This window comes from Protopterus annectens, chromosome 9.part0 (assembly GCF_019279795.1).
Source record: "Protopterus annectens isolate FY-2018-M chromosome 9.part0, PAN1.0, whole genome shotgun sequence".
NCBI classification, from domain to species: domain Eukaryota; kingdom Metazoa; phylum Chordata; order Ceratodontiformes; family Protopteridae; genus Protopterus; species Protopterus annectens.
The window spans coordinates 940,173,481-940,245,569 of NC_056743.1; positions in this window are offsets into that span (position 1 = coordinate 940,173,481).

Genomic DNA, 72,089 nt, shown 5'->3' on the forward strand with positions numbered 1-72,089 from the left:
TAGGTGTATAAAATGCCACGACCGACCACGAGGTGTGTAGGGAACTTAGAATACTGCAGTAGGGACTGAAAATGCGGTATTTGTTTGCTGGGTGGACCAATTTAAAGGTTACCACCTCCTAGGACTCCACAACAAATTGTCTTCCCCCTACGAAGTAACTCAAGGCCATAAATGTCGGGAAAAAACAAGGTCTGACAACAAAAACATTCATTTGAAAAAATGAAGCTTTGGAGGTCCGGAGAAGCAGGATTTCAACAGGATTATAATAGTTAGAACATTCAGTCATGATTCCCAGCTTTTCTAAACACCATAAGGTACTGAACCAAAAATCAGTTTAAATAAGTTTATTCTGTAATACTTGCATAATACCTTAAATCTAACAGCCTTTTGCTTGGGAAGAAAGACTGCAAAGTAATATTTGACACTGGCTTGAAAGCTTGAAAAATAACTTACTAAACATAATGTGTATATATATATATATATATATATATATATATATATATATATATATATATATATATATATATATATATATATATATATATATATATACGTATATATATATATATATATATATAAAATATATATATATATATATTTTTTTTTTTTTAAACACGCTTTGCTGTGCCTGAATTAGCAATACTTTACAAATATCAGAGAAAGAGTTTTAAATTGTGTATATCATATTGTAGGCTTAATTGCTGAGAAACCTCCCAGATAACATAACTTTAGAAGTGTCGTCTTATTTCTCTCTTTCTTACAGTGATAAAAGAAGCTTGATCAGGTCCATAGGGTCATAGGTTGGTACACGGCTATCGGCCCTAGGGCCTATACAAGCCTAGCCATAACAATTCCCTGGATATTTCTTCCCACAATATTTACTTCTCTGGACCCCTGTCTAGCAGGGTGACTGACATGATCCCCAGGGTGAATTTTCCTATCTCCCATCCAATCATCAAGGTTCCTTTTGAAGAGGGCCAAGGAGGTGCTCTGCTTGCCATGTATGGGCAGTCTATTCCGCAGTATGGGGAGTCTCTGGGTCAGGAACCTATACCTCCAGCATGTTTTGTTCATTGTGATGACAAGGTTTACATTCCTGAAGCATGTGGCTCTGAGGGATTGGGATTTCTTTAAGTGGAGCATGTCCAACAGCTCAGGGTTTGACATGGCCTTGTATGTTAAGCAGAGATCGCCTCTGAGTAGACGATATGCCACAGAGTATAGCTGGAGTTTTTTAGACGGTCAGCATATGGCATCTGCTTTAGGCCTGTGATTCTTTTAGTGAGGTATTTCTGTGGCCTTTCCAGCTGTTGCAGATGTCTTGTGAGGTACATACGAAATGGGGCATTATACTCTACAATGGCTCTAATGAGGGATGAATACAGTAGGACAATGACCTCCTTTTTTCTGGATGAAAAGCCCTTAGTGATGAGGTGTGCCACATAGAAGGATTTCCTGACCTTTGTGGCGATGTGGTTATTGAAATTGAGACCACTGTTCACCTGTGTCCGTAAGTCTCTCATCACACTTTTGATGTTTAGTGTACTGCCACCTATGTGGTAATTCATGGGTACATGTTTTTTTTCCAAAGGGAATAACTATACATTTCTTGGCATTAAGCTTGAGCCCATGGCTCTGGCACCAGGCATCTGTTTCTGTAAGGCCCTTTTGTAGAATATCCACATCATTTGGGGATTCAATAATGGCTCCCAGTTTGCAGTCATCTGTGAACTTTGTTAGCGAGAGTCCCTTAGTGTTGGCCTGTACTTCAGAGAAGTAGATGCCAAACAAGAGTGGTCCCAGGACTGAACCCTGAGGTACTCCACTTGTCACTGGTCTGTAGCTAGATTTGGAGTCGGCTACTTTTACAGTCTGGGTTCTGTCAGTAAGCCAGTTGGCAACCCATTGAGTGATGTAGGGATTTATGCCCAGCTTAGTAAGTTTATCTATGATTCCAGAGTGTGGGGTGGTGTCAAAGGCCTTGGCGAGGTCCAGATAGGCTGTGTGGAGCACCTTACCCTCGTCCACAGCTCTGGAGACTGATTTGAAGAAGTCAGTCAGGTTCAGGAGACAAGATCGGCCCTTCACAAACCCAAACTGGGTGGGGTCCAGTGTTTGAAGGTTGCCAATGTCTTTGTTTATAAATTCCATGATAATGCGTTCCATGCCCTTGCAGATCAGGCTCGTCAGACTGATGGGACTGTAATTCCCGGGATCCAAGGTGGATCCCCCCTTGTGGAGTGGGATAACTGGAGCTGTGCACCACTCAGTGGGCAGGAAGCCTGAGGTGAGGCTATGATTAAACATGACACTTAGATGAGATGCCAGTTCATTTTGTAGTTCATGTAGTACACAACCTGGGATGTCAACTAGTCCCATGGATGCTGTATTCTTAACTTTGGAGAGTGCGGTTTCTACCTGCGTGGCCGTGATTACTGGAATTTGACAATCTTTTGGTATTGAGATAGGCCCTTTAGGGGGTGAGAGGGGGGTGAAGTTGGCACTAAATCGATCTGCCAGGATATTGGCAATATCCTTGGGATCAGTATATTTAATGCCATTCTGTTGAAGCTCAGAGCAGATCTGAGCATTGCCATTTAGATTCTTGACATAACTATAGAATGCCTTGTGGTTGTCTTTGGAATCTTTGGCAATTTTATTTTCATAACTAGCTTTTGAGGATTTTATGAGGGATCTCAGCTTCTTACTGAGGCTGGTGAGGGAGTTTTTGCATCCTTGGATTTTCCTCTTTTCTGCAACAGTTTCTTCCTTCTGTTGTATAGTTTGTTTATAGCAGGGAACCACCAGATTGGCTTCCTTTTTTTGGAGGAGAGCATCTTGGTTCTATTTGGGATGGCACCATTCATGCATGAGTGGATGTGCTCGTACAGTGCCTTACTGTAGGATTCTGCAGTCGAACTTTCAGATCACGTCTCTGCATAGGTGTCATGAAGTTTGTCACTTCTGACTTCAGTAGCATGAAGCTGGCTTTGGAGAAGTTTTTTAAGGAGGTTTCCTTACTGGGGGGGTGGGGGTGGGATGTGGATGTTAAGGGTGATTTGCTTATGGTCAGACCTGACCAATGAGGGGGTGACCACTGGTGTAGAGCATCTATCTCCTATGTTAGTAATGACCAGGTCTAGGATATTGGAGTCCCTGGTGGGACAATGGATTAGTTGATCCAGGGCATTGGAATTTATGAATTCCAAGAACTGTTGCGAAAAGGAATTGGTACCCGAGTAGTTTTCCCAGTTAATGGCAGGGTAGTTGAAATCACCCAGTATTAGGGTGTTTGGTTGTATCTTAATATTTGTTTAGAAAGGTGTAGTGAGAATCTTGGGGCATGGTGGGGGATCTGTAGCAAGCTACAATTTGGATTGCAGTCTTACCTAGTGTTAGATGCATGTGGAGAATTTCAGATGCATTGTGTTGGGCAACTAGCCTAGAGGTGTGAATATCCTTGCTGAATATGGACACTCCTCCACCTTTAGTGTTTCGGTCTTGGTTTTGTGGCTGATAAGTGTGGTAAGAGTTGTAGCCTGGTATTGCAGGGCTGCTCTCTGGAGCCTTGATCCAAGTCTCAATTACTGCACAGATATCAATGTTCACCATTTTAGGACTGCCTCGAGAGAGTGCATTTTGAGGTTTAGACTTCTAGCATTGAGTAGCATTATCTTCAGATTTTGCATGCTTGTATCTGTTACGGTGGTGATTTTGTCCTCTGAACCTTCCCTAAAAAGGCACTATAGGGGTGGCAAGAGCTTTAGCCAGTAACCTGAATCCCAGGGATGACAGGTGCAGACCATCTCTGGCAAAGCATCGTGGATTGTCGATCATGTCTTCCCAGGCAGACAGATACTGGATCCCCTTTGAATGACACCAGAAGTTAGCCAGTTGTTGAAGTCAGTCATTTTGTCCTCATACTGTGGTATCATTCCGGATGAAGGCAGGATGCTACTCAGGGCTAGGGTCATACCTGCTTTGGCCACATGATCTGAGAGCTCTTCCATGTCTCTTTTCATGTAGTCCAGGGAGGTACGTCTCAAGTCATTCACTCCAGCATGGACAATGACAGAGTTGTATTTGTACTTGTTGTGGAGTGACCTGAGTGCATGCATTATGTGGTGGATCCTGGCACCCGACAGGCAGCTGACTGTAATTTTCTCCTTGTTCAGCCTGGTGAGTGGGACATCAGTGTGCCTGACAATAGAGTCACCTATGACTAAAGTGTTAGGTACATTGTCTTGTCTTAGGGCCTGTTGTTAGGTGGCACACTGGTGTTGTGAGCTATGTGTCACTTTGGTTGTGACTGTTGTTTGTTTGCATTTCAGCTTCGGAGGTCCTTGTTGCTTGGGCAGGTTAATGTTAAGGGCCTCTGCATATGTGGGTTTAGTGTTGCTATGTGTGGGTGTTGATGGTGTAGGTTTTGAAGGGCTATGAGTTGCTTGAGGTGTAGTACAGGTGTTAACCTTCTCTTCTTGACTGTCTAGCACAGTCTTGGTCGGAGAGAGCTTTGCTTCCAGTTTGGCTATGTAAGTGCATCTCTTGCAGGTTGTAGTGTTGGGTGGTAGGAGGAGAGGGTTGTCTGTGTACATGAGGCAGTTGTCGCATTGCCCCAGTATGCCCAGATTCACCCGGTGGACAGGAGAAATTGCCGGAAGTTGACCCTTGGACATGCCTGTTTAGGTACTTTTTTTGTAAAGCATAAGAGCTGTTTTCCCTTACCTTTGCAAGATACTTTGCAATTATAGGCTGTTTAGTACCTACCATTAATTTCTCCTTATTGACAAGGAGAGTTGAGTGCTTGTATTAGTTTCAGGCTTCCTAGTGCTTTTCAGCAGGTTCTAGAGCAAGTGCTAGTCACAAGGGTTCAGATTTTAGTGCTACTACTGAGAAACCAGCTAGTTCTAAGGGAAAATTTGAAGAGCAGACTTTCTGGCAAGTGGAATAGTTTAACTGTAGCCTCGCGGTGCTGCACGATGCAAAAAATGTGCAAACACATGCATTTTTAAGCCAGAAAGGTGAAAGGGATAGAAATCAGCCCAAAAAGGCTAATAAAATTACAATTTCAGAGCTGGAAACCACTCCTCTAGCGTTAGATAGGCAGTACAATGCTCATCACTCCCACTGGTAAGCAGTAGGACTTCCCTCTACCACAGCAAGGTTTGGATAGCTATGAACACAGAAAATAAAGTCCTGAGACAAGCAAAGCCTGGGATCTGGACTGGCTAGGAAAGGTGGGAAACGAGCAAACGAGATTTTTTTTTTGTTAAAACAGGCTAAACAATGCAATAATACAGCAAATAAACACAGAAAAGGCTAACACACTTGAGTGTGTAGTCCTAAACAGTAAATGCAATTAAAACTCTACAAAATTAGCAATTTAAAACATTTTAAATGAAGCAAGGCAAGTGCACAACTGAAAAACGATTTAAGAGGCAGTAATACATCAGAATAAGTAGCTAGTCTACATATACTGAGAAGTCTATATATATACAGAAAAGCAGCTAAAGCACACAATTCATATGCAGTGCAACCTAGACCACTTGAGTTGTAGCAATATTAAGGCAAATACAGTTATAATAAATGCTCTAAAATATACTCTATATTTCCAAATTTTTGAGAAGCACAGTCAGAACACAAGGAGATTCAGGCAATTTTTTTTTTGAAAGGGAGAAAGGAAGAACAGAAGGCCTTCTCAGATGTTCTCTCTGTATTAGGTAGAATGAGCTAATGACACTAGACTGGGAGGAGTGTCCCAGATCAAATTTACAGTAGAGGCGGGCAACTACAAAGCCACCAAGTATAACAACAAGACACCAACAGGGAGGGTGGGGACCAATACTAAAGCTATTAGCCTACACTCTTTAGACAGTAAACACTACAGAAAGCCACAAAATGAAAATTTTTAAACAGATAAAGGAGCAAAGAGACTCTACAGAATGTTTTTAACTGCAAACAAATCAGTTACCTGTGCAGATTAGTTAATAGCAATAAAATGCAGTAAAAACTATGCAGCAGACAATAAAAAGTGCCATATATAAATTGCTAGAAACAATAATCAGTATAAATAAGCCAAAAAAAAGGATACTTATATATCTCAGATCAGAGTTGTAGTCAACACCACTCCTCCACTCTGCTCAGTGTGTATAGACAGAAATTCTCTCAAAGTTGAGCATCAGAAGGCTGCTCTGTTACATCTGATTGTGTCATAAAGGTGTAACAAACAGGGAGAGAGGTTAACTAACAATCTGTTAATAATGGGTACCTATGAAAAGACAAAAGTTACTCAAACTATACCTGTCAGGCTGCTGGACAAGTCTTATAGTATAAAGCTCATATTACCAGCAGGAGCCCAATTTAACCTCTCAGTAGTCTTATGTTCAATTCATATATAGCATCAAGCGTGTACTGTCCAAATATTAGTCCTGGATATGTGCTAACAATGAAAACTGAAGTAATGTAAACTGTCTCTAGCACTACGAATGCTAAATATTTAATAACTAATGTATCTCTGGGTACTAAATATGTTGAATGTGTTCAATACAGCAAAACATCTGACGAACTAAAGGAAATCAGATATTGAGTTATAGCAAAGAGTTTGTTAGAAGACTATTAGGATATGGTATTGATTTAACATGTTAAAATCCCAAAGTATTAAAGTTTGATCCCCTTAACCTTCTGCTTATGCTCAAAAAATACTAGATCATTACAAAGAGGTTTAAAAAGTTGTATTGTTTATAAGTGTATTAGGAGACAGTTTTTGTATAATTGTATCCACAAGTATCTTGCAAATGAAGACACTAGGAAATGCTATTAAGGAGTGCTGTTTTAGAACTGTTATGTTAGGCTTTCTCTACAATTATGTTATTACTGACTGCAACATGAACCATACGAAAATTACAATGCATGAAGAACACTCCCCTACACATACATTTGGAAAATATTATTCTTACATTAAAAATATCTTTCTTTCCCCTCACTATTCTTGGTCCAAGGAAGAAATGATTAGGCATTGGGTTGGGATGAGAATAGGCAGGTGCCATAATCAAAACACATGAAAAATAAGCTTACCTGAATAACCATACACACACTATCCATAAATGTTTTATGACATCAAGGACACTACCGAGATGAATGTGGGAACTAGAATCATGGAATGTTAATGGCCTACAATTGAAAAACAAAAGAAATCTATTCTTGAATCTTACATTTAAAACCAAAGCCAAAATAATATTAATTCAAGAATCTCATCTTACAAATGAACAATGGACAAACATAGAAAATAAATAAATGGATCAGACAAATCAAATCAAATCAAAAACAAATAGCGCAAGGGTTGCAATAATAAGCAAGATTTTCAAGGCAACATAATTAAAACTGATTCTAATACAGAGGGAAGATGGTGTTATATAGTTTACACCAACCCTGCCATTCCAAAACCAGTATTAGTGCTAAACATCTATGCTCCATGCAATAACCAACAGCACTTTATCATGTCACTATATGCTTTATTAACAACATTTAAAGATAACTTTATAATTATTGGAGGTGACTGGAATTCTTATCAAAATCCAGATAAAGATAGATCTAACCCAAATAAAATATATAATAAACAGGCCACACTAGCAATTAGGGAACTGAAACAAGATTTTAAATTATTTGATCCCTTTAAATATACCAGGAGAGATAATAAAACAGAAAATTTCACCTTCTATTCATAATGTTACAAAATGTGGTGGAGGATTGACTTCTTTCTAATCTCTGAAACATTCCTTAACAAGAAAGTTACAACCCATACATATACCATATTCTTCTCCGACCACTCAAAAATCACACTTCTCATTGAATGGGACAATAAACAACAACAACCTAATAGAGGCTACAATTAGATATTGAATTCCAATCTCTTAACTAAACAAGACGTGATAGAAGGCATAACTATGCTACTAAACTCCCTAACTTTAAACCTAGTCAATTCACAACTACCACTAGACATTGAATGGACATCAACAAAATCTCAAATTAGAGGCTTTTTGATTAACAAAGCAATGCACTACAACAAATTATTCTCCAAAGAAGAATCTGTATTAAAAGAAAAAATAAATCAATTAGAATTGGAACTAATGTCAGGTCCTAATGGAAACATCAAAGACCTAAGAAAAACACAAAAAGAACTATACCTAAAAGAGATAAGAAATTTATCATTTAATAAAATGAGAAACTTAGCCAAATAAGCGGAGACTATTCAAATGCCATCCAGGGCCTTAGGAAGACTAACTACTCTACACAAATCCACACCCATTATAACAGACATTTACCACCAGAACAAATCATATATAAATAGCCAGGCAATAATAAACCTCTTTGAACAACTTTATACTCAGATTTCTGGAGAACAATCTTTATCATATTCAGAAATGGACAGGAATACTTTCCTTCAAGATATAGTTTTCCTGCAACTAGATATTAACCAACAAAATAACCTAACAACCCCAATATCAATAAGTGGATGGCTTCACACCAGAACTGTACAAGTGCTTCACACCACTAGTTGCTAAAATATTACAACAGGTACTAAACTACATGATAAACAACAAAATAAATGATTTACACTTTAATGCCTCAAAAAACATTCTTATTTTGAAAGAACAATCAGATCCTAAAGACCCTAGTAGCTACAGACCAATTTCATTACTAAATATAGACGCTAAGATTCTCACTGCAATGCTAGCAAATAGACTAAAGAACATTATAAGCAACATAATTTCTCCTGAACAGTCAGGTTTTACTCCATTCAGACAGACTTGTGATAACACCTTAACTCTTGAAGCCATGATAACCTTTGCAAACATTAAAAAAACTCCCATATACACAATGGTGGTTGACACCCATAAAGCATTTGGTAGGGTGAATATCACTTTTTTACTTCAACTCTTACCCTACTTTGAGTTCCCTAACAAATTTATTCAAATAATTAAAATACTGTATGAAAACCCTTATACTAACCTACTGTACATATAAACAGAACTTTATCAAACAGAATAAAGATTAAAAACGAGATGAGACAAGGATGCCCTTTATCCCCACTTCTTATTCAATTTATATACGCTGTTCCTGTACATTAAACAGAAAATATATCATAACCCACTGTCTCTCTTTAACTCTAAAATCTTTTACACAGTTTTTGATGACGATTTAAACATTTACTTCACCACCCCTAGCTCTGACATACCCAAATTATTAAAAGCAATTGACTATTTCTCAAGTATATCTATTTATAAATTTAACTTAAAAAAAGCAATATTTTCCCCTTAAGTCCTCCCAAACTAATATCATTATTCCCATTTTTAGATACAATTAAAATAAAAGACTCAACCAAATATCTCGGGATTATGTTTTTCCAAAACAAAAAAGATTTTTATCAAAATAATATACTGAACAAATGGACTATGATCATGCTAGACTGCAACAGATGGAACAGTTTCAAAATACCATTCCTATCCAAGGTCTCGATTCTTCCCAGAGATATTTATTTATTTATATTATTTATTTATTCCAGTTTGGTGACTGGGGAGGTCCACTGGGCTCAAGAGCCCATTTTCAGTGGAGGCCCGGGGAGAAAAGCTCCACAGTACAATGTTACATCACATAATGAAAATACAAATAAAAATACAAAAGCTAAAAATACAAAGAATAATTATATGAAGTCATTCAAAATTAAGCAACTAAGAAGTTAAAGAAAATTGTCCTGGAGGACGAGAGGCAATAAAGCATAAGGTTGGATGTAGATATATTAGTTACATTAACAATGTATGGCTATGAGGGAAATTAGAAAGGTATAGGGTTTATGCATTTGTTTATGCATTTATAACCACACAAGTGGTAATACATAAATTTTTCAAACAAATGCAGATGTTTCTGGCCGAGATCATTTGGGAGCCTAAAAAGCAAGAATATCATACCAAAAACTATCTCTACCAAAACTAAAAGGGAGTTTAAATTTACCAGATTTTAAACTATACTATACCATTATCAATAGTAGCAGAATACTAAAAATAGCAGAATATGCCCCCTCAACCAACAAATGGTCTCCAATTTGGCTGAAAATATACCATAGTCATATCAAAACTCTAGAAATTAATCCTAGAGCTCTTCCTTTTCTAACCAAAAAAGATATAACAGCTTATAAGATCATTGACCCTCTAAAATACTTCATTATCATACTTCAAAAGTTGTTCATTTCCCTTGATCTTGGGCCAGCAATGGACATATTTCAACCAATCCACAATAACCCAAACTTAAAAATTAACAACTCAATGATAAATCTCAACAACTACCCTTTATTAAAAGACTTGTGAATTTGAGATCTCTACCCTTACCACAACCATACAATTATAGACCAGAGATCTCAACTTATTTACCAAAATCATACACAATTATCTTGAGACAAATTAGAGAAGTATGTTCCAAACACCTTCAAAACACTAAATTAAACAAGGTGGATATAAACATTTGTGAAACTCTATGGAACACAATGCTATCCAGAAAAAAAAACAATATCCAACACGTACAAATTAATATCTGAGATTAAATTCCAAGACAATATACTTATCACTAACTATTGGTTTAAAAGTAACTCATCAATAACTGAACAACAATTAAACCAAGCTTTGACCTTAACACATAAAGCATTACTATTAAAAAAGTTAACTTTCGCACAACTCATGATCAACAACAATGTATATCTTACCCCCTCAGTGCTACACAAATTTAACTCTTCTAATTCACCAAACTGTCCATATTGTAGATCACAGGCAGCAGATATAACTCATATGTTTTGGAGCTGCAAATGCGTATTCAAACTATGGACCTCATTAAAAATCCAACTACAAAAACAAGCCTATGAAAAAGCAACTCTTACATGGGAATACACACTACTTCATACCCCCCCAGGAATATCCCATAGTCAAGCGACCTTGCATATCACATTATTCCTATTAATGAAACTATACATAGCATCCAAATGGGGGGATAGACTGAATATCAATCATGTGGGCCGAATTCAAAAAGATGGCAATCAAACACATACTACCTCATAAATGGGTTATTGATGCAAAATCTAACAGTGTTAAGAAACTAAAAGCATGGGAACAGATATTTAACATACTGCTAATTTAATCCACCTGCATTATCATAAAGACACAGGCATTTATGTGCAAAGATACCTTCAACACACATACAGATATATAATGACAAGAATTCAGCACAACAGGGTAAGCTCGATAAATGGATGTAATATAATAGTTGATGGCACTTCTGTACAGCTGTAAATAGTGATGTTTTTATGTTTGTGTATAGATACTGTTCACCGATAATTCTGTACCCAGTGTATTAGTACATTGCTGTTGTTGTTCTGTCTTTGTTTTTTTCTGTACATTGTAAAATTCAAAATAAAAAAAGTTTTTGTAAAAAAAAAATCTGAAACTGAAATGATAGCATGTTAATCAGGAAAAGTTTCCCATTTCACAGTGTTATAAAGCTTCATGTTTCTATACCATACTTATTTCTCCTTATTTGATTAAAGTTAGTGTGTCCCTAAGGTCAAGATTTGAGGGCCCTGCGGTCCCTGTTCATTAAAATGAGAGTTATTTAAAGTCTCTATGCTACAGTCCATATGCATATGAAAATAGTATTTTATTCCTGCATTGGAGATATTGGAATTCCACTCCTCAAGTTTCAAATTAATTAAAACTTGACTGTAAGTGTGTGGTGTTTGGGTTGCCCACTCTTACTTTTACTCACAGATTTTTAGGAGTGCTCCACAGTGTTGCTTCTCTGGCCTCTAACAGTTTTATGGATAAATAGCCTTATGTCCTTTTCACATCCCAGACTCTAAATGAGCTCTTTGGCTATGTAACACTGATTGGGGTCCCCTTCAGACTAGTTATAGATTATGGTTACTTCAACTTTCAGCAGTAATCAGAACCTACATAGCTTCAGCCTGGAGAAATCCTAATCAATTAATGCTTAAGGGTCTAAGACTGTGACTTATCCACAAAGATACATAGCTGTCCAGGAGCCCATCCACTACAACTACTGTCTCTTCTTCCTTATTGTCAGATTTTTATAAAAAAAGATACATCCTCACTATGGTTTCCTCTTTTTATCTAAACTGCAATAGTTCCCTTATTTTTCTGAATTCAACTACTGCAATTTTTCAGTCTCTATTGTTATTGTCCCTTTGACATGGAATATATTAGTATACGTGTAAATTTTCCTTTTATTCTTTCACACTCCCTATCATTATTAGATTTATATAGCAGGTTTCCTAAAATCTGTAATTTAGGGTAATTTAGCTTCATAAAAGTAATATGTTGTTTGGCCACATAATGCCTTTATGAGCTCTTTATGTTAATACTTTGGCATATTTCTTTCCAATGAACTTTTACTGTGCACATAAGTTTACGTAGTTTTTTTTTCTTGACTTGTTACTTCTCTTAATTTGTTTGGTAAGAATGGTTAGGCATTTTGTAGATAGCAAATTTTAATGGATTATTGTGATTTTTTATTGCAAGAAATGTTGTTTGCATTGTTGCTGTTGTCTTTTGATTAATGGACAAATAAAGAGTTTACAAAAAAAAAGAGAATGAAATGAAGAAAAGGCTGTCTGAGTATAAGACTTCTCTAGAAGAGTTATTTAAAAATGGTGGCATTTGAAGACAGAGTGTGCAGAGAAAACCTGTGATTTTCTGCTGTATGAGAGAAACTGGAAGGAACAGACTATATTAATTTTAAGAAAGCATAAATAAGCAACTAGACTGGTATTTCACAGCCGGATTTGTTAATTGAAATGATATCAAATATATGCTCCAGACCAGACCATAAGAAAGTAGCCAAGACTTATAATAGTAAAGATGCAATCATGCCAACAGAAAGAGCTGATCCTGACAAAACTCTGACAGAAGGGACAAGTATTAAAAACTGAAGACAGCGGAATGTTTGTGGAAAATGATTATTCACTGTACACCATGCAGAAGAGAAACAAATGTATCCCAGCAACCGGGAATGTTGAGAAGCAAGTCTGAGATTCAAGGTACTGTATCCAGCTGTCTTCAGAACATGTTTTCCTGGAGGACCAAAGCCATTCTTGGATGCAGAACAGGCTAAGGAGGAAATAAAGTTTATCAAACAAAAACTGAGCCAGCAAACAGAAGGGTCTCTACTTCTCATTCTTCTGACAACAAAGCTCATAGCGGGACTTTGCCAGTGAACATTTTCCAATGATTCAAAGGAAAATGCTTGACAGACAGAAAAATCAGAGGTGTTGAATAGAAGAATCAGGAGCACCTTGGATTGAACCAGATTCTGATGTTGGGAGATGAATATGATCGGGAAGAAGAGCAGCAACATTGAAATTAGTGAATAAATGGGAGATTATAAAGCATCAAGTCACATTTGTGAAATATGGCTTTGCAAGAAAAAGTCAGAGAAAGACTGGACTTTTGCTGACTTTCTTAAACTCGTGGGTGCAATGGAAACACATATCCCACTTTATGCCATTAATGTTTTGAAGGACACTAAAATGAACAAAAGAAGTAACCATAAGCAAGACAATTTTTGTTCTTATTAGTATTTATATAAGAGATTTCATTAAACTAACTACATGTTATACTGTAAATCAGCTTTGTATACTGTGCAGTCAGGGGTATTTAAATGCAGAGGGTCTTTTCGGTGACCATTGTATCTGCTAAAGATATTGAAATAAACAAGTACTTTTTTAGTTGTAACAAATATAGGCCTTACTATATAACAAGAGAAGAAAGGTTGGAGAGATGCAAGTGTAAGTTAATATGCTGTGATCGTATGCTGCTGTGGTGGGGGTAGAGTGTTAAAGTGTACTCATTGTATTATATATGTAGAATTAAGATAATAGTTTTCCTTTTTTACAAGAGTATTGGGGGATCTAGATAGAAAATATAATAAAAGAGGGTAGATTTCTGAAGAAATTTATGAAAATATTTGGTATGCAAAATGTGTATTCAGTAGCATGAACTTGAAAAGAATGTGCATATTATTCCCCAAGGTGCAATAACTGGGCTAGGCTGGATAGAAATTACATTCTGCAGGAACATGTGCATTTAACTGAAAACTTTGAGACATGTTCAATAACTATCTCAGATCATGTACCAATAAAAACTAAGGTAAACATGCAGGGTAATGAAGTAAAAATGAGACACTGGCTCTTTCTCACCTTCCTGTTAAAAAACAAGAATTGAAGGAAAGGGGAGTGGAAATTATTCAAGAATTAGGGGAAATAGAAATTTCTATATAAGAGAATCTGAGTGGGATAAAATAAAAACGGAGTTTAAAAATAAGAGATATTGGTTAAGAAGTAATATGAATTATTTAGAAGGCCTGACAAAGTTTAAAATATTACAACATTAGGGGAATCTCACAGAAGAAGAAGAAGAAGAAGTAGGGGATCACTGCAGAATGCTAAAGAGAAAATAAAAGTGTATTTGGCTAATATGCATGAGTTTAGAAAGATTGTTGTTAGACAACTATTTTTGATAACTCCAGAGCACAAAAACGTTTGGCATAATGACTTAGCCAACAGAAACTGGAAAGGACTGTCACCAAACTTAGGGAGCCCATGATATTAACAATAATCAGAGAGTGTACAGAAGTATTAGATATATTTTGGAAATTATAAGAAAATGTGTTAACAACAGAGAAATGTGTAAACCAAGAAAGAGTAAAAATGGAAATATTTATGGAAGACTTAATTATGCCAAAGGTAGAAGAAGATGAGGCTCAACAACTAATAGTTAAGATAGGAGGAAATATAATCAATCTGCAGGGAAGTCTCCAGGAACAGATGGCATTCCTGTGAAAGTCTGGAAATTAGGAGGGAAGAAAAATTATAAAGATCTGGGAGATTTTGTTTAATGGTATTTTAAAAGGAAGGGAAGCACCAACATCAGGGAAGGAATCTGTGGTGGCTGTTATTACCCAAAAAGGGTAAAGACACATCAGACCCAGCTTTATATAGACCCACTTAAATTTTAAAACCATGATAACACAGTATTTATTGCTATACTAGATATAAGAATGTCAAAGGTGTTACAAAAATTGATAGATATGGATCAATGTGGTTTTAAGGATTGGAAGCAAATATCTGACAACATTAATAGAACAATTATGATCCAGAAGGAAGCAGAATGTAAGAAAATAACATTGTTGTTTGCGCATCATGATGCAGAGAACACATTTGACAGAGTAAGTTGGGATTTTATGACTAGGGTACTGAAATCATTTGCATTCTTTAATACAATAATATGGTTAATTAGAAGACTATATGAATGATTGGAGGTAAGAATTAAAGTGGGAATGCTTTACTCCAATAAATTCTGATTGAACAGTGGAACCAGGAGTGCTGTTTTTCCTCTTTGTTATTTGCTTTATATTTAGAACATTTAGAAAAGAAAAGTAAGGGACTCAGAAATTCAAGGATGTAATTGGTATGGTAATCAGGAAAAGTTAGCTTTATTTGCCGATGATATCATTTTGTACTTGTTAAATATAGAAAATGACATCTTGGTGTTGAACATTTTGAGAAAGTTTCAAGTCTTTTCACGATATAAAATTAATGAAGGTAAAAAAAAACAGTTATGTCTTACCATAACATTCCATCAGTGTTGTTGATCTTCACTTATCCTTGATTGTGGGTTCAGTTCTGAATCTCGGAACAAACTCAAGCATTACTCCACCTCACGCCTTCCAAAAACTCTCGAGCTTAGCGCTACCCAGAATGTTCCTCTCAAGATTACCTCAGAGCGAATTTGCATAAGATAGTGACAGACAGGAAACAGATCAGAGACCATATCTGTATCCATAAAGGAATAATCCAATTTGTTGGGATAGATCCATTCCACCAAGAAGCTAAAAAGGTAGGGGGAAGGAGGGTGAGGATGTCAAGGATAAGTGAAGATCGACAACATAGATGGAACATTATGGTATGACATAACTTTATCTGATGTTGTCAATCTTCACTTAATCCTTGACTATGGGACAGAGTCCTCAGCTACCAAAATCTTGGGAGGTCTCACGGAAGAATATTCCCAAGCACCATTGAACCAAAAGATGCTCATCCCCTAGAGACCAGATCCAGCTTGTAATAAGCAATAAAGGTATGTGGGGATGCCCAAGTAGCCGCTGCACATATATCATCTACAGAAGCTCTGGCATGGAAGACTGCAGAAGCACATAGAATGTGCCTTTACAGGTCCAGGCAGTTGCACTTCCCTTTTGTTATAAATGAAGGTTTTGCAGTCCTTGAGCCATCTAGCCAGAGTAACTTTACAACAGGTTTGCCCCAGAGTTGCAGAAGCGAATGAAACAAACAGTTGATCAGATTTTCTGAATTTCTTTGTTCTGTGCAGGTAAAAATGTAATTGTCTGTGAGCATCTAGCAAATGTAAACAATATTCACTTTTGTTTGAAAATTTGGGAAAAATACTGGAAGTTGTATAGCCTGATTGATATTAGTGTTAGATACTATGTTTGGTGAAAAGAATGGATTTGTTCGTCAAAAACATCCTGTCCTTGTGAAAGATAAGGCAAAGAGGCTTGCAAGATAAGGTGTGTAACTCAGATATTCTCCTAGCAGAAGTAATAGCAACCAAAAAAGATTTTTTTCCAGGATAAATACTTCAAATCACAATTTGCAGAAGGTTCAAAGGGGAATTAATTAAAGATTGTAGCACCATATTCAAGTCCCAAGGTGCAGATGGATTTTTATATGGAGGTCTCAGCAATAAGGTTCCTTTCAGAAAGGCTTTACAAAGTTTGTGTGAAATTAGAGCTGTATCATTTAGACCATTATGAAAATTTGAAACTGCAGCTAGTTGAAGAAGGATGCCCCTGCATCAAAAAGCTATGCTACAAATTCCAAGACCTTATGAACTGGTGCAGAATATGGGTTAAGATTACTGTCTGAAGCCCATTTTGAAAATTGTTGCCACTTGCTGCGTATAATTGTCTAGTCAAAGGTTTGTGGGAGGCTAGAACAGTTCGTTGAATGGGAGCAGTAAGACTAGTATGCCTGGCAGTCATTGGAACTGGAAAAGCCATGCAGTGAGCTTGACATTTTGAAGATTCAGATGAATAAGTCCGTCTGGATGGGACAGCATGTCTGGAGTTGGGTCCATTGTTCTAGGTTTCTGAATTAAGTGAGGCCACAGAAAGGGAAACCATATCTGTCGAGGCCAGAATGGAGCAATGAGAATTATCCCGTTCTTCGACCTGTTGGCTTTCTTCAGAAACTGGGAAATGAGAGAAATCAGGGGAAAAGCATACAGTAGACTGGGTGGGCCAGTCGTGAAGGAGAGCATCTCTTGGTGTCTCCCCTGGAGGGGGATCAGGGCAAAGTAGGTGCTGCACTTGTTGTTCAGGGGTTGCAAAGAGATCGCAGCATGGCTGGCCCCATTAATGGAATATTTTTTCCACCATGGAAGAGTTGAGAGACCACTCATGAGGCATCAGGATGGTCCTGCTCAATTTGTCCACAATCACATTAGAGCTCCCTGGAATATGTGTTGCAATTAGAAAGTGGCCAAATGAAATTGCCCATTGCCATACTGTGAGTGCTTCCTGACAAACGGGGTAAGATCTGGTTCCCCCTTGTTTGCTGATGTACCAAACCACTGACATGTTGTCTGTCTGAATCGCAATCATTCCTGAGGGGAGGGTTTCTTGGAATGCTTGCAATGCTAGGAGCACTGCCCTAATCTCTAGAATACTGATGTGCAAATTGGCCTCCAACCTGGACCACCCACCCTATCCAGGATGGGTCCATGGTCACTATGGCTTGGGGTTTAGGAGGGACAAGGGGAGAGCCCGATAGAATGTCGTTGGAATGGAGCCACCAACTCAGGTCTTTTTGCATAATTTGATGATCAGTAATTGATGGAATATTGGTTGGCTCAGTAATGACCATTTTGATGCCAACAGCCATTGTAGAATTTGCATTTGAAACCTTGCAAGGGGAACTAAAGTGATGGAGGCTGCCGTAGATCCTACAGTCTGTAACACCAGTTTTGCAGTCAGTGTTCTGTTGTGAATAATCTGGCTGACTTGTGATTTTATTCTTTGAAGTCTTTCTTGGGGTAGAGACGTGATACAGGTGCTTTTGTCTAATGCTGCCCCTATGAACTCTAAGTGTTGTGTTGACTCTAGGTGAGATTTTTCTTAGTTGGCAGGGATTCCTAGTGAAGCACAAGTTTGAAGCACATAGTTCCTTGCCTGAAGCAGTAGATGCCTGGTGCTTGCAGTAATGAGCCAGTTGTCCAGGTATGGAAACACCCGGAATCCTTGCAGTCTGAAGTCAGCTGCAACCACTGCCATGCATCTGGTGAACACCCTGGGGACTGTGGTGAGACCAAAGGGCATGGCTCTGAAAAGAAAATGACTGGCTGCCAACCAGAAGTGCAGAAATCTTCTGGAGCATTTGCCTATTTTTATGTGATAATATGCATCCTGGAGATCTGTTGAGCACATCCAATCGTCTTTCCCTATGAACGGGAGAACAGACTGAACTGTGGCCATCCGAAATTTTGTTTGCTGAACTGACTACTTTAAGACACTGAGATCCAAAATTGGTCTCCTGTCTCCTGTTTTCTTTGGCACTAAAAATATCTTGAGTAAACCCCAGATCCTATCTGGTCTAGTGGGACTGCTTGGATGGCTGTTTTGTCGAGCAGTTTTTGAATTTCTACAGCTGCTGCATCCATGTGACTAGGTGGAATGTCTGGGATTCTCTTGGGCTGTTTGGGTTGTTTCAAAAAGGAAATATTGTAACCTCTGGTTATAATCTTCTGCACCCAACTGTCTGTTGTTATGGTTAGCCAGGCAGGTAGGTGCAGGGAAAATCATCCCCCAACTGCCTCCAAAGGATGGCAATTGGGCCTCCATTTAGGAGCGCTGATAGGAGTTACCAGGGAACAAATCCCTGGAACTCTGATTTTGTGGGCCACTTCTGACTCTGGCCCAGCGTCTTTCATTATAACTCCCCCCTCTGCCCCAGGGGGACTTTTTAAACCATAGCTTTGCACTCCTATGGTAACTGGCGTAGGGCCGTTGAAGAGTGGAAAAGCATACACCCACGGCAGAAAGTGTCTTTCCATCCTTCTCACATCTGGCAAGGTTCTCTTCACCTTTGGGGCCAAAAAGGGATGTTTTGTCAAAGGGAGCATTGACGAAAGAAGACTTAAATGGCTCCTCAAACTCACACAAGTGCATCCAGGCATGTCTCCTTATGGCTATGCCAGAACTCACTGCCCTAATCATCTCTTCCGCTGCATGTGCAATGAGCCTCATGGATGAATGACATATTGAATCCAGGGTTGCTAGCTGGGAAGCTACTTTAGCCTGAACCCCCTCAGCAATGGTACCTGTCAGAGTGTCTGATAGTTCCTTTATCAGATCTCATTGAAGCCTGGTGAAATGTGCCATAAGGTTCAAGGACCCAAGCACGAAGTTTGATGAAGCATATATGAGCTTCCCATATCCATCCATTGTCCTAGACTCCTTATTAGGAGGATGAATAGTAGGACTTTTATCAGCAAGTTCCTTTTTCGTGGCTGCTGCAATCACCATGGCATCTACTGACACCCCTTTAGCCCAATGCTGCAGATCCACGGGAGCTGACAGAATACAGTTTGATCTCTTAGGGATTGGTTCGATGGAATCAGGAATCTTCCAAGCCGCTGCGCAATCAACTTAATTAGATTGTCAGTGGGTGGTGAAATCTAAGCAGTAGATGGTTGAGCATGGAAAGCCTCTAGGTATACTGACTCCTCTAAGGAAGGTTGTTGGGAAGTCCAGCCACCCCTCTGTTTAAGGATCTCTATAATGTCACCGAACGAGACATCTTCTGGGGGTGACCTTCAGGATTCTTCCCCTTCATGAAAGTCAGGATCTTCTGTGTAAGACTCTTCAGGGGAGTCCAAGTGCTTCTCTTGCACTTTCTCTTCCAGGGCACCTGCTCAGTGGGACTGGCCGGGGAAGTGTTGGAAGAGAACATAACCACCATGGTTGAATCCTGACGGTTCTGTGCCTGCTGTCCCAGGTCAGAGGGTGGTGGTAGCACTGGGCAAGGGGAAGGACTGGGATGCTTTTCCGATGACAGAGGAATCAAGTGGGAGCCCGTAGTGGACAAGGCCCTCTCCATGGCCCAGAAAGCAGGCCCCACCCCATAGAGGAATGGGAGCCTGGAATCAAAATAGACTCCTTTGAAACCATGATCCCATCCTGCACTGAGGTGGCCACTCCTGAGCTCAAAGCCGGAGTCGTACTTACATGTGGGTTTGGTTCCTTATCTTGGAACCCACCTAGTCCGAAGCCTCGGGAAGTATGGTTGGCTCCAATAAGATTGATGTTGATCCACGCTCCCGGAACCAATAACAAAGCTTCGACCTTGAGAGGTCTCCAGTTCCAACAGAGCTGAAGAGCTCAGAGTAGTAATCAGTGCTGGAGACAAGGACCTCACCGGTGCTGATACAGTCAATAGCGAGACTGCTCGAACCTGGAACTTTGAATGTTCTACTGGAGTCAGAGGAGGAATGAGAACAGGGTTCAAGACATGTAAAGGTCCAGAGCCAGAAGTGCTAGGAACCAAAGAAGTGGCTAATCCCCTTGCCACCAGGAGCTGGTCCACCAGCCTCAGAACATCGGACTCTGAGAGGCTCTTGGTGGAATAGGCTGAATAGACTGAAGGTGACTGGGATCTATCTAAGAATGGGCTTGGCAGTCGTTCTACAAAGGGGTCAATTTCAAGAGAATACCTTGTGCAGGGCAAATCTTTAAAGAAGAACTCCTTCGGTTCCAAGATCAGTGGAACAGAGGAGGGGGAAGTCCAATCCAAGGTAGTAGCGGCTGTTGGTACTGTTGGTGCAGAGATTGGCACTGATGGCATCGGTGATAGTAGCTGCTTTCCATTCAATTCTGCCGAAACTGTGGGAACCGGGGAAGGCTTAGCCTTTTTAATAGGCAGTTCTAACAAAAGTGTTGGAACCGAGTGGCTCCTCTTCTTTGAACTTTCATGTCTGGAGGAGGAGGAGGAAGAAGGAGAGCTAACATCAGTCTTAGACATCACAGATATGGCCTCATCAAAGCTAGATTTTATCAGGCCTTTCAAAATGTGCTTATTTTTCTCTCTACAAGGTTCTGGTGACTAAAGCCATGACAGATGGCACAGTCTTCTTGAAGGTGCACTGGACCCCAAACAGTAGACACACGAGGAATGCTCATCTGAGTGCAGAAGTTTACAATCACATTTTTGGTATCTCTTGAAGCCAGAAGTGCCTTTAGACTTCTCAGCCATGTCAAAAAAAGGTCACTGTCTCTTACACACACACACACACACACACACACACACACACACACACACACACACACACACACAAAGAAGAGAAAGGGAAGTCTAAAACTGTACCAAGAATGGTACAAACATCTACCATATCTGTAACAAGCTAGAGGGAAGAAGTACCAACAATGGTACAGAAGATTACTGTAAAGGTAGGCAAAGGAAGGGAGAACTAGCAATGATGGTAAACAGGAGAAACACACCAATAAAATCAAGGAAAGAAGAGCTGGGTAAAGAATAAGACTTTAGAGAAACAATTACTCAATAAAGAATTTAAAAAAGGGTAAATAACACTTACAGTGAAAAGAAATGGCAAGCTCAAGAGCTGACAGGATAGGAATGCATCTGGCACTTAAAGCGGCAAAGAAGATCTGAGGTAATCTTGAGAGGTGCATTCTGGGTAGAGCTAAGCTCGAGAGTTTTTGAAAGGTGCGAGCTATAGTAACAGCCGTGTCAGTTCCAAGATAAGGAAAAAAACCCACAGTCAAGGATTAAGTAAAAATTGGCGGGTCTATATTAGAACATCGAAGTTTCAAAACGAATGTTCTAATATCGAACTCTATTCAGCGAAAGCTGAAAATATCAAAGCAACAGAAAACCAAATTTTTTCCTAGGGAAAGAATTTGGTTGTCCATTTCTGTTGCTTCGGTATTTTCAGCGCTGTGGTGGAAAGTTATGGGTGGGGTTCAGGTAAGTGTGCGATTGAGTGCAGGTTAGGTTAGTTAGGGTTAGGGTGCGGGTTAGGTATGTGTGCGATTGTGTGGACGTGAGGGTTAGGGTGGGTTAGGTGAATTAGGGTTAGGGCGTGGATTAGGTATGTGTGCAATTGTGTGGACGTGAGGGTTATGGCAGGTTAGATGAGTTAGGGTTAGGGCGTGGGTCAGGTAAGTGTGCGATTGTGTGGACGTGAGGGTTAGGACGGGGTAGGTGAGTTAGGGTTAGGGCGCGGGTGAGATGAGCATGCGATAGTGACAGACCTTAAGGTTAGGGTTTGGGTTAAGGTATGTGGATGGTTAGTGGTGTGTGTATAGTTTAGTGTAGGGTTAGGTGTAAGATTTTAGGTGTATGTGTGTGGATTGCTGTTTGTTTGGTGTGCTTGTGTTGTGTGTATGTGTTTAGGAACAGCAAATTTTTTCCCTAGGAAAAAATTCGCTGTTCTGTATGTTCGATGTTTTCAGCTTTCGCTGAATAGGGTTTGATATTAGAACATTCGAAGTTTTGAAATTTCGATGTTCTAATATAGACCCAAGATTGACAATATCAGATCAATAGTTATAGCCATAAATTATGCACCCACACACGAATTGGTTCAACAATGTCCATATTTATAGGGACACTATAGAATGAAGTATTTAGGAGTACAGATTAAAACTGCATTTATATGGCAGCTAAGGATGTGTGGGAAGAGAATAAAAAAGTTATATACAGACCATAATATTCCATCTGTGTTGTCCATTTTCATTTATCCTCGACAAATGGGGTCCAGTTCCAAGTATCGGAACTGACTCAGCTGTTACTATAGCCTGTGCTGGCCAAAAACTCTTGAGCTTTACCCTTACCCAGAATGCTCCTCTGCCAATTAACTCAGATCAAGTTTACAGAAACACAAACAAAGTATGTAGTAACCCAACAGCCTTCATAGAGTCCATATCTGGAATCATATACAAGTAACACTTGTTGTAAAAAAGTCATTATTCATGCCATCAAAAGCTTCAAAGGGCAGGCGGAAGGAGTCAGGGAGGGAAGTCAAGGATAAATGATGGACAACATAGATGGAACATTATGGTGATTACATAACTTCTTTATCTGATGTTGTCAATTTTCATTTTATCCTCCACAAATGGGACAGAGTCTCCAGCTACCTAGCACCTTGGGTGGACTCAAGGAAGGATATTCCTGAGCACAATAGAACCAAAAGATGCTCTTCCCCTGGAGACCATATCCAATTTGTAATGAGTAATAAAAATATGAAGGGTAGCCCAATTTGCTGCCACACAAATATCATCCATGGAAGCCCTAGATTGAAAAACTACCAAAGCAGCAACAGCTCATGTAGAGTATGCCCTTAAAGATCTAGGTAAAATTATTTTCTTATTATCATAAATAAAGGAAATACACTCTTTAAGCCATCTGGCAAGCATTACTTTGCTCACTGGTTGGCTAATCTTGTAGATGAAAAGGACACAAATAATTGATCAGATTTTATTCTATTCCTGGTTTTGTGTAGACAGATGCATACCTGTCTGTGAACATCTAGTAAATGTAAGCAGTAGTCACTTTTGTTAGTGAAATTTGGAAAAATACTGGTAAATGAATAGACTGGTTGCTATTTGACTCTGACACAACCTTAGGTAAAAAGGAGGGATTGATTCTTAGTGAAACTCTATCTTTGTGGAAAATCAGATAAGGAGGTCTAAATGATAGGGCCTGCATTTCCAAAATTCTTCTGGCAGAAGTTATTGCCACTTAGAATATAGTCTTCCGGGACAAAAACTTTAGATCACATATAGCTGATGTTTCAAAGGGAGGCTGACCAACGGTCTGTAGTATAAGTTTAAATCCCAAGGAGGAGTAGGATCTTTGTATTGTGGTTTTAACAAGAGTTAAAGGGGGATTGTAAAGCCAGTGCTGTAGTAGTTGGCAATGAGGTAGACATCTGCACCAATAATTTCAGTGTTGAGGTTTTAGGCTGCACAGATACACTCGGTTCCATAGGAGTCTTCAGGGCAGAAGATTTAGTTGTGGAGGCAGTCAGTTCCAAGTATACTATTGGAATTGAAGATTTTGATCTTTTCAAAGGAGGTACTGATGATGTAGAAGGCACCGACAGGCTGCTTTTCTTAGGCTTGTCCAAAGTTTTAGTGGATGAAGATGAAGAAGAAGGGGAAGATGCATCAGTCTTGCTCCTTGTTTTGTCTGAGTCAGATATAGCTTTGCTGAAGACTGAGGGTATCATACCTTCCAAAATCAGTTTATTTTTCCTTTCCACAAGTGCCCTGTGACTGAAACCATGACATATGGAACAGTCTTCTTAAAGATGAACAGGGACCAGGCAATGGACACATAACAGGTGATTATCTGACATAGATATTTTGTATCCACATTTCTGGCATCATTTGAAACCAGAAGGGACCTTGGATTTATCAGCCATGGAGATGAACAAATACAAGCAAGTTGTCAGCAATGGCAAAAAAGGCAGTTAGCTAAGGCATCCATACATACACTTACGCAGAACAGCCTCACAACAGAAACACACTACAAAAAACAATAAATAGTACATTTTTTTTTTTTACAGAAAGAGAATTAGGAAGGGAAAAATCTATTAATGATAATAGATGAGATTATACTAGTGTGTAGAGAAGGTAAGAAATAGAACAGGAGAAGTTCAGACTAGACAGAAATAACAATGGGTAGGGTTTTATAGCGAAAGAGAATTACAAGGAGAAATGAAAACAGAAAAACAGTTAGTTATGTACTCACCATAACGATCGATGTATGTGGTCCATCTCTCCTACATTCCTTACTCACGGGTTCGGAGCCGAGAATCAGCTCCGACTCAGCCAAATTTCTCTAGCATGAAGTCTCTAATTGGCTGGGCTAACCCGGTATCCCAAGATGCACCTCGCCCTAGCCCCAGATCTTGTTTGCAATCATACCAATCATAACCCATGCTCAATCACACTGGAAGAAATTCCAGCCAGATAAGGGAATCACTGACCTTGAAGGGTCCACAGAGCTAATATTCCTCAAAATCCTCTAGGAAGGGGGCAGGAGGGACGGTGCGTAGGAATGTAGGTGAGATGGACTACATACATCGATCGTTATGGTGAGTACATAACTAACTGATGTTATGTGGTCCTATCTCGCATACATTCCTTACTCACGGGACAGCGTCCCCAGCACCTCTATCCTGGGAGGCTCATAGGAAGATACTCCTGAGAACCGTGGAACCAAAGGAAGCCCGGCCCCTAGAAGCCGCGTCCAGCTTGTAATGAGTAATAAAAGTGTTGGGAGAGGCCCAAGTGACTGCAGCATAAATATGATCCAAGGAAAGCCTAGCATGGAAAGCTATTGATGTAGACATAGCCCTGGTGGAATGAGCCTTGACGGGAAAGGGTAAAGTTCTGCCTGCTGATGAGTAGATGAATGAAATACAATCTTTGATCCATTTAGAAATTGTGCACTTGGAAATAAGACAACCTGCCCTGTTTTCTGAAAAGGACACAAACAGTTGATCAGATTTCCTAACATGCTTAGTCTTATGCAAATAAAATCTCAGTTCTCTGTGCACATCTAACTGATGAAACCTGAACTCTGCTTTATTGGAAAAGTTCGGAAAGAACACTGGTAGCTCAATAGATTGATGGAGATTGACAGTGGATGACACCTTTGGAAGGAAGGAAGGGTTAAGCCTCAGGGAAACTCTGTCCTTATGAAAGATCAAATACGGGGGTTTAATGGACAAAGCCTGAAGTTCTGATACCCTCCTGGCCGATGTAATGGCTATCAGAAAAGCCGTCTTCCAAGATAAGAACTTTAAGTCACAAGTGGCAGCCGGTTCAAAGGGTGGTGACGTCAAAGCTTGTAGCACAAGGTTCAGGTCCCATGGCAGTACAGGTTCTGAAACAGGGGGATGAAGTAAACAAGCGCCTTTTAGAAAGGCCTTACAGAGTTTGTGGCCCATAAGAGAGGGCTCATAAGATGTGTGAAAATTGGAAATTGCAGCCAACTGTACTTTAGTGGTAGCGGGCGCGGAGCCCTGACGGAACAACATGGCTAAAAAATCTAAGACCGACGGAATTGGGGCTGTGAAGGGGTCCAAACTTTGGGCCTGAGCCCAAATAGAGAATCTCCTCCATTTGCTGGAATAAATCTTCTTGGTGGAAGACTTATGAGAAGAAGACAAGATGTGCACCACTTCAGGTGAAAAGGAATGTCGTCTGACTAGTGACGGAAGTGGAGCAGCCAGGCTGTCAACCTGAGAGTTCACAGGGATGGATGAAGTTGTCCTGACATGTGAATCAGGAGGTCCGGCACTGGGTCCAGAGTCCACGGACCGTCCAGTGCGTACCGTTGAAGAAAAGAGAACCATACTTGTTGAGGCCAGTGTGGAGCAATAAGGATCATCCTGCTTCCCAATGATATGGCTTTCTGTATCACTCTTGGTAACAGAGGAAACAGAGGGAAAACGTAGACCAGACGGGGGGGGGGGGCAATTGTGAGCTAGAGCGTCCCTGGGTGACTCCCCCTGTGGGGGGATCAGAGTGAAGTACTCGCTGCATTTTGCACTGAGGGGGCTGGCGAAGAGATCGCAGCAAGGCTGACCCCACCTTTTGAAGATCTGAACCGCCACTTGGTCGTTCAGGGACCACTCGTGAGGCATCAGAATAGCTCTGCTTAGCCTGTCCGCTATCACGTTGGACTTCCCCAGAATGTGCGTTGCCACCAGAAACCGTTGGGAAGACACTGCCCACTGCCACACTCGCAGAGGGGATACGATTTGGTTCCCCCCTGCTTGTTCAGATACCACACTACGGACATGTTGTCCAAGTGAATTGCAATCGTTCCCCGAGGTAGAGAGTCTTGGAGTGCTCTCATCTCCAGAACATGGATGTGCAAGTGTACCTCGTGATCTTGCCAGGTGCCTTGGACCATCCTGCCTAGATAATGCCCCCCACCCCGTCTGGGAGGCATCCGTGGTCACCGTGGCCACTGGAGACATAGGAATCAAGTTCCTTCCTCTGTCCAGATTGGAGGAGCATAGCCACCAGAGGAGGTCCTGTTTGCATCGTTCTGTGAAAAATATCAGGTGAGAAAGAGGAAGCCTCTGAAAGGACCACTGAACCAACAGGAGCCACTGTAGGATCCACATGTGAAACCTGGCCAGAGGTACCAGCATGATGGTGGAGGCCATGGATCCCAAGAGCTGAAGAACTAACCTGGCCTGAACTTTTCTGAGGGGCAACAGTGCATGGATCTGAGACTGCAACACTCTTATCCTGTCCTGTGGCAGAAAGGCGCGCATTTGAATAGAGCCTAGCTCTGCACCTATAAAAACAACATGCTGTGAGGGCTGCAAGGCAGACTTTTCCCAGTTCAAAGTAATTCCTAGACGTTGACAAAGTGAGATGGTCGTCTCCCTGGCTTGAATGAGCAGATGCCTGGTGGGGGTGGCGAGAAGCCAGTCGTCCAGGTACGGAAACACCTGGAATCCTAGACATCTCAGGTGAGCTGTCATCACTGCCAAACACTTGGTAAACACCCTGGGGGGTGTGGTGAGACCAAAGGGCAGGGCACGAAACTGGAAGTGACTGTCTCCTAACCGGAAGCATAAATGACTCCTGGATGCCTTCTCCATTTTGATGTGGTAGTAGGCATCCTTGAGATCGATGGAGCACATCCATACTCCTTTCTCCAGCAGTGGAAAAATGGACTGAAGTGTGACCATCTGGAACTTGGACTTCAGAATGTAGTGATTCAGTCGACTGAGATCCAGAATGGGTCTCAGGTCCCTTTTCTTTTCGGCACCAAAAAGAGTCGTGAGTAAGTTCCTGATCCGACATGGTCTGAGGGGACTGGTTGGATGACTCCTTTTTTTAGCAGCTTTGCCACTTCTAATGCTGCTTGATCCCATTGACTGGGTGGGACGTCCGGGATCCTTCTGACTGTGGGGGGGGGGAGGGGTCGATGCAAAGGGAATAGTGTAACCTCCGGTAACTATTTGAAGCACCCAATGATCCAGGGTGATGCTTTCCCAGACTTCCGGATGCAATGAAATTCGGCCCCCGACTGGCTCCGGAATAGCACAGTCGGGCAACGCCTCAGGAATGCTGGAAGGAAGAACTGCGAAAGGAATCGCATCTCTTGGTGTCTCCCCTGGAGGGGGATCAGGGCAAAGTAGGTGCTGCACTTGTTGTTCAGGGGGGTGCAAAGAGATCGCAGCATGGCTGGCCCCATTGATGGAATATTTTCCCAGTCAGAAGGATCCCGGACGTCCCACTCAGTCAATGGGATCAAGCAGCACTGGAAGTGGCAAAGCTGCTAGAAAAAGGAGTCATCCAACCAGTCCCCTCAGACCATGTTGGATCAGGAACTTACTCATGACTCTTTCTGGTGCCGAAAAGAACAGGGGACCCGAGTTGCGGGGGCCTCCTCTGCCTCTAGGACGGCGTCTTCCGGAATAATCCCCCCCCTCTGCCTTTGGAGGGGGACTCACCTTGAGCTGCGGGAAAGGGCCTCTGAGACTTTTTGAACCACATTTTCCCTCCTCTCTGAGCTTTGGGATAAGGCCTAGAAGGGAGAGAAAAATGGGCCCCTACGGCAGATCGGGTCTTTCCCTCCTGTTTGCATCTGGTGAGGGTGTCTTTCACTTTGGGTCCGAAGAGGGAGGACCCATCAAAGGGGGCGTCAGTGAAGGAAGACTTAAAGGCCTCCGCGAAATGACATAGGCGCATCCAGGTTTGCCTTCTAAGAGCTACACCTGAGCTAGCTGCCCTACTCACCCCTTCGGCTGCATAAGATATTAGCCTCATAGACGAGTTGACAATGGAACCTAGGGTAGACAACTGGGCATTAACAGTCTGCGCTACCGCCTCAGGCATGTTACCCGTCAGAGTATATCCTAGCTCCTTCAGGAGATCTCTTTGGAGCCAAGTGAAATGACAGAGGTAATTCAACGACCGTAAGGTAAATGTCGCCGAAGACAGGGTACGCTTCCCATACTGGTCCATACTCCTGGACTCCTTGTTAGGAGGATGGACTGAAGAAGAAGCCTCTGCAACTTCCTGCTGAGTGGCTGCCGCCACCACCAAGGCATCTACTGAAACCTTTGCCCCGGGGAGCTGACAGAAACTTGTTTGGACGTCTGGGCACCGGTTCCACAGAATCAGGGTTCTCCCACACCCTTCGACAAATCAAGTCCAGAAGTTTGTCGAAGGGTGGAGACACCCAGGAGGCGGAGGGTTGAACTCCAAAGGCCTTGAGGAATACCGACTCCTCCTCAGAGGGGGTCTTGGACGGTCAGTCGCCTCTATGCCTGAAAATCTCCAGGATGTCGGAGAAAGACACATCATCAGAGGACGACTTGGGGGACCCCTCTGACTCCTCGAGGTCGGTATAAGAAGTGAAGGATTCATCCTGGGAGTCTATGTGCTTTCTCTTGCACAACTTCTTACTAGAGGGCTCCTCAGGCACTGACTCTGAGGGGCCCTCAGAAAGTAGGGGACCGCTCAAGGGGGTATCCCCAGACCTTTGAGCTCCGCCATCCAAGGACAGGGGGGCGTCAGAGGCTCTAGCCGTGGTTTAAGGGGATGGAGTGACCGATCCAGGTGATGTAACTGATGATCTGGCCAGTGCGCTCCTCATGGCCTCGAAGGCAGGTCCCCCCCGAATCCGAGGACCGACCCATCTCCGAGACCACGACCGGAGTCGGGATTCCCCGAGCCGAAGCACCAAGAGGGAGGCTCGGAACTGACAGTAGTCCCGAGGTATCCCCCTCGGGTCCGACTGAGGAAAGCCGAGTACCGAAACCAGAGGACGGAACTGACATGGTTGGAGCCAACGCTGGCTCCGATAGACTCACATGGGGTATCGGAGCCAACACGTGAACATCACTCGGTGCGGAGCACTCCGGCTCTGATGACACATGGGTGCTCGGAGGAGGAATCACAGGTACCAGAATGGGGACTGGCTCCAGAGCCGACAGGGTTGGAGCAGAGAACATTTTTGCCAGCACCGGCGACTGCAGGAGCCTCTGAACCACCCTATCCACATCTAAATCAGAGAGCCTAGAGGATTTGGAGGAAATAGAAGGAGATCAGGATCTCCTACCCGGAGACACATGCCTGACACTGGGTGACCTGCACCGAATAGGCTCCAATAATATCGGAGCCGAGGTAGGCTCCAGCACCACCGATACCTCCTGCAGCCCCGAGGACAATGGAGCCGAGGAGGTAGTATCCCCTATCGAAACCTTCTCCTGCAGCCCCGAGGAGAATGGAGCCAAGGAGGAAGTATCCATAATAGAGACCGTCTCCTGCGGCCCTGAGCACAATGGAGCTGAGGAGGCAGCAACCACTATTTTAACCTTCTCTGGGGGCTCCGAGGAAGCAGACGGAGCCAGAGATCTCTTCTTGGCCTTGGAGGGTTTAGATTTAGGACTGGAAGAAGAAGAAGAATCTAAGGACTCCTCAAAAGAGGGCTTAATCAGGCCCTTCAAAATCAGTTTATTTTTTCTTTCTTGCAGTACCCTCGCGCTAAAAGCATGGCAGAAACTGCAGGACTCCTGCAGGTGAATAGCCCCAAGACAATACACACAGATGGCATAGCCATCCGTAATAGACATTTTATAGCCACATTTAGTACACTTTTTAAACCCGGAGGGTTTATGCTCCTTCTGCTCTTTAGACATGGTAAAAAATAACAGCACACTGTCAACCGATAACGACACAAGAGGAAGGCGGGAAAACCAACACCCCTAACGGCCAAGGAACTCTAAATCAAACGTTTCTTGGAGTAGCAGGGAAAGGCAAGAAAAAATCCAACTACAGATTAACACCAGAAAAAACAACATAGGAGAGGACTAGGTCCTCTAACTTAAACGGGCCTAGCCCGCCAAACAAAGGGATACCACAAACAGCCAATCTCACTAACACTCACAATGAAATTTAGATAAGGAGAACCTAGCAATTAAAATAGCTTTTGTAAAACAACAGATTGCTAAAATACTTAGAAAAAGTATTTGAAAGGGTACTTAGCCACAGCCAAGCAAGACCACGTCCTAACTCTACGAGCTGCAAACGAGATCTGGGGCTAGGGCGAGGTGCATCTTGGGATACCGGGTTAGCCCAGCCAATTAGAGACTTCGTGCTAGAGAAATCTGGCCGAGTTGGAGCCTATTCTCGGCTCCGAACCCGTGAGTAAGGAATGTAGGCAAGATAGGACCACATAACATCTATATTTTAAAGCTTACTTAGCTCAAGAGAGACGATGAAAGCGTCTGTCAGGAAAAATGGCAAAGGAGATCTGAGGTAACTGGGAGAGAAGCATTCTTGATAAGGGTACATCTCAAGAGTTTTTGGCCAGAGCGAGCTGTAGTAATGGCCGAGTCAATTCCGATACTCAGAACCACACCCCATTTGTCGAGGATAAAATGAAAACTAACAACATCAGATCAAAAGATAATACAGAAACTCAGACACTGGAAGCTCTTGTTAATGGGTATGGATAGTAAGATACAAGCACTGAAAATGTTTTAAGTCCTTTTAGTTTTATAAACTGGTCAGGCATATTTTTTCTCATCCAGAGGAGAGGTGCACGACAATAATTAATAAAGAGTTGAAAGAATTTATCTGGGATGGCAAGAGGGCAAGAGTTAACTAGAACAAGTTGATCATCTCAACAGAACAAGGTAGTTTAAAGGGATATTTTAGAGATCCTTAGTTAAGGCTTATATATATAAAACAAGCAGACGCTTACAATTCAAAGTGGAAAGAATTGATGATGATGTTCAAGAAGCAAGGACACAGTAAATTTCTATCTTCTCTAATAGCTCCTGAATAATTTCCACTACACATTCCTTAAATTCCTCTCTCCCCTTTGTTATTTGCATTATATTTAGAATCATTGGCAAAGAAAATAATGGACACAGAAATTCAAGGATATAATTGGTATGGTAGTCAAGAAAAGCTGGTTCTATTTGCAGATGATATTGTTTTATACCTGACAGAACCAGAAAGGGACATTACAGTGTTGTAGAACATACTTAGACAGTTTCCAATCTTTTTGGGATAAAAAATTAATGAAGCTAAAACAAAGGCAATAGCGGTAAATTATGTACCAACTCACAAACTGGTTCTAGGGTTGCCAGCTTTTCATGTCAAAAATTCTGGACATGTACGTGAAGGCAAAATGTGTGCAGAATAGATGTGTGCATTAACCTCCCCTCGAGGGGACTGTCATACAATATTACTGTGTGCAATCAAACATATTCTTGTGTTCTTCAATGTCAGTGACAGTGTCCCTTAATTCTGGACAGCTAGCAACCCTAATTGGTTCAGCAATACCCATATTTATGAGGATATGATAAAATAAAGCATTTAGTAGTATGGAGTGAAAATGATTCCAGTGTGGCAGCTAAGAACATGTGGGAAGAGACTAAAGAAAAGATAATACAAAAACTGAGAAAATGGAAGCTCTGTTACATGGATATTGATAGTAAGATATAAGCAGTTAAAATGTTTTTAGTCCCTTTAATCTTATACATGGGTCAGGCATATTTTTAACAACCCAAGGAGAAGTTGTGGATAGCGATTAATAAAGAGCCGAAGGATTTTATCTGGGATTTCGAGATGGCAAGAGTCAAGTAGGATAAACTTATTCTTCCAATACAACAAGGTGGATTAGGATTAACCAATTTGAAGGGTATTTCAGAGGAACATAGTTAAGGCTCCTATACATAGCACAAGCAGAAAACTATCATTAAAAGTGGAAAGAGATGATGATGAAACAGGGGGATGCTCTACATACAGGGGAGGAATGAAGTTTAAAAAAGGCAGGACTTAATGTAGCAATGTAATATTTGACTAAAAATGATTGGGTAGATTATAAGTGATGTATGTTTGTAACTGGGAGTGTGTCAGTATTTGTGTAGTTTGTGATGTAAAATGCTTGCAACTAAGATTGTGCTGGTGAGATTTGTTTTCATTTATGTAAATGTATGATTGCTTATGTCATAAGTGATGGTTTAATAAATATGTTTCTTGTTTAAAAAAGGGGCAGGAATTGAATAATTTATGTAATTTTGCTTGGGTTATATGATATATAGCAATATATATGAAGTATAATATTTGTTAATGATAACTTGTTAATACAATTTGATTACTTTTGTATAAATGTAAATTTGCCTGTGTCACACCTGATAATATAATAAAAGAGTGTTGTCTCTTAGGTTCATAGGTTCATATACTAGGCTATCTGCCCTAAGGCATTTATAAGCCTAGCCCAAATTTTTGTGGCTTACGCCACCCCTTATATGAAAAAATACTGTGCCCATTAGTTTGTTGTGCCTCTGTCCAGCAGTGACACAGAGATGATTCCCGGGATAAACCTACGATCTCCCATCCACAGGTCAAGATTTCTCTTGAACAGAGCCAGCGAGGTGCTCTGCCTCACATGGATCGGGATTTTATTCCACAGCACAGGGAGTCTCTGAGTGATAAATCTATCCCTCCAGCACGTCCTATTTATATCCGTGCTAAGGTTTAAGTCGCTTGCTCTAGTGGTTTTGGTGGATTTGGATTTTTTGAGGTGGAGCATGTCCATTAATTCCGGGTTGGACATGGCCTTGTATGTCAGGCACATGTCACCTCTGAGCAGACGGTATGCAACTGAATAGAGCTGGAGTTTCTTCAATCTGGCAGCATATGACAGATTTTGGAGTCCCTTTATCCTTTTGGTGAGGAACTTTGGGGTCTCTCCAATTGCTGCAGATGTCGGGTGAGATACATCCCGAATAGGGCATTGTACTCGATCATTGGTCTGATAAGTGAAGAGTACAGGGAACAATGACCTCACTAGATCTGGATGTGAATCCCTTCATGATCAGGTGGGCAATGTAGAAGGTCTTTCTAACCACTTTAGCAACGTGAGTGTCAAAAGAAAGGCCACTGTCAACCTGGGTCCCCAGGTCCCTGATAACCTCTTCTGTGCTTAGTGGATTGCCACCTATATGGTAGCTTGGGGTTACCTTGTTTTTCCCGAAGGGTATGACTATACATTTTTTGGTGTTTAACTTCAGGCCATGGCTCTGGCACCAGCTATCTGTTTCCATGAGTCCCTTCTGAAGGATATCCGTGTCCGATGCACTTTCCACTATGGTGCCCAGTTTGCAGTTGTCTGCAAACTTTGTCAGCCAAAGTCCTCCCATGTTGGCCTGTACTTCTGAGAAGTAGATGCTGAACAATAGGGGGCCAAGGACCGAGCCCTGTGGGACACCACTTGTGACCGGCTTGGAGTCTGACATAGCGCCAGTAACTCTAACCTTGTGGGTTCTGTCCTTAAGCCAGTTTGCAACCCATCTTGTGACATATGGGTTTACATTTAAGCTGGTAAGTTTTTCTACAATACCCGAGTGGGGTATTGTGTCGAAGGCCTTTGCAAGGTCAAGGTAGGCTGTATGGACTGCCTTTCCCTCATCAATGGCCTTGGTGACTGTTTCAAGAAGTCGACCAAGTTCAAAAGGCATGATCTGATCTTGACGGTTAAACTGGGTCGGGTCCAATGTCTGCAAGTCCCCTATATCTTTGTTTATGAGCTCCATTATGATCCTCTCCATAGCTTTGCAGACTAGACTTGTTAAGCTTATGGGCGGTAATTACCAGGGTCCGTAGAGGCACCGCCTTTGTGGAGTGGGACCACAGTTGCCGTACGCCACTCCTTGGGCACGTATCCTGTGGTAAGGCTGAGATTAAACAGCTGCCTTATGTGCGGGTTTAATTCCTCATTTAGCTCGTGTAGCACACAGCCGGGACACCATCCGGTCCCATTGATGCTGTGTTTTTAGCTTTAGAGAGAGCAGCTTTCACCTGCGCATTTGAGATGTCTGGGAGGCTACACTCTGCTGGGATAGTTATCTCTCCTTTGGGGGGGGGGGGTGAAGTTTGCACTGAACCTGTCTGCCAGTATGTTGGCAATGTCTGTGGGTTCAGTGATTTTTGTATCATTTTGGACTAATTCTGAGCATATCTGGGAGTTTCCACCCAGGTTCCTAACATAGCTGAAAAAGGCCTTATGATTGTCCTTTGAATCCATGGCAATTTTTCTCTCTTCCTACGTTCAGTCACTATCTTTCTTCATAGAGCAGAGCCTGTGGTCACTACATCTACATGCAAGTTTACTGTGACTTTGTCATTGTTTCATAACCTGCGGTCACTATATCTACATACAAGTTTACTGAGACTTTGTCATTGTTTCATGTAAGCATAGTTATCATGAAGAACTTTGCTGCGTATTAACTTTAATCAGTTACATACATGCCTGCACTGTGAAATAGTAGGACACCTTACTAAGTTGGCCACTGTTTCTTTTGATTGACCAGTATACTATACTGCATATGCCAAGTATTTAGTCTTAGGAAATTAAAGTAAACCTGTTTTATTTGCATCTCTGTTAATTGCTTTGTTCTGGCTATAGAGTGACTGCCCTCAGTTATAAACTGACCTATAAATTGACTTGAGGGTGGGTTCCCAGCTATCCCCCCCCCCCTCATACTGCTTTGCACTAAATCCATTTATAATCACATCCTCCCCAGTAGTAGTTATCTATTCCACATTGAATCCTTTTCTTTTCCCAAGTAAACCCTCATTTTTCTTATTACATCAATGTACTCTAGCCTTTAATACCCCTCTATTCCTATATTGCAGAGAAGATACTAGGACAACCTACCACTCTTCTTTTATAAACGTATATTTCCTTGGACTGCTTTATCTGGTCTTTTAACCCTCACTCCAGTCAGGCTTACTCTGCTCACCTACCCCACCCCCAAATTCCATGCACCCCCACTATCCCTAATTTTAAACTTATCCACAAAACACACCCCTTAACTACTCATTGAATCACATCAGTCTTACACATAATTGCCATTTAGCCATATACTATAACACAGATTGCTTTTCTTACCTTCAGTGCAGCCACGCCCTCATTAGGTTCTTCCTTTACCATTCACCAATACAACACAACTCCAAATTAAATACAAACAGTGTTGCTCCAACAATTTGTACTATTTATTCTGCTAATTACCTCTTACCTTTCTACTTGTTATCAAATGCAACAGGTCATAACTATCTACACCCTCACTAACCCACTCAACACTGCAACCATTACTTCTTTAAATAACGTCATCATATCTCCATACCCTTACAATAGTTCCAATACAGAACTCTTCATATTTAAATACACACACTCACAGTTAACCCCACATGTACTGCGCAAATATGTTACACTAGTTACCAAACTCACACACCTATTTCTAGCCAGTTCTGCCCTGATCAAAATAAGTGGTGACATGCATCCTAATGCAGGACCTTAACCTCTTAATCAAACCCCTCTCACTTCAAGCAACCCTTAATCCCCAAATATCACTAATCTCCCACAAAGTAGCTCCAATCTCTTAATATTATCCATGAGCCTCAGAAGCATTCTAAACAAAACTCATGAATTTCATGCAACTATGACCCAATACTCTCCCAAATTAGCAGTCCTAACAGAAATGTGGCTAAAACCCCACATACTGGATAGTGAAATTCTAACCCAAGTTTATAACATCCATAGAGGCGACGTGACTCATAAACAAGACAGTGTCATAGCGTTAATATATAAAATACTATCAAACTAGAAATACTTCAAATTAACGCCCCAGACCTCTTGAATTCTGAAATTCTAATCACTTACCTTCAACTAAACACCAACAAACACATCATTATAACAGCTACTTATATATCATTTTTGTTGGTGTGCTCAATTTTTAGTCAAAAAAACAATAATAATGGGGGATTTCAACATGGACTGGAACACCTGCACCTTGGAAAATCCATCTTGTTTTATTAACCTTCATGGTTTATGTCAAATTATACAATCACGTACCAGATATAACAAACAGAGCAAAAAAGAATCAATCTTTGACTAGACACAAACAAACCCTCTCTCTGTCACCAATCTGGCTGTCACCCTGACAGTCTAAGTCATCACCTACTCACTTACCTTCTTAGGCACCACACTTGCCCTGCTAAAAATATGATTTACAAAGTTGTCTGCAACAAAATATATTTCTCCCCTGAGGTCTTCAAATCCCTCCTGCAACAATGTGACTGGTCCTCTTTAAAATATCTGCACCTTGACTCAGCTGTTCAATATTTCAGTGACAAATTCCTCAATATCCTAAACAACCTAGCTCCCCTTAGAAAGACCCGTTCTAACTACAAGCAAATACCATGCCTTACCATTGACACCAAGCAACTCCTCAAACAGATAGACAGAGCTTGTTCCCTATATCACAAGACCAAAAATGAAGACTCCCTTCTTACCTGCTGTCAATTATGCAACCTTGCCAAAAAAACAAATCAGGCATTACAAAAAGCTATGCTATACAACAATGCAACAAAAACACCAAAACAATACCCAGCAATTTTGGGGAGCCATCAAACAACCACTAAAGCCTGGACAAATCACAACCCCACCCCAGGGGTGGACCAATGGATGACTATCTAGAGTTTAAGGAATGTAAATGGCAGATAAAATGTAATGCTACTGAACCCCTGGGGCTCAATGACCACACATCTTTAGCCAGTATTTTGAGACTTAAGGCTGGTTTATTTTTTATAATTTATAATTTATAAAGAAATTTTCTGCAGTGCACAGAGTTTTCCAGTTATTTGTGAAAGACTGACAACTGTAAGGCATGCTTTAAATATTTTATGTTTATGCACAATATCTCAAATGTCTATGTTTTTTGTATGGTTTTAGTATTTTAATTAAGAGTTTGTTGGATTATTATTTCCTGGGTCCTTAAGATGCTGATTTCACTTAATTGTTATTAATTAATGTTTTAAATTAGACACATGGTTTTAGCATTTGTATAAAAGAATGTCTTTGTTTTGTATTTTTTATTCTGATGAAGTCCAGTGACCAGGACGGAAGCACTTAATTGCTGTAGAATAAAAGTGTGGGAACTTCGCTTTTGCCTCCTTCTTCATGTTCTTTGTTGGAAGTTGTGGACTATTTTTATATCCCAAGTAGACTACAAAGAATTCTTCCTCAGGTAGACAGCAAATGTTGTAGGTGTGATGGGGAAGAAAGAGGTAACTGGGAACATATTTGCTGGTAGTGTAATGAGTTGGCAAACTTTAAAGATTCTCTGCAGACTGCTCTGTCAGAGATACTGGGTGAGCAAATTTGTGTAACTAAGGAAATTATTTTTTTGAGCTATGGTACAGAATCGGAATTACTTAGACATAGTAAGGTCTTGCTGAGTCTAATTATGATGGCTGCTAAAAAATCAATTACTAGAAAATGAAAATCAAAGTCTAAATCAACATTATTAGAAATAGCAAAGATAGTAACAGAGATAAAACAACTGGAATTGTGATCTTTAGAAAAGGGTAGGAGCAAATGACATAGAAGAAAATAGGAATTGTGGGATCAATACATGTAGAGGAGGAATGAGGTTTAAAAGAAGACAGAGTTGTGAATGAGCTATGTGATGTTTGACTGACAATACCTGAATATATTCTAAGTGATATATAATGTTTGCAGCTACTGTTGTATCAGCATGGTTTGTAATGTATAGTGTTTGCAACTGAAATTGTGTTGGTATGGTTTATTTTCATTTATATAAATGTAGGTTTGCCTATGTCATTTGTGATAATTAAATAAAGATGTTTCTTGTTAAAAAAAAATAAGGACAGAGTTGGATTTTGGATGCAGATCCTTAAGGAGAATAATAACCATACAGAATATTATATTCATAAAGTTGCAGAAAGTGTTCTACGAACTAAGCCAGTAGGGATGACTGCAAGCAGGGGTACAGAAAATAGGCAACAGGGGGCTGGAATTCACTGGAATAAATTATCAAAGGAACTAAGGTACTGGGAACAAATAACTAGAAAGGTATTAGAGAAGACTGAAAACAATAAGAAGTTTGAATTGCAGGTTAGAGACTGCCTTCACTACCAGGGATTCATAACCGAGTATAGGCAAAAGGAAAGGGATAGGAAAGCCCAGAGAGAAAGTCCTGCTCCGGTAGAGTTTTTGGACACATCTAGAACAGAAGCTGCTGTTTAAAAAAGGATAATTAGTACGGTACATTAAAATATTGCATGATAACTATAAGACTAAATCAGAGAAGATTAGAAAAAATTGGGAAGAGAGACTGGAAAAGCAATCTACAAATGAACAATGGCAGAATATATGGCTCCCACATATGCAATAAAGTCCAGAAGGTTTAGAAGTTTTGCTTGGAAGTGTTTCCATAGGCATTTTTATACCCCATGTAGAATCAAGTAATTTTTCCTCAGGTACATAACAAATGTTAGATGTGTGATGGAGAAGAAAGAGGTAACTAGGAATTTTTTTTTTTTTTGGAGTGTAATGAGTTGGCAGATTTTAAAATTCCCTACAGAGAACTATATCAGAGATACTGGGAGAGCAAATGGCTGTAACTAAGGAAATGATTCTTTTGAGCTGGGACACAGGATCTGAATATGTTACATAGTAAGGCCTTATTAAGTTTACTTCTGTTAGCTGCCAAAACAGCAATTACTAGGATGAGGAAATCAAAGTATAAACCAGCTGTATTTGAAGTACTGAATACTGAAAAAGATATAAAATAACTGAAAGACTTATCTTTAGAAAACAGAATTATCAAGTTACATAGAAATACATGCAATTTGTGGGAACAATGCATACAGAATAATGTTCAGAAGGAGGAGTGATGTTTAAGGGAAGGCAGGAATTGAGCAATTTATGTAATATTGGACTGATGACAGTTATAAAGAAAGAAATATATATGATGTATAATGTATGTAAATAAAAAAAGTTAACATGGTTTGTTTTCTTTTCTGTTAATGTATGTGTTCCTGTATCTTACGTGACAATTTAATAAAGTTGTTTAAAACAAAGTAGCAGCTGAAGCCTTAGCATTACCTGTCTCCATCCTCATAAACAGATCCATTACCAAGTCTTATCTTCCTGAAATATGGACACAATCTTACAGTGTACCACTACATAAGGGGGATACACTACTAAATTAGATAATGACCGACCTATAACTACAATTTCTCCCCTATCAAAAATCCTGAAGCATTGCATGCATACTTGAATCCTCTAATACCTACTCAACCATAATCTCCTTTCACCTGCCCAGCATGGTTTCCAGCCCCACCATTGCACAAGTACTGCTATATCATTTCTAGACTATGTTAGCCAACATTGTAATGCTGCCAAACAAGTCTCAGTCATTTTTTAGACTGCTTCAAGGTATTAAGTACTGTTCCATATCCAAAACTGTTTCAAACCCTAGCAGAAGTACGGAATGAGCATTTTTTAGCTGACTTATCTCATACATCATCATGGTTCGAGAGCTACCTAAGTAACTGCATCCAGGCAGTAATATGGCAAAGCACAAATTCCTCCTTTCTCCCAGTCTCTGTAGGTATCCTCCAAGATTCCCTTCTTGGACCATGGTCATTCAAAATATACATAAATAAGCTTTACACTGTCACTTCTCCAGCCACTGTGATTGAATATGTCGATGATGCTACAATCATTTGCTCCGCCCCCTCCTTGGGATAGCTACAGACCATTATTCAGGAATCCCACTCAGCAGCAGAACAGTTGACAGATAACACTTATAGGTTTGTAAGTACTAGGCTAGTTGCTATTGCAGCTACTCAACATACATTTAAATGCTAAAAAACAATAAACTGATGCCCTACCTGTATCAAACCAGTTCCCCAAACTCAAGTAATTGTAATATTTCCTCTGCTCAAAATATTAAACTTGAGCCGGTTTACAACACCCAGTTACTTGGTGTAACAATTAATGATAAGCTCAGATATGACATTTGTATATATTATATCATAAAGAAAGCTCACCAAAGGTTTGTAGTTCTATATATTGCCAAGCCACTTCTCACTGTCCTAGGTTGTAAATGCACTGCAAATGCTTATCTCCTACCAACACTCATATAAGATGCCCTATCCTCACTACACAATGGTCTCCTAGGAAAATTGCCAGTTTCACTGATAATTTGTCTAACAGATTCAGTCACTGCCCTGCAGTCTCAAAAATAAACTGGATAGAATTTCCAAACTATCTTAAATTCCTTCAGCTAAAAAAATGCTCATTCCGTACTTCACCACCCTGAAGAATGCCTTTCCCTGCATACCCTCCTGCAGTGGTATAAACCTAGCAGATCTCTGCACTCTAAAGATAAATTCTTTACTCAACTATCTAAATCCCAGAACTCATCAGGAGATGTTCAGTATTCCAGTTATGTCTCCAAAATATATCGTATACCATACCTATCCCAGTTATACGTATGGAAAGAGACAATACACTTAGCTTTAAAAGAAACAGCCATGCTTATTTCCTAAATACTAGATTATGCCAATGCACTATCCCAACTGGCTAAGTACCATCTTATCTACACATTCTACTTGCTTATTCCTGTCTCCTTCTTACTATCACTCATGACTAGTCTACTCTAATTACATCTTCTCCTCTTTATCTGCCTTTCAAATTTACTTACTCCAGAAATATCTCTATCCTATCTACCTTCCTAATGATCAAAGCACTACTGCTTTGGAGCCTATTACATTGCTGTTACTTTGGAACCCTCCAGTACTGAAAACTGCTTTGACATTCACTGTCTTATTTGTACTGTAATATTTTAACTCATTGTAAGATGTACTTATCATGTAAGTTGTGTTTCTATTTATATGAATATCTGTATGTAACTGAAATATTTTACCTGAGACATCCTTTGCTTAATTATCATGTTAGTTCAACTACTATGTACTTAAAAATGTTTCATGTTTGTTATTGAGCTTTTCTCCCTGGACCTGCACTGCAAAGAGGTTGTGCATAGCCCAGTCTGACAGTCCTCTAAACAAATGCAAATATATAGATACAGATACAAATATATAGATCGGCAGCAGCAGCCACAGCTCTCTTTTTCCCATTTTCTACATGGGGTCGGGGAATCATGTTAACTGTTGTCATCTCTCTTGATTCAATGCCACACTCCTGCCTTCTTTGACACTCATACCTAGCTGCCACAGAGCTTTTTTTTCACATAATCTATCCACTTTTTTGCTGGACATCCTTGTTTCTTCTTACCTTCATCCTGTCAGTTCAAAATCTTCTTCACCAGATTGTCTTCTGCTTTTATGCATGTGTGCAAACCATTGTAATCTATTTTCTTTGATCTTTTCTGCAATGGCAGCTGCCTTGGCTTCTGCTCCTATGTCTTAATTTCTTTGTCTGTCCCACAGAGTGGATCCTACCACTCTTCTCATGCACTTCATTTCCATCATCTCTAGTGTCTTCATCTGTTCTGCCTTTACTGCTCAGGTTTCTGCACCACACAGTAGTACTGGTCACACCACTGTCTTGTACACCTTACTTTTCAGCTTCTTTGGCATTCTTCTGTCATAGACTACACCTGACAGTCTATTACAGTTGGCTACAGCCCCTCTGACTCTAGCTTTGACCTCTTCATTCAGATTTCCCTTCTCCTCAACCACCCCTCCCAGATACTTGAAGCTATTTACCTGTTCCACTACCTTCCCTTCTATGTCAATTCTCAGCTTCTTCTGATTTACACAGTTTGCTGCCATTACCACTGTCTTATCTGTGCTTAGTTTCATCCCAATTGCCTTCAGTTTTGCATTCCATTGTTCTATACTTTGCTGGAGTTCTTGCAAAGAGTCTGCCTGTAATGCCACATCATCTGCATACAACAACTTTGCTGATCTGTCCCCTCCAACCTGTTTGCTAATGTAGTCCATAACCAGTATGAACAGCAGTGGGCTCAGAGGTGAATGCTAGTGTACACCCACTCCCACTGGGAACCCCTCTGTAAGGCCAAACACTGTTCGTACTTGAGTCACTGGGTCCTTGTACATAGCCTGCACTAATTCTACCAATGTTTCTGGGACTTCGAACCACTACAGTACTGCCCAGATCAGCTTTCTTGGGACCTTGTCATATGCTTTCTCCAAGTCTAGGAATGACCAGCTGGTCTCTTTCCTCAACTTCTCAACTATGTGTCTCACTGCAAACATCAGGTCAGTTGTGCTGCATCCTGATCTGAATCTGAACTGCTCATCTCCCATCTTACATTCTACTACTCTGCATATCCATTTATCAATCATCTTATCAAGAACTTTCATGCAATGTAATAGGAGTTTGATTCCTCTGTACTGCCTACAGTTGTGGATGTCCCCTTTGTTCTTGTACACTGGCATGAAATATGCTTATTCTCCGGTCATCTGGGATATGCCTTTCTCTCCACACTACTATGAGTACCCTCAGGAGCCATTTCTCATTTCCACACTACTATGAGTACCCTCAGGAGCCATTTCTCACATATCTCACCCATCATCTTTATCATATCTGCTGTGACCTCATCTGAACCTGCTACTTTCCCTGACTTCATTTTCCTTAGTGCTATTTTTATGACTTCTAGGGTAGGTTCCTCTTCTTCTCTCATCGTAGGCTGTTTTTGGGGCAGTACAGCTTCTGTGGGGTTTTCTTCATTTAGGAGCTGCTAGAAATACTCCTTCCATCTGCCTTTAATGTCCTGTGGACTGGTAAGCAGGTTGTTGCTGGCATCCCTTATGTTCTTTATCTTTCTGTCTTTGCCTTGCAACCTAATATAGTTTTTATTGTACCACCTAATGATCCACTTTCCAAAAGCTGGTAGAGTGCCTCCGATGCCCTATTCTTTGCTATTGCAACTACTTACTCAGCTTCTTTGTTAACCAACCAGTATTCTTTCCTAGCCTGGCCAGTCTTTTCTATCTCCCACTTTTTCCTACGCTCCTTCTTTCTTTTGATGACTTCTGCATTCCACCACCAGCTTTCCTTATGTACCTTATTTCCATACCTAACTCTGCCACATATCTGTTCTGTAGTTCTCACACATGCTGTTTTGAGACACTACCATTCTTCTTCAACTCCACCTATTTCCTCCTCTTCTTGGTTTGCTAGAGCCCTGAGTAATTCCTTGAACTGTTGTATTTTCTTTCCAGTCAACTTCCAGGTCTTCAGCCTGGTCTCTGTTTACCTTAGAGCCTTCTCTGACCACTGCTTGCAGCTGATTGTGACAACCAGTCGTTTATGCTGTGGACTGCCTCTTTCACTGGGGATGGCTTTGCACTCACTGATTCTACCCTAGTGCCCTTTCCTTACTAGGAGAAAGTCTACCTAAGTTGCATGCTGGCCACTCTTGCATGTGATCTTGTGACTGTCTCTCTTTCTGAACCATATGTTGGCTACTGCGGACGATGCAGTGGTGCAGCTGTTAATGTTGTTGCCTCACAGCAATAGGTTCTCCAGTTCGATTCTCGGCTGGGGTGCCTTCTGTGTGGAGTTTGCATGTTCTCCATGCGTTCGCATGGGTTTCCTCCGGGTACTGCAGTTTCTGTCCACACTCTAAAGACATGCATCTGGAGTGTTTCTCCCCAGGCCTCTGCTGAAAATAGCCTCTGTCCTAGTTGGATTTCCCGGCCAATAAATGTTAAATAAAAATAAATAAATAAATACTGTCAAGCCATTTGCTAGACAAAAGTCTAAAATGGTCTCTCTTTATTCCTGTTGCCCCACCATTGTGGAACTAGGTAGTCCTTGTATCTTGTTCTGTCTGTCCTGATACGTCTATTCAAGTCACCCATTATCAACATCAATTCATGTTATCCTGCTTTATCTAGTAGGTCCTCCAACTGCTGTCTGGATGCAGTCTTTTCCTTACTATCACAACCCTGCTGTGGGGCATATGCTGAGATTACGAATACTGTCTCATCATAACACCGGAGTCTGACTGCCATGAGTCTGTCACTAACTTTGATGATATCCCTCATTGCCTTCTGAAGCTTCTCTCTCTCTCACCCCAATTCCCACACCATTTCTAGCCTGTCCCCCTCCTGAGTAGTAGACTCTGGATCCCAAGCCAAGTGGCTTTGCTGCATTGCCCTTCCATCTAGTCTCTTGGATACACAGGATGCTCAGCCTCCTCCGTATCTTCATGTCATCCACTTCAAAGCTGTGTCCTGGCAGTGAATCCACATTAAGTGTAGCAATTCTTAGTTCATATTTGGCAGGTTGATTGGTTTTACAGATATATATATGTATATGTATATATATATATATATATATATATATATATATATATATATATATATATATATATATATATATATATAATATTGTGTACGGAAAAAGGTACAATATACCTTTAACAATGTGGTTGTGTATGAAAAAATGCAAAATGTGCCTTTATCAACAGGTATACGGAGCCGTGCTTGTAAGCAGAGCTGGATCATGGTCAAAATGGGCCTTAGACAGAGTAATGGATCAGGGCCCCTCAACATCCCCCCTAGTGTCTTACCCCGCAAGCATCCACACCCAGCAGTCATTCCAGTGTCCCATTACTCACAATCTCTCTCTTCTCAGCTACCATTAAGCACTGTTCAAATCTGTCAGTGTGCATACTATTTTTTTTCTTTACTTCTACAAAGATTACACAGATATTTGGATTTAATTTAAAACTTTTATTTCAAATTTTATAGCACAAACAGTGATAGCCAGTTGCTAAACAAAACAGTAGTCTCAAAGTGAAAGTAGATATACAGTAAACCTCTCTGCCCTTGAAATTCACATTCATTGAAACTGTATTGAAACTCACATTCATAGAAAATGCATCAGACAAATGGCAGATTAAGTTTATCCTTTGGGCATTTTTCAAACCATGGGCTCCCTGCAAATATTTGTAGGACCATGCATAAATGCATGTGTTCTTTGATTCACCTTCCTGATTGTATTAAATTATATTGTTTAATGCAGCATCATTTGTTACAGTGTGCTTTAAATGTGTAGTTTTGAACATTTTTTCCTGTAAGCAGTGAAACAAAACAAATGAACCAATAATGACATGGCTGCTCATTGCAGAACATTTTAACCATAAAAGGCCACTCAAACTGCTGTCATTACAATGCACCAATAACAGTCAAGATGCACAATCTCTGCAGAAATAAATCATCTGAATAATTTCACATTAAAGAGGTCTGTAAACTAATGAAGAGGTTGCTGCTGGCAAACAACTTTGCATTTCAGAGCTTCATCTACACATTTAGTGCCTGCTGACCTTAAAGAATAAATTGCACATGTTGCATGCAAATGGTGTGCATTAGGCAATGGCTGGCAAACAGGTTCATAGTTGCTAGGCATCTCGTCCAAAGGAGGCCCACTAAGGAGTACAGCACTCCTTTCTATACTGCACTGTTGTGTCAGCAATCAGTCTACCTCTTCTGGGAAGAGAACCCACACCCTTCTGTACCAAAGACAAGTATGCTACCTGCTGCACTACTGACACTGAATAGCACAACTTTGGAATTTTATGACTGACATTGACAGACAATAATTTTCAGGGATTTACAAAAAACAAAAAAATAAGTAAGTAAATAAATAAATAATAAATACATTAAAGGAGACTTGGCAATTGGTGTGGAGGTTTAAGGCAATTGCTTGTCAATAATCAAGGCTCATGGCTTCACTCTGAGCAAAGTCACTTAACTAGACAGCTCACCTGACTGGGGTATTACACACACACACGCACATGTGCACGCATGCATGTACACACACACACACACACACACACACACACACACACACACACACACACACACACACACACACACACACACCTTATTGCACTCATTCTTTCCTGCTCTATTTGCTGCTGCTATTAAATCAATTCAGTCCTGCTCCAGTCTACATTAGGACATCTAATGCTGAAGTTTCATGTACCTGCTGTTCTTTATAGAAGTCTCCTGCACAGTCCTAAAGCTCTGCTGTGTTTAGGGTACTGATTTATTTTTTATCGACTCCCCCACCAGCCAACATGGACCCTAGGTAGCTGCCTAGGTTGCCTAGTGCTGGGTCTAGCTCTTCTTGTAAGAGTTATCACAACAATGCAGTCAGCCAACCAGTTCTATTAGTTAGATAATGTGATAACAGCTGCCTGTTCAAAGACCAGGAAATAATTTCTTATTTGCAGTTCAGTGTAAAGTAAAGCAGGCAATTTTTCCAAAGGTGTAAAATTTGAGGAATTCAATAGCCCATTCTGGGCAAACTGTGGAAGTGGCCTGAGGCAAAACTCAAGTGAAGACTTATTTGGATGCTAAAGTTGAAGGAAAAAACCTGACAGGGCCCATATCTGTGTTTACCATGGGAGTAGCCTGTATGGGTACAGAACATTGTTTTGGACTGCTGAGAACGGTTTAAAACTGTTTAATTATTATGTAAAGCACAGCGGGCTACTTTTTTTCATTTTTCTCCTGCTGTAGTTTAATAAATTGTTATATTTTTATAAACATGTGCCTCCAATGTGTTTACAGACTTGCTGTACAGACACATATATTCATTCATGCCCAGACACACACAAACATTTCTCTCTCCTATAGATATATATATATATATATATATATATATATATATATATATATATATATATATATGTACATACATACACATATGGACGTTGCATAGCTGATTAAAGTTTATTTTGGTTGGGTTTAGACTAAGCATTTTTTGTCAAACGTCAGAATGACTGAATGGTACAGCTGGATTTGAGTGAGATTACAAAAGGGGTTAAGGAAACATACTTTTTCCCCACTATTGCTCCTCAGAGTTTATATTTTTTTCCCAGTATGGTGAAGTCTCAGAGTTAATCTATCTATCCGTGTGTGTATGTATGTAAGTGTGTGTGTGTGTGTGTGTGTGTATATATATATATATATATATATATATATATATATATATGAAATATATATATGTATATATATATATATATATATATATATATATATATATGTATATATATATATATATATATATATATATATGAAATATATATATATATATATATATATATATATATATATATATATATGTATATATATGTATATATATGTATATATATGTATATATGTGTGTGTGTGTCTCTGTATCTGTGTGTGTGTAGATATATCTATATATATATATATATATATATGTATATATGTATATATATATATATATATATATATATATATATATATATATCAATCAAAGAACCCAAAAGCAGAGTAACACTGTAAGAAGGCACAACATCCAAACACGTAAATCCAAGTATAAAACACCTTTATTGTACAATGGTAAGCGCTTTCACGGTTGAACAAAACCACTTCATCAGACAAGGAATGATGAAACTAAACACTTTATATACATACACAATAAAATCAATTAAAATTCCCTCCAAAACTCTTAAAGGGACATGAACACAAATCAGAACATGAACACACACACACATATATATATATATATATATATATATGTACGCACACACACACACACACACACACACACACACACACACACACACACACACACACACACACACACACACATACACACACACACTCTACACATTCTACAGTCCCTCACACACACATCACACATATCAGGACACTCACATGCACTCAAACTCCCACCCAAAACCCTTACAAAACACTCACTTACCTGACATAACACATTAATCCACACACAGCACTGCACACCATCCACATACAATCCCGGACATTATGTAGCGTAAAGCCATAACCGCGAATTTGAGATATTCGAACTCGCAATTATGCACTTTTGCTATTTTCAAACTTCGACTTTATAGTTTCGAGATAAAGTACCAAAAGATGACATTGTCGAAGACCACTTTATTGAGATGATATTGCCGAATTCCCTAAACATCAAACACCTGGAGCAGCCAAAGCTAACCCCGGGACTCCAGGAAGAGAACCACTTGGCCACCATGGTGAACCTTGCCCTTTCCCCACTGTGGATATTTAGTTAGGGGGTTGGGGGCAAAGCCCCCCACTTTGGTGGCTTTTATTTGCTGTGTTGTTTACTTTGCCGTCATGGTGGCCAAGTGGTTCTTTTCCTAGGGTTACTTTTTCCTGTTCCATTTGTTCGATGTTTAGAGGTTTCAGTGATGTTGTCTCGATAAAATGGTCTTAAGGATGTTGTCTCTCTATACTTTGAAGTAGACCCATAGATATATATATATATATATATATATATATATATATATATATATATATATAGGTACATATTAGTTTGACGAGTTTTTATATTATTGAACTTCATATGCTTGAGAGCATTAAGCTCGACAATGTTGAAAATCAACTACGAGAAAGAATTCAAGTTGCATGTAGATTGTGGTACAGTGCGGATTGGAGAATGTGCCCTTTTCCCACTGTAGTGCGATCTGTGTTGGGGGTTGCTGGAGGTGATGTATGTGCTTGTGTGTGCATATCTATCTGTGTGTGTGCATGTGTGTGTGTTTAGATATACATATATAGCTGTAGTGCCCCCATGGGGGGGTGCGGGGGGGGAGCTTGTCCCCCTGTAAATAATGCTTAAAATAATTTTGTGTGATTTTGGAAGTTGCATCAGTGGTGTTTCTTAGTGTTAGTGCAGGTCAACAAAGTGTCATATAATAATATTTATATCTATATCTACCTATCTATCTATAATCTATATCTATTTTTAGGGTCTATATTATAACATAGAATTTTACAAAAATCGAATGTTATAATATCGAACCCATAATGTCGAACGCTGAAAACAGCGAAGGTGCAGGACACCGAATCCTTTCCCAGGGAAAGAATTCGGTGGGCCATTGCTGTGGCTTCGCTGTTTTCAGCGTTCGATATGTTGGAACATTACGGGTCGGGTTCAGGTAAGTGTGCAATTGTGTGTAGGTTAGGGTTAGGGAGCGGGTTAGGTAAATTAGGGTTAGGGCGCTGGTCAGGTAAGTGTGCAGTTGTGTGTAGGTTAGGGTTAGGGGTGGGTTAGGTGAGTTAGGGTTAGGGCACGGGTGAGGTGTGTGTGCAATAGTGATGGACCTTAGGGTTAGGGTTGGGTTAAGGTAAGTAGATAGCTAGTAGTGTATGTAAAGTTTAGTTTAGGTGCAGGATTTTAATTGTATGTGTGTGGATTGCTGTTTTTTGTGTGTGTTTGTGTTGTGTGTATGTTTCTCGGAATAGTGATTTGTTTCCCTGGGGAAAAAATTGCTATTCTGACTGTTCAATGTTTTCAGATTTCGGTGTTTAGGGTTTGATATTATAACATTCGATGTTTACGAACTTCGATGTTATAATATAGACCTTATATATATATATATATATATATATATATATATATATATATATTTTTTTTTTTTTTTTTTTTGCAGTAAAGAATAAACTCTGGAGCCAACCATTGTTATTTGATGACCAGTTTATTTATATAGTGAACCAATAAAAAATATATATATTTCTTTTCCACAAAACAAAACTCAGGCATGTCAAATTAACCACACTTCTTTTGGCCAGTATAGCTTAAATGTAGTGTTCTTAAAGTTTCCCATGTAATTTTCTCTTACACACAGGAATTCTGTCCAATTCAGATGCAAAGTTCCTTTAGACATTCATCTTGTTTCTTTTCAAATACATTTTCTTCATGTATGTCTGTACAGATCTCATTACATTCTGTTTTCCAGTTCTAATTTCATCTTCCTTATCTTGCCCATTTTCTTTGTCCAAACTTCATGTTTTTCTTCAAAAAGTAACTTCTTTCTTTACTTGCACTACAAACCTGCCTCCATATTAAACTCCTTAATGTTTCTTTTTTCATAAATATCCCCCTTTACAAAAACAAACTTTTCTTCTTCCCCTAAAGATCCTCCATATTGTTCTAAAATGTTCTTGTGCTTTTTGCTGTTTTTTACACACATTTCTACTTCCAGATATACTTTCTTAAACATTTGTTTATATATAATCTACCATTCAAGCTGTGTTTTACCAAAGAGTCTCATTATTTTGTGATCATGCCACCACCTCATTCTTTCTTCTTTTAACCCTTCACATGTTTATTTGCCTTTACCTTCCTTAATACTATCCACATTTTCTCCTATTACCCAAATGATTTATGATCTGAAAAATGCACATCTTACCCCCTTTATTTTTATTTACACCCTCTGATAATACAAGCACAATCTATTTTGGCCTAATAGTTCCTTTCTTATATGTGTATTGTCTCTCTTTACTCACTTGTAATCTATCAAATTTCATTTATCTACATGCCTTATTAGCATAATTTCAAATGTTCATAGATAAATACTAGGTTGGCTGCCCCTGAGGGACATTTTAAGCCTAGCCATTTTCCCTTTTTGTGCTCAAATTAACATATCCCATTTGGTTAGAGATTGGCCTTACCTGTCTTGTGGTTGACATTCATATATTAACCCCCTAACGAAAGTAAATGGGATAATACCATAGACAATTTTAGAGGACACATGCATGGGACAAAGCATTTAAGAGCTGCCTTTGTCTATTAGTAGTATAGGGTGCAGTCCTGGGGTAACTTTTCTGTTTCCAATACACAGATCCAAGCTGTACTTGAATATGGACAGGGATGAAATTTGTTTTATGTTGATGGGGAGTCTGTTCCAAAGCGGTATCCTCTGTAAGATATACTTGCCCCACAAAATTATTCTGTTGATGTTACAGAAGAGGTTTATATTGCTAGATTGAATATTTCTGATGTCATTTGACTTGCTGATCTGCAGCAAATTCATCAGTATTGTGTCAGAGGATGCCTTGTATACCAGACAAAGGTCAACTCTTATCAGTCTGTAGGATACCGAGTATAGTGACAGGGCTTTGAGTCAGCCCATGTAATACATGTTGTTTAGGCCCTGTATACTTTTAGTAAGGTATCTTTGTGGGCATTACAGTTGTTGTATGTGTCTGGACAGTTTTGTGATATTTTCCGGAACATGTTCTTAAAATGCAGTTAAAATCTATCACTACAATGTCCACATTCATTTTAATAAACTGCTTCAGTTCTTCAAACATTTTTGTCCTTTCTGCCATCATTGTATAAGTCATCATCATTCCTTTAATTCTCAAATCATAATTTAGTATTATTTTTTGGATCACCATTGTTACACCTAACATCTTAATACAATAATTGTCAGTATGACAGCAATGCTGAAACACACATTCTTTCCAAAGCTCAATATTCTTCTTTTTTGCCATAACCTATTTACATGTTTTTTTAATATGGTAAACATCTTATATCTGGCAAACACAATACATATGTTCCTTCTGCATTACTTACATATTAGCAGTTTTCACACTTCATTAATAACACTATCAAATTTCTGTCCCTTTCTCTCCTTTAGAGTTTTTAAACCTCTGCAGCTTTCTTTTTTTCACTCTATTCCCAATTGAACTGGTGCCTTCTTCTTCTAATAACATTTGTATCTTATTTTATTTATTTTTTAATCATATAATATTTTATTGCAACATTACAAAACAGCAAATGACAACAACATTACTCCTCTTTCTTATCTATCCCTGCTGGTGTCCCTCAAGGATCTGTGTTAGACCCCTTACTATTTAATCTTTTCATCAGTGATCTGCACATTGCCTCTTTGCCTGCCTCTCTTATTCAATATGCAGGTGATTCTACTCTTATCAGTTCAGCTAAAACCTCATCCTCACCACAACTTACACAACAGTATTTTACTGCAATTGAAAATTGGCTTTATAACTTACTTCTCCTTAATGCAAAGAAAACTAAATTAATGCTATTCACTTCAAAACAATTCCATGTCCAAAACAGTCATTTTGGAACAACTTTAAAAAGAACTCTACCAAAACTGAGCTTGTCAATAAAATGAAACTCCTTGGTGTCATCATTGATGAACACCTGAAGGTTGAGCAGCACATCCTTCAAATAACCACCAAAGCTCATCAAAATGTGGATCATTATATAGGATAAAATCTTATTTAACTGACTCAGCTATCACATTTTTAAACTGGTTACAGTTACCCCATGCTATTTCTTAAACATAAATATTAGCTACATATTCAATTCCCCAAACAAATACTCTAGTCTTCAACAGAGCATTCAGACATATTTCTCAAGTAGAAATCTTTCACCCCTCAGATAAATCACTCCTTACTAGCCTTAAATGCAACAGCACTGCTGGTAACAGTCTTTACTCTAGCTGCACTGCAAAAATGGAACTATACACCTTACTCAGTAAGACAAACTGAATCTCTTCCTCTATTTAAATCTAAAATAAAAAAATTCCAAGCTGATACATGGAACTGCACTTGCGTAAAACCAGGCTAAAACTATTCTACCCAAACATTTCTGATCTAATAAGCAAGTAATTAATTAAAGTTATCTATGATAATTTAATTACATACTCAGAACTGATACTGATTTCCTTAACTCTGTCTTTCTTTGCCCTTTTCTTTTCCTACATTCTTTCTTACCTTTTATACACGAATATATCTTACTTTCACTTTCCATGTTATCTCCCGTTTTACTTTAATCACCTTAATCTGTTTTAACTATGCCTATCATTTTATTGCACTTTATATTTTATGCTACTGTATTTACATTTCAAATCTATTTTTCTATAGTATGTTTTAATATTATTACCTTACCCTTTCATATTTTTATTTTAACATTTGTAACTACTGTTAACTTTATTTTTGTATCTTAAAGTTCTTCTCCCTGGTCATTCACTGAAAAGGAGCTTTGCTGCCCAGTCAAACTATCCCAGTAAACAAATGCAAATAAATAATAAATAAACAAATGTGGGTGCCACTGTGGGTATCTGTGTCTAATAATATACAGTTTCCATTTCTTCATCAACCACTTTTGGCTTGAAGAATATTTACAACAACCAGAAATTACAATCAACTAAAGATATTTTTCTTATGTCTCAAACTGTTAGCTATCTACATTTGTAGCCTACATTTACCTAATTCAGTCTATGTTTCCCCACTTTCTAACTTTCCTTTTGGTTTACATCTATGTTCTTTTCTAGTCAGATTCATCCTTTTATTCATGTAACAAATTCCTAACCACACCCTCTCTCTCTTATTATCCTGAATCCCTCTGCTACTGTGACCCTTTCAGATTTCTATTCAGCACCTTGTATTGGACTGACAACATATTCTTGCTATTACTTAATTCTGTTATATACCAACTATTTCTTAGTTCAGCTCACGCCAAGCATGTCTTGAGCCATCAGTTTATTCGGAGACTTTACTTTCACTTCTCTGTATTGTGTTCCCTTCTACAATCACCTTTTTCATTTTTTATTTAGTTTTTAAGACTTTTCACTTTTAAGCCCTTTCCTTCAGCCTGTTGCAATTCAGAAATCATGACGATCCCTGCTTGAATGTCAGACTATTCTTCTGATTTTCATTTCTGGGTGATTATTTTCTTTGCTACTGTTAATATAAGAAACAAATTCCACGGTGGTGCAGCGGTAGCATTTTTGCCTCTCAGCAAGAGGTTCTCCCATTCGATTCTCGGCTGGAGTGTGGGGAGTGCCTTCTGTGTGGAGTCTGCATGTCCTCCCTGCGGTTGGGTGGGCGTTTGAAAGACATACATAAATGGGTGTGCCTTCGTTGAAGGTTGAACGTCGAGCTGGCAGTTCGGCGTTCGTGAAAATCTACTGCCAATCATTAGCAGATTGGAGTTCCGCTGTTGCGACCCCTAACCGGGAAAAGCCGAAAGACAACAACAAAAACTGTTAATATAATAAACAGCATTGAGACTTGTGCCTCAGGTATTTTAATTGAAAAATCTAAACCCAATAACATTTTTTTACTTAATTCTACTTCAACAGGCATATTTTCCTTCATTAACTCCTGGAATTGATATGTAAATGGTCATAGCCCTTCATAATCCTAAAATATGTGCCACCAGGTACTCTTATCACAACAGATACATCTCCAGCAAAGCCATGTGGTCACTGGAAGCATAAGTTATATTTTCACTGGTGTATAAAAATATTTCTGAAAGCATTTCTTAGTAAAGATTCTAAATATTCTGCTGTTTGCTGCATACCTATCCAGTGAACACATCCGTATTCACCTTGCAGTTAAGTTTTTTTCCCATTTTGCCTTCCATGACTTCACAGCCTCCTTATTTACTAGCTGCAATTGTCTGTAAGTTTCACATATTAAATGCCTACTTCTGTTGGAATCTCTTCTATCTCTCAAGTACAAGTCAAGTCTTGATATCTCAATATATATACCTGGGTGGACTTCTGTTTTCTTTGTCAGTATTATTAAACCCTCATATTCTAGCATTAAAACTTTTTTCAAGTTATACTTCTTGTTGACTGCTAGCCATTCCATCCATTCATCCTCTGCTCTCGGCTTTGATTTATGCTGCCAGTTTTAATTCACCATTCCATTGGTCTCCTTCCCAAAAGTATTGCCTATCAGTAAAATGCATTTTATCCATGAAATCAGTTTCATTTCTTATGGTTCTTTCACTGGTGTGAATATTATTTTCTTTAAATCTCCCACTCTTTTCCTGATGTTTTTATTTTGTTCCACAATTTGGGATTGATATTTCCTTTTTTTAAATATAATAGGGATGAAACCATTGATTCCCACTTTGCCTCATAATGTGCCATTTGCATGAGGAAAAATATTCTAATTTGTGACAATTCAAAGTATATTTGTGGATTCAGTATTCCCACGCCTTCCCAATCCTTAGTAGTGGTTAACCTCTCTCACAAAATTCTAGACTTCCTTCCTTCCTTCCCAGATAAATTCTGCCACTAAGTTTTTAACAGCTGTCAAAAACCTTTGTGACAGGGTCCCTGGAAAGGCTTCAAATGCATACACCCATAAGGCTAATATGACTAAAGCTATGGCCTGCACTTTTTGATCAAATTATACATTTAACATCTTTCACTGTTTCACCTGTAACTTCATTCTTTTAACATCTATGTTCTAAGTTCTTTGCACTGCTACTTCTATTGTTGGGCAGATCTAAACTCCTTGATTTTTAAACTTATTACAGCTCCATTTTATGGGATACTTAAGTTTCATAACTGGTCTGGGAGTATTATTTACCATTAAAACTTTCATCTTCTCTAAGTTTATACCCAGAATATTTGCCAAATTCCTTAAGGATCTCAAATAATTTATCCAAGTCTCTATGTGGATTTTTCAAGAAGATAAAAACATATACAGCATAGGCCACTGTTTTATGTTCCACCACTCCTATTGTATATCCCCTTATCTGTGATGCTTGTGTAGCTTATGTTAATGGTTAAGTAGTGACAGAGGGCAACCTTGCTTCATATCCTTTGTTACTTTGGGTTTATATTAAAAGCACAAAACTGCTTTTGAGCGAACACGTAAAGAGCGACACATATTCATCGAACCGCATTTAAGCGATTTGATGAATATGTCACAGGGCAAGCAGGTAGTTGGCCAACTACACGAAGTTTCCCTTTCCTTCACTATAGTGTGATCTCAGAGTTGGTATATTTAGTTAGGGGGGTGTGGGGGGCACAGCCCCCCACTTGATAATGGTTTTTAATTTTTATTTTTTCCGAATGGCCACGTGAATTTTTTCACTAAGAAAAAAATTGATTATTTGCTATTTATAGGTTTTGCGTATTATGTGTCGACTTTTATGTAGTCGCACATAAGCACTTTCATTGCTCTGATATAGACCCGTTACTTCTAGGAGTTGTGATAGCCTTGTATGCATTTTGATTCTGGCAGAATTATTACTATACAGCTTGGTTAATAAGTCCACAAATTTTTGGCCCAGCCCAAGTCTTAACAAGGTATCATTTAAGTGTTTTTGGCATTCAAACTTAACAATATTGTCTTAATTTGGTTGTCATTAACATAATGTATTATTAATAAGGCCCTATCTGGTCTAAAATTTAGCAACAGGTGAATTTGTTTTTTGCTAATCTTTTCATAAGTAGGGCCATAATGATCTCACAGCCGTGATATATATATATATATATATATATATATATATATATATATATATATATATAGGTTACCTTTAGTTCATCGAACAGCCACGACATCAAAATCCACTACATCGACACGTCATAACATCGAAACCCGGAGAGCTGACATTCCCCACACAGTAAATAACCGTTTGGCCATCCAGAACTCGAAATCTTCGCCCTCCACACCCCTCTTACTTAATATTCCAACTCCGAGAACGCACTACCGCAGGGGTACGGGGCAAAGTTTATGTTAATGGCAGTGGATTTCGATGTTGTGGCCATTCGATGAACTAAAGGTAACCCATATATAGGTCTATAAAACAAAGGGATGTCTTTCTTCTTTCCCTCTTTATATATCATGATCATACTGTCCTGCTCCCATGTACCTGGGACCTGTCCAGTGCTTAAAATCTCACTGATAAGTCTGGCTAGTGAACATGTAGTCCTGTTCCTGCTCTTTTCCAAATTGATATTGGTAACCCATTTGTATCTGGGATTTTACCTTGTTTTAATTTAATCACCACTTCTTTCACTTCATTTGCCGAACATGATTTCATCAGCCCTCATCCTGCTCTGGAGTTATTCTTGGCAGGTTTAAATTAGCCCAAAATACTTCTGTGTCCTTTCCCATTGTATTCTGTTACACTCTGATTTATATAGAGTTTTAAAGTATTGCCTAAACTCTTACAGTATACCTGCAAGTTTAACTATTTTTTATTTTGATCTTACTGATATTAGTTGGTTTACTATTTATTTACTCTTTTGCTATTGGCCAGTGTGTGCTGATATCTTGGGGAAGTTTTGAAAAAAACACTTTCTCACTCCTGCACTATATAAGTTCCACTTCTTATCAAAACGTCCCAAAATCTTTTGCCGCTTTTGTTTTAGCTCATTCTCACCAGTCATTTCCCCATTCTCTTTTTTTCCAATTGCTTTACATTTTTTTTCTATCTTGCTGGTAAATAGTCTTGTGTGCTGTCCACTCTTCAGATATATAAGGTTTAATTGTTTCCTTTAAAATATTTTTCTTCTTATCCCGGGCTATTATCTATTCGCTATCCTCTCCCTGCACTCCTCCCAACTCTTTTGTAAAAGTTCCTTCACCCAATCTTCAAATGTTTTCCAAAGTCTTTGCAGGTTTTCTAGGTCAAAATCTGACAATTTCAGCAATATTGGTGCATGACTTTATAGCACTGTAACCAGTATCTGACTGTTTTACATTGTGTATAAGAATTCCCCAAAAATGTGTGCTCTGCCCAGGTTAGTCCACATACCACATTTCCCAGATTTAAATGTAAGGCTCCATCTTTCTTTAGACTTGCTTTCAACATCCACCAATCCCAAATTTTCTAGTTAACTGCTGACATAAATACCTATCCTAGTGATCCTCTACTTCCTTGGCCCCTTATTCACATCCGTTGTAAGTGTAACTACATTCCAATTAATGGAACATACCAGAACCCCCTCTTGACAATGTAATATTTGTAACATTATTGTCCTAAATTCTAACATTGTAAAACTTGGTGGCAAAGGCGTAGCTACCTGTATTTGCACCTTGTGCTATCTCCTGATCTGGAGCTCCATCAAAAAAATAAAATAAAAGCTGTTTTAAACTTGAAGAGGAAAAAAGAAAACAAAGCTCTTCTTGGCACTGGAAGGGCAAGACAAAACAGCTCTTTAATAATTTTAAACTGTAGCAAACTGCTTGCTATAAATGCTGTAATGAAGCAAAAAGAATGTTTCAATTTATACCACACAAAGAGTGCTACAGCACTTCAGTACTGCTGCAAAGAAAAAAAGCTCTTTCTTTACTTTAGACTGCAGCAAACTACTTGCTACATTTGTAGTAAGCAGTCCGCTACAGTTTATACTACACATGGAGCACTAGAGTACTTCGGTTTTGATGCAAATGTTAATATTGGCATTTAACAGCAGACTCGCACTGAAGAGAGACCGGGATTGTTTGATCACGCCTCCTAACACTTTGCACCTGGGGAGGTTGCCCCCTTTTTCCCACCCTAGTTATGCCACACTTACTCTATTATACAACCCTTTAATACTGTCTGACACCTGCCTTTTGCTTCTCCATATTTCTCTCAGTACTTCTGAGTCTAATAATTTACTTACTATAGAAAATGGGCAGTTTACAAACAACAGAATTGCCACTCCATTTCTCCAACCTTGGTCTACTGCAGAGCAAAATCTTCCCTTCCATCTGACTTTCAATAATGTTTGATTCTAATTTACATCTAGATGAATTTTCAGCATCAAACGCACATCTGGCTTTGCTAAGTTAATGTACTGAAAAAACTTTCTTTTCTGCTGGTTTACTGCACAGTTTACATTCCTTGAAAGTAATTTGAGGCTTTCCATTCTAATTTTTTAACATTAACACTAAGTACTGTGTCTGTCACCTGCCTTTTTGCTTCTCATTTTTCTTATGTCTTTTGTGATTCTGATGTGTAGCCCAAAACAATAAACTGTTTATACATTTAACTAATTCTGAACTAGCTATCTACAATTGCTACATATCTAGCATGTGCTGAAAGATATTTTTTAACTTTGCATCAGGGCAACTCTTACTCAGACAATCTGAAAATAAAGGCTAAAATATCTCTCTTCATGTTGGTAAGGCATCTTACCTCGTTTCTTTTATATGGTTTCTCGGTGGCCACCTACTATTATATCTCAGCCTTTTTATCACACTTTTTCCCCCATAATGGTTTTCCCCATTTATGCCATTTTATGTACTTTAATATAGGTGTGTTAAATTTTTATATTCTCCTACCTATTTTGACAGTACTGTCATTCTAAAGCACAAACATCCTCCTAATCTGTCTTCTAATTTGTCCAATGAGCACTGTTCCCCCATTTTCACTACTGCTTTGTTGCCATCTCTCTGTCAGTTACTTCCCTTTAATTAACTAAATTTGGCTTCTGGGTCATAAACCAGAACCACATGGCATTCCTTTAAAACATGTGCAATTGACCTTAGTTAAACTCTAGTGAGACTCATAGCTCTCAGCCTTACATCTCTAAAATGTTTAACACTGCCTTTCACAGTGTAGAACAAATGGGCAAAATGTAGGACACTTAACAGCAACATACTAATAACATAAATTGTCCTAAAAGTTCCTTTGATGAAGTAATATGATATAATATATTTACTCCTGATATTAGTTGAAAATTTTCAGAACAATAAATGTATATCAGGCCCTTTCAATATGGAACTGTGTGAAACATGGAATTTTAAGACCCAAAATGAGGAGCGTTCCTCATAAGGAGATATATTTGAGAGGTATGATTAGATTTAATATAAAAATGGTAACAAACATAGCAAACAGAATAACTACCTATTGGTTTGTTATACCTTTATAAAGCAACAAAACAATTTTTGGACTATATTTATGTACAGTTTTACTATTTGTTCTTTTGGGAGTATTAGTATATTTACGCTGTCTCCTTTTTGCTGCTCAGTCTTTATTTGTGGTACTTGCTTATCAGGTGAAAATTGAAAGGCCACCTTCTTTTGTGCTGGATTACTGCTTTGTTCTCCTTTTGGTCTCATGTTTTTCCTCCTCCTGTTGATGGCCTCTCTTCTTTAGTATGCTGCAGAGTATTCAAAACCCTGTTTGCTAAAAACTGTTGCTCTTTTTGTGGTACCAAAAAAAGGGTTTTTGCACCTGCCAGAAGCAGCCACAGTTTAAAATCTAATGTACTATTGCTTACACATTTAAATTGCTGGAAAGAGGCAAGCTCTTTGAATTATATCTGCCAAGAAATAATTTTCAGTATAAAATTCTATTATATCTTACATTACATTTCACTTCTGGCTTCCATAGTTAGTAAGTATTTCTTGTTTGTTGGTTGCATACAACTGAAATTGTACTGACGTATGCTTTGTTTAAGGTGGAGGTGGGATTACATCAAGGATCAGCTCTGAGTCCTTTCTTATTTGCAGTGGTGATGGACAGGTTGACAGATGAGATCAGACAGGAGGCCCCGTGGACTATGATGTTTGCAGATGACGTGATCTGTAGTGAGAGTAGGAATCAGGTTGAGGAGACTCTGAAGAGGTGGAGATATGCTCTAGAGAGCAGAGGAATGAAGGTCAGCAGGGCTAAAACAGAATATATGTGTGTAAATGAGAGGGAGGGTAGAAGAATGGTGAGGATGCAGGGAGTAGAGTTGGTAAAGGTGGATGAGTTTAAGTACTTGGGATCAACAGTTCAGAGTAATGGTGAATGTGGAAGAGAGGTGAAGAAGAGAGTACAGGCAGGGTGGAATGGGTGGAGAAGAGTGTCAGGAGTGATTTGTGACAGACGGGTACCAGTAAGAGTGAAAGGGAAGGTCTACAAGAGGGTAGTGAGACCAGCTATGTTATATGGGTTGGAGACAGTGGCATTGACAAAAAGGCAGGAGTCAGAGCTGGATGTGGCAGAGTTAAAGATGTTAAGATTTGCACTGGGTGTGATGAGGGTGAACAGGATTAGGAATAAGTATATTAGAGGGTCAACCCAGGTTGGAAGGTTTGGAGACAAAGCCAGAGAGGCAAGATTAAGTTGGTTTGGACATGTGTTGAGGAGAGATGCAGAGTATATTGGGAAAAAGATGCTAAGGATGAAGCTGCCAGGTAACAGGAAAAGGGGAAGGCCTAAGATAAGGTTTATGGATGTGGTGAGAAAGGACATGCAGGTGGTTGGTGTGACACAGCAAGATGCAGAGGATAGGAAGAAATGGAAAGAGATGATCCACTGTGGCGATCCCTAACGGGAAAAGCCGAAAGATGATGATGATGATGCTTTGGCTTATTTTGCCCGTGTCAAGGGCTTCTAGTTTACCCCTGTCTGTTCATTCTGTCTGTGTTGAATTGCCTGGGATCCCTGACCATTTTGCAAGGTGTTGCTGGAAAAATGTTGCACAATATTTCCCCTCCAAGTTTTCTGGTACTCAAATCAGTTTTATGTTTTTCTGCCTTAATGTATCCTCATGTTCAGTCCGTCTTAAAATTTCTTCCAGCCTGATTCCACATCAGCCAATTTGTCTTTCAACAATGTGTTCTCCCTCTGCAATTCCATGAGTATGTTACAGTATTCCATGAGGGTCTGAGATATTTTTTCATTTGTCTTTGCTGTAATCTCAATAAATGAGTCCATTTTGTTTCTTACTAAATTCAATCAAAATGAACTGGGAAGCACTGATTTCTGTATTATGTTCTGCTACCTCCATACTTCCTCAACATCTTTGCTACTGGTGCACTGTTATATATATCCCCAACACACTCCAATAGGATACAGCAACCACCCCTCCCTCTTCAAATTAAAAAACAACAACAAACAAACGCTAATTTAAAAACTGTCCTTATCCAAATCACATAAAATAAAATATAAATATTAATTAAACCTTTATTTATTCACTTTTTTATCATTTCAAGTAAAAATAAATAACTAAACAATATAAACATAAACATTAAAAAAACATTTATTTACTATTAAATTTATATATTTTTTATTTTATTATTATTTCTATACATAGTTCTATATAAAAAAATATAAATATTATATATATATATATATTTATATATGCAAAGTACTTTAAATAAAATTCATCATTTGTTTCATCATTTGTGAGAAACTTAAGAACACAGAAACCTATAACTTTTGATGGAAATTGGTTGGTTGGTTTTGAGATGTATTGAGCCCGTTAAGCCCTGGTGGCCTACAGGCATCTAACCTGGCAGCTCACCCAGTTTCACCCCACCCCCCCATCACCCCCCCACCACCAACCCACCACCATCAATCATAAAACCAATGATAAAAAAAAAAAAACTTTTAGTGTGTTATTACATTTGTGTATATAAAAAGCAGGTCCCTTGTCTTTTCTTCTTTTCTTAATTGACCTGAGATGTCTAGCCAATTGTCTGATGTGTTTTTCATTATCACTGGCAGACTATCTCACTCTATACTTGGTTTCTGATTCTTAGGACCTCTGGTACCTCTCCTCTTTTAATTTTGGTACATTTGGTTCTCAGAATTTCTTACTGTACTTTACTATTGGTTTCGAGAATTAAATGTAGTGAACCACTTTTTTCCACTTGTTTGCCAGAGATTGCCAAGCCATGTCTTCCTTAAATATCAGCCGTACTGGAATTCCCCTATATCTTATTTTATTTCATCAAACACATCATACCAGTTTTCTGTTTGTTCATTAAACACAATTCTTCCTACTACCCCGATAAATTGTCCAGAATATTTTTTTTCAGCCTCACCCTATCCTCATTTACTAATATTGCACTTTTCATATTATTCTCTTGTTAACTTGAATTTTCAGTTTGTAATTTTTCATCTATTTTACTTGCTTCTTTACTATCTTCAAACTTTTTTTTTAATTTACCAAACTTTATTGTAAAATTCCAAGAACTTGGTCTTAATACACAGTCTAAATAACCCATAATTCCAACAGAATGCATTTTATTCACTTTTAAAGCAAATTCCAAAACTAGCCAATTATAAACCACAACAACATTTACAAAGTTGTAGAACAAGGAAAACAACAATTAATGCCTCAGGTCAGAAAGTTTCTATCATTAGTAAAATAAGTTTTACTTATTTATGAAGATATATGAAACTAGATTCCCTAAATAAATATACATTTTTGAGGTTAAACCGTAACTTTGAGTATCCTTAAGTTTTTCAGTATCTGTGAAGATCAAAAGTAACTTATCTGAGTGGCTCACTTCTGTCTAAATTATTGCTTTGCTTCCATCTTGGCTGCTGCCGTTTCTTGCCTACATAGCTCATTCATCAATGAAATCAATTCACTACAAGTAGGCAAAATTTTACTCCACCAGTGTCTTGTAATACATTTTTAACAAGTTTAAAATTTAAGAATTAGATTTGCACAACTGTGAGATTAAAATGAGAAATCAAGAACAGTGAGATATCTATCTGAAGTTTTTGAAGCCAAATATATATATATATATATATATATATATATATATATATATATATATATATATATATATATATATATATATATATATATATATATACATATATATATATATATATATATATATATATATGTCTTAAAAATATGCTGTCAGTCACTAAGTAGAATTCTAGTCACAATGCCAGCAGACTGGGTTGGTCTCTTTATACATTCTATATAACCTATAGGATGTATAAAAGTATTTGTGCAAGCATTGCCACCTGAAAAACTTATATTCTGGGGAAGCTGTGGCATACCTACCACAGAATGTAATCCTATCCTACTCCTCATCCCACAATTGGATCACCATATATCTTTTACAAGCTCTTCTCAATGTCTAAGCCGACATAATGTGCTATCTTTGTAAAATATTATATCCCTAGTAATCATATGTTGAGATATAGAGGTATCACATCTCACCTTTAAACATATCTTGATTAGTTTTGGCTAGGTTTTTTGATCAAGCTTATCTTTAACTTTTTAAATTCAATAGCCAACTTTTTTAACTTAGGTTGGTTGGAATTTTGTGTCCCTCTTCTTTAAAAGCATTCTAGGTTACCAACTCTTGTCTTTGTAAAAGCTGCTTCCAAAGCGTCAAAGATTTTAACTGCTCTGACCAGGAATGAATTTCCTCATCAACTGGTCTCTAAATGGGAGCAGTTTTAATACTTTGCAGTTCCAGTTTCCAAGTATACAGTTAAAAATGACTCATAAACAGTTTAATTGAATTAGTGATAAATTGCCTGATAATAGGGCTTCCTTACTTTGTTTAACTTCTTCTTCTAGAATATTTTCATACATACCCACTGTAGCTCCCTACAGGAGTTTAAAATAAATTCTTTCCAACCTGCTAAATAATCTCTTCTACCCATAGTATAAAATGTTTGAGATTCATTGTTGAATTATATAATTCCATATCCTGCACTCCCAGTCCTCCCCTTTCCTTAAGAAGTACTACTTTCTTCCACATTACACTGTGCTATTAGCAATCTGCTTGTTTAATCTTCTGAAGAAACCATTTGGCTGAGAAAATAAAAAAATGCCTGTGAAACATATAACTCTTGGGGAAGATTAAACATCTAAACAATTTAAATGAGATGTTGACAATCTAATAAAAGATCAGTCCAATTAATAAAACTATTCTTGCACCTCTTGGATAACTGCTTATATGTTCATTTGAGATAATCTTGCAGTGTCTGAGCTAATGGTATACCCAAGTAATGCAGCAAGTTTTATGTCCCATCCAAATAGGAATTTCTGGTGGAAAACAATCAGATAGTTGATAATTCACGTTTAAACTGCTTGTTCGGGTTTCATTAAATTTATATCCTAAAAGCATTCAAACAAATCTCCAATAATGGCCTTAATTTAGTCTCTTGGTCCATCAGGTAGATCAAAAGATCATCAGCAAATAATGACAGAGAAAATGTATGCCCCTGATGGGTACATCCTATCTCATTAAGAGATCTAAGCTTGTATGCTTAAGGCTCAATATAAAAGAATAAAGAAGATAATGGGTAGGTCTAATGTGACTCCCTGGAGATTCTGAACAAATCAGACAGCCAGATATCAGTTTTCACCCATGCTGAATAATGTCCATAAATCTCCATAAGTATGTTAATAAAAACAATGGGAAAACCACAACTCCATTCCACATTATCAAATGCCTTGTGGGCATTGAAACAAAGTATAGTAAGTTATGTCCTCTCTATTTGTAAAGTAGGGGCTTAACTGAATTATAAAATGTTTGTCTGTCTTGAATAAAACCTGTTTGGTTAAGGTGAATTAGGTCAAGAAGCCAGAGTGTAGCCAATGGGTAATATTAGCCTAAACAATTGATAGCCAGTGTTTAAAATAGATACTAGTCTGTAGGAGGATGTTTAATATGTGTCTCTCCCAGTCTCTAGCATTAGCGAAATTGTTGCTTCATACCAACTTTCAGGAATTTTCTTCCTGAGGATTACATCATTCACTATCATGAGAAACTCCTGAACAAACAAGTCATCCAGCATTTTGTTACATAGTTCATGTGGAAGAGTATCCACACCCACCAAGCTTCTATTTGTTGCTTCCTGAATATCTTCAATTCATTTTTAGTTACTGGAGCTAAAAGTGGTTTTTGGTGTTCACTTGAAATCTGTAGAACTTCAGTATCAGTAGGGTATTGTCAGGCTGTTCCAATTCATATATTTATAATTTTACCTGAACATTTCCAGTATTTTTCTGGTCTGTTTCCTATTTTATTAGATTAGATTTCTTAGTTAGTTTCCCTTTGATGGTCCCTGTCTGCTGTCTGCTCTGCCCTGGCGCCTTTGCCCCAGTACCCAGCTCAACCTATCCTGCTCCTGATATAACCGCAGCCTACCTGGTGTGTTAAGAACCCTATCCAAATCCTGTGGCCTCAACCTCCAGTTTCCTGTTTTCTGCACCCTCTATCAAGGAAAGAAATAATACCCAGCTCAACCTATCCTGCTCCTGATATAACCACAGCCTACCTGGGGTGTTAAGAACCCTATCCAAATCCTGTGGCCTCAACCTCCAGTTTCCTGTTTTCTGCACCCTCTATCAAGGAAAGAAATATTACCCAGCTCAACCTATCCTGCTCCTGATATAACCACAGCCTACCTGGGGTGTTAAGAACCCTATCCAAATCCTGTGGCCTCAACCTCCAATTTCCTGTTTTCTGCACCCTCTGTCAAGGAAAGAAATAATACCCAGCTCAACCTATCCTGCTCCTGATATAACCACAGCCTACCTGGTGTGTTAAGAATCCTATCCAAATCCTGTGGCCTCAACCTTCAGTTTCCTATTTTCTGCCCCCTCTATCAAGGAAAGAAATAATACCCAGCTCAACCTATCCTGCTCCTGATATAACCACAGCCTACCTGGTGTGTTAAGAACCCTATCCAAATCCTGTGGCCTCAACATCCAGTTTCCTGTTTTTCTGCACTCTCTATAAAGGAAAGAAATAAGTATGTTATGGACTAAATCTACCTGGTAAAGCAGACCCCTATCCACGACCTGTTTCAGGGTTCCAAAGTTCGCTGGGAGCCTGAGCAGCCAGCTGCCTTACCCCTATTCTGTATCTACCCAACAGCCTACACACCTCTTCCACTTACCTTCACCCTCTCTAACTATAGATTTCTTTTTCTCCACTCTACTACACTACTCAGCTCCCTTACAAACTCACCTACAATACCAGAACTACCCACTAGGGGGCACCCTTCTCACATCCATCTATCACTCCCTCTCTCCCTGTTCTATTTTTGTAAACTCAATCTATTTACTAAGCTTCTTGCCTGTTCCTATTCATACTTACATGGTGCCTTTTCAGTTTGTACTCCTCTAGCAGTCTTTTTCCCTAGACTCCCCCTCTATTTTAAACCTTCCCCACTAATATCCTGCCTTCCAACCTGTAGTTACCTGCATTGCTGATTGTTTCCTCGCTAACTTCTCTTCCTTTGTCTCTAGTTATTGAACACCTTTTTTGTCTCTATCTATAGATATCTACTCTTGTACTGCCATCTACTCCCTCTCCAGTCCTAATCCTCCTTTCTTGCTTTTTTCCCCCTATTTACTGCAGTTGTTGTTTGCCAACTAACCTCTACTTAAGTAACTACCTTCTGGCTCCGCCCACCTGCATTCTATCACACACCTTTTTCCTTTCCTTGCTGCCTCGTTGTCTCGTGGGAAGTTATTTATACCTCTTGACCTGTGAGGCGCCATCTCTTAGTTAGTTTCCCTTTGATGGTCCCTGGCTGCAGTCCGCTCTGCCCTGGCATTTTTGCCCCTGGTAAGTGGTACTAGTGGTCTCACTATCTGGCTTTTACAGCGATTGCATTGTTTATTGAATGGTCGTCGACCAGTGGAAATGCTTACTATGGTCTGAATGTTAGTTTTGCTTATTTTTCAACACTCCACGTTTGTTATTATGCTTAGCGACAAAGGTGTATTTGCTCACTTTGTATTCTTGTCACCTCATACCTTGCCTAGATCCTTAATGTTACTTTTGTTCTTGGCAATTTAAGTGACTTTTCAAGTCTTTTTACCCTATGGATAGACTAGCTTCCCTCTGGCTATATGTTTTAACATACGACTGTTTACTGCGCCACCCACGTGGTGTGAGACCGAGAACTTGGTCTGGACTACTCGTAGCTTTGCAAACACGCACTGTTCGTGCAATTATACAACTGTGGTTTGCCTAGCTTAATGTGTTTAAGCTCTTTCAGGTAAAACGGCTGTTTGTGAATTACTCCACCCACATGGAGCACTGTCCGCGCATTTAGCTGGGTTGTCGCATATTTCCCTGCATCTTCCTTAATATATTTTTTACTGCTGAACACGTCCTAACAGTTAACCTGGTTTTAGTGTTATTTACTGTATTTCCAGCCGCCAAAGAGAACTCCTTCCAAAAGCACATGATTAATTATACTGTGCAACATTGTGATTAATGCTTTTTGGCTGACATGGCTATTTACAATGACGCCAACATTTAAGGACTAATCTGAATGACTCGGGTAACTGTATTATATCCTCACAGCCGAGTTCGAGTAGTTTTTAATTTGCAGATGTGTAGGTTTAAAATATACTGTGGTGCCTTTTTTCTTTTTCTTGTTTAAAGCTCACACTAGTTGTAGGTAGTAGTACCCCTTTGCAGCTCCTGCTTGAAGGAGGCAATCTCTAATTCTCCTTTATCTTGTTAATTTTACTAAACCGCAGTCAGCCCTGCTCCCTCTATATCTGGAAAGGTCTTTTGACCGCATATGCGGCAAACCTGCTGCATATTAGCAGCTCCCTGTCTGTGCTGCCCTCAGTCATTTCTCATAAATTAATTGCCTCACATATTTCCCTAGGGAGTATGGACCTCCACATTTAATTTCTTAACATGCACCTATAGACTACTAGTCATTGTCAGGTACCCCATCTTGCTGATATCCCTTTTACTGCTGACCATATTTACTTGCATTTTGTGCCATTGCATTGTATTTGTTGTTTATACCTCTTGAATGCTGTTGCCTAGAAGTGCTTAAGAACTGCTTAGACTAACTAAATGTATGCATCTCACCTCTCATTTAACAGTCACTATTTGCAATGTTATAAGTGTTACTTCTAGCTATTACTGCCTATTTGAATATAAATGCTGAATTGCTAACTCTGTTTCTCTCCTCTACATTTTATCTCCCTTTCTCCCCTAAGTACCCAGCTCAACCTATCCTGCTCCTGATATAACCACAGCCTACCTGGTGTGTTAAGAACCCTATCCAAATCCTGTGGCCTCAACCTCCAGTTTCCTGTTTTCTGCACCCTCTATCAAGGAAAGAAATAAGTATGTTATGGACTAAATCTACCTGGTAAAGCAGACCCCTATCCACAACCTGTTTCAGGGCTCCAAAGTTCGCTGGGAGCCTGAGCAGCCAGCTGCCTTACCCCTATTCTGTATCTACCCAACAGCCTACACACCTCTTCCACTTACCTTCACCCCCTCCCACTATATATTTATTATTGTCCACTCTCCTACACTACTCAGCTCCCTTACAAACTCACCTACAATACCAGAACTGCCCACTTGGGGGCACCCTTCTCACATCCATCTATCACTCCCTCTCTCCCTGTGCTATTTTTGTAAACTCAATCTATTTACTAAGCTTCTTGCCTGTTCCTATTCATACTTACATGGTGCCTTTTCAGTTTGTACTCCTCTAGCAGTCTTTTTCCCTAGACTCCCCCTCTATCTTAAACCTTCTCCACTCATATACTGCCTTCCAACCTGTAGTTACCTGCATTGCTGATTGTTTCCTCGCTAACTTCTCTTCCTTTGTCTCTACCCGCTCCGTTCGCCCTGCGGGCTCACTCCGCTCCCCTACCCTACCCCCAAATCCCACCCACCCCCAGTGCATCGACATTTCTACCTACCTAGCCACACCCCCTCACCTTTTCCTCCCATCACAACCTCACCTCCATTAACCAATATTTTCTTTTCCCTCCATATTTCTTTTTTAACCACTCCCTTTCACAACCACCATTAACTTTGCCTTGCAATACCACACCCACTACATTTGTACTAGTAACTAGAACTTAATATCCACCTTTACAATGTATAAACTCCCCACCCTAGTACTCAGACATGCCTTACTCATGCTCTCACTTCTTCCCCCTTTAATATTAGCACACCTTATAACCTCCTACGAACACCCACTACTATCACACCTTCCCAACCCAACTAAACAACCTACCTCTTCAATTCCTACCTACCAAAACCATCACATCAACATCACTTCCACACCTAGCTATCTTTTACCTAAATATCATAGGATAACCCACATAAAATATGTTCACCTAAATCCTAGAAGGCTACCCCATCCTCAAAGTAAATATACAAACACTGCATATCAAACCCTACTACTCTCACTAAACGATGGCGATATTCACCCAAACCCAGGTCCAATTAGCTCCTCTATAAATCAGACCTTTAACCAAAACCCCACTGCTAACCCCCTACTTAAAAAACTTAACAACTCACTCTCAATAGCTAACAACATACGTAGTGTTAATAACAAAACAACACAACTCCATGCTCTCTTAGAACTCTATTCCTTTGATATTATTTGTCTAACAGAAACCTGGTTAAAACCTTCAACAAAAGACACTGAAGTCATCCCTCCTGGCTATAATATCTTGCGTCTTGACAGGGTATCTAAAAAAGGTAGTGGAATAGCTATCTTATTTAAATCTAGCCTTCAAATAACCACTTTCCACCAAAAACCTCCTCAGGACTCTAATGCTGAAATTCTTATTACCAAACTTATACTAAACTCAGTCAAATCTATCTTTATTATCTGCATCTATGCCCCCCCAGGAAATAATATTTCTATCATCGAAAACATCATATGTTGGCTATCACTAAACTTACCCCAAGAAACAATTATCCTAAGTGACTTAAACATTGAATGGCAATCTGCAACAACAAACACCCTACTAGCCATATTAACCTTTATGGGTTTTCTCAAACTATCACCTCCCCCACTAGAATAAATAAAACTAACAAAAAAGAAAGTACCTTAGACTGGATACTTACCAACAATCAACCCCATACTTATGAAACAGGAACCCTCCCTGATGATATAAGTGATCACTTATTAACTTACATTATCAGGCTCAAAACCAACCCACCTACCCAAAACATAACTAGAACAATCAGAACAAAAAAAAAACTTCAACTTGGAGCTATTTCAAAGTGAACTGAATGCATGTAACTGGTTCCCCTTAACACACCTTTCTCTTGATGAAGCTGTAGATTTCTTTAATGCTAAGTTTCTGGCCATACTCAACTACCATGCCCCCACTCGCTCTATTAGAATTAGAACTAAATCTGCCCCTTGTTTCTCAAAAGAAACTAAGCAAAAAAATCCATCTCAGAAATAAAATCTAGAACAAATCTTGCTTAACTAAAAACACAACAGATTACCAACACTACAAACAACTGAGAAATGCGACCAAAAAAGCAATAATGACCGATAAAAAAAACTATTACCTGAAATCTCAGCAAACTCACCAAAATAACCCACAAAAGTTCTGGGCAAACATCAATCAGCTACTACAGCCAAGTAAACCTATCACACCTAACCCACAAGGCTCTGACATAAAGAATCCCAACCAAATTGCTAATGACTTTAATTCCTTTTTCACCAAAACAATTCAAACTCTAGCCAGTCAACTCTCTAGCAAAAACACAAATATATCTAACGGCAACTTAAACCCACCTCCCCCATTTCTTTTCCAACCTGTCCCAACAACTTACATTCTCTCCCTTATCAAAAAACTCAAACCATGTACTCCCTCTGCTGACCTACTACCCGCAGAATACTTGCAATTAGCAGCCAAATCCATAGCCTACCCAATTTCCATACTGATCAGCAGAACCATCACTGAGGGATATGTCCCTAAACTTTGGAAAGTCTCCCATATTATTCCTCTTCATAAGGGTGGAAATTCTACTGAAATCTCTAACTACCG